Source organism: Phascolarctos cinereus, unplaced genomic scaffold (assembly GCF_003287225.1).
Source record: "Phascolarctos cinereus isolate Bilbo 61053 unplaced genomic scaffold, phaCin_HiC Scaffold_726;HRSCAF=1367, whole genome shotgun sequence".
Classification (NCBI taxonomy): Eukaryota; Metazoa; Chordata; class Mammalia; order Diprotodontia; family Phascolarctidae; genus Phascolarctos; species Phascolarctos cinereus.
Genome location: NW_027556098.1, coordinates 388,280,631 through 388,352,719, shown reverse-complemented (window position 1 = coordinate 388,352,719; position 72,089 = coordinate 388,280,631). Strand labels below are relative to the sequence as shown.

The following is a 72,089-nucleotide window of genomic DNA, read 5'->3' as shown; positions in this document are numbered from 1 at the left end:
AAATTTGGGATATGCTGAGTTTGAGATATCCAGGGGATATCCATTTTTAAATGTCCAAAAGGCAGGCTAGGGCTGGATATCAGAGAATTATATTCATAAAAATGATAACTGAGACCATGGGAATTGATGAAATCACCCAGTGTGACAGAACAGAGGGAGATGAGAAGCAGGCCTGGGACAGAGACTTGAGGGATGCCTACAGTTAGAGAACATGACCTGGAAGATGTAGCAAAAGAGACTGAAGAGTCCGACAGGTAGGAGGAGCACCAGGGGACAGCAGGGTCACAAAGACCTAGACAGGAGGGAGCATCTAGGAAAAGAGAACGATCAACAGTGTTAAAGCCTGCAGTCAAGAAGAATGAGGATTGCAAAAAGGACATTAGCTTTGACAAAAGATCGCTAGCAACTTTGGAGAGAGCAACTTCAGTTGAAATTAGATTGCAGAGAGTTAAGCAGAACTCTAGAAATATTAGCTATTATGATTACTGCATCCATGGAGCTGCTGAGATCACCAAGTGCAATTGCATGGGGGGAGAAGAGAAGAGTGCCCAGGATAGATCTGGTGGCAGCCATGGGTAGTAGCCATGACCTGGATGAAGATTCAGTAAAGGATGCTAAGGTGGAGGGGGTCATATAGGTCGGAAGAGAATCATGAGAGTGCAATGTCATGAAAACCTAGAGACAAGAGAGTATCAAGAAGAGGGATGATTGACAGTGTCAAACCCTGCAGAGAGGGCAGGAAGGAGAAGGATTGAGAAAAGAGCATTGGCTTTGGCAAGGAGAAGTTATTGAATGGCAGTGGCATAGGGAGGGGCTGGAAGTAACAATCAGGAACCAGGAGTATTCCAACTCCCTCCCTTCCTCCGCCATCATCCAGGGAGTTGAGGGTTATGAGCAAGAGTACAATCAGTACTGGAAAGGCTGGCAAGGGAAGTCATAGGATCAGGAAGAAGTCACTTCTCAGTGAGTGTCAAAAGATGCCAAGAAAGAAAGAAAAAGATTTAAGATGAAAGGAAGTTTGTTACATATGGGGCAGGTATTTCAGAAAGCACTGTGGAGGGGGTGGGTAGCTTTGGGATGGGATGGTGGAGGGTTGATTTAAGGGGAATGGAAAATGGGATTTGAACAATAGTAGCTGTGGGTTCAAAATCACTGGGATAAGGAGGATATGGTGGGGTGGAAGTAAGTTAATCATTGAGAAATGAGTTCAGGTAAGTTATCATCATCTTTAGGTGGAATCATTCCAAGGTGTCAGATGGTGATACACAGCTAGGAAATGGGGGGGCAGGCAGGGGCAGCTCAGCTAGATTTGTGAGAGGCTGGAAAGGAAGGGGGAAGGGCTCTCAGTGTTAGGAAATTTTTCCCAAAATCAATCTTGATGTGTCTTTTTTCACCTTTTATTTGCTGCTCCCAGATCTTCCCTCTGGGGATAAGCAGAACGACTAATCCTACTTCCAGGTGACAGCCCTTGAAGACAAAGGCTGTGACCCTCCTAGTGTTCTGGATGCATTTGTTCATCACTAAACACTGTCTGATCCAGAGAACTGACTTTGGGGACAATTTTCAATTTTGTAATGCCAGCTCACTTTGATAGGTCTATGAAAATTAAAGTGGACGATTACTTGTTTTGCTTGTAACTATTCCTTACTTTATTCTATTAAAAATCCAGTCTTGTTTCCCTCCTAATTTACCCTGTAATTTCAGCAATGCTTTATTTTTTAAAAAAATGATTTTCCAAAGACAGTGATTCCACCCCCTAAACTATAGTTTAAGGCAGGCTCTTAACATTTTTTTTTTTTGGTCCTGAACCCCTCTGGCAGTCTCTGGTGAAGCCTATGGACCTCTTCTAAGAATACTGTTTTAAAATGCATGAAATAAATACAGAAGATTACAAAAGAAACTAATTATATTGAAATACAAAATTATCAGAAAAATTTCTGAAAATTTAAAAATTAGTTCATGGACCCCTGGCAAAGAATCCCTGGCTTAAAGTTTCTTTTGGGCCTCTATCAAAAGAACAAGATGAAATCAATTATTTGGCATGAAGAAAAAAACAACTTTGAGTCATGCAAAGCAGAGATGCTATGCAGCACAAAGTTCAACATAAATGTTTCTTTAAACTTTATGCATTTAGGAATCCCAGTGCAATACCTTATTATAATAATTAGGTCATGTTAAGCTTAGGGCCATACAATGGCTCTTAAGATCTATGTGGTTTCCTTCTATTGGCTTTAGGTCGCTTATTTTAGACAAAAATTAGCAGTACAAGCATGATTACTTCAAGTCTCAACTTAGGAAAATTCCTAACATTTAGGAAGAAGTTTGCCTTTCTCTTTTAATTTACATTTATATCTATCTTTAGTTAAATCCTGACCTCTTTGTGGTTGAGACAAAATTCAGGTTCCCAGAAATGTTTGAGGAATGAAGCAGCCAATGACATCCTAATGTTTATGGATAGGCAGCCACACGGATGGTAAGCTGGGGAAAGAGCTGACCATTTTCTTGGAACTCTCCTCCATAAGTAGCTGGGTAAAACTAGTGGCATTCATCTGGGTCTTTTTGATATCTCTCTTCTTCCTTTTTTTGGTTGTCCTTGACCTCCCAATTCTTTCTGGTCCACTTTTGTATAACCCTACTCGTTCCTCTTTGCCTTCATACTCTCTAATGTATCTTGCTCTGAGATAGTGGGTTTCTTTTTTTTTTCTTTTGTTGTGTGCCTTTAAGAAAATTATTTCACTCCCCTAGCCAGTTTCCTCATCTGCAAACTAAGAAGGCTGGGGTTCTTAACCTAGGGGTCCGTGAGCTTGGATGGGGGAAAAATACATCTTTGTTTTCACTAACCTCGAACTGAAATTTTAGCATTTCTTTCAATTATTTACAAACATTATTCTGAGAAGGGAGGTCTAGGCTTCACTAGACCAGCTAAGGATGTAGTCCATAACTCTAAAAAGGTAAAGAGCTTCTGATCTAAATGATCACTGAGATCTTTATTCAGTCTCTGACATTCTGTGATTCCAGGTTGTTTGTTAGAACCTGTGGGGGAGGGAGGCCTTTGGGCCTGCCCTATGGTACAAACTTTATCCCAGGGCATTGCACAGCAGATAGAGTGAGGCACTGACCAGCCAGCCATATGTCCTTGGGCAAGTCTCTTAACCTTTAGTTTCAGTTACCTTACCTTTATTTTTTTTAAAATTTATTTTATTAATTTATTTTGATTTATCAACAATCACTTCCATAAGCTTTTGAGTTTAAAATTTTTCTCCCCCTTCCTCCCCACGTCCCTCCCCAAGACAGTGCATAATCTGATAAAGGCTATAGATTTACATTCCTATTAAACACATTTTCACATTAGTGGTGTTGTAAGTAAAAGTTAAAACCAATAGGAGGAACCATCAGAAAGAGGAAACAAAACTCAACAGAAGAGAAAAAAAAAGATAGTGATTCAACTTTCACAGTTATGATTACTATCTGTGTCTTTTTCTCCATCCTTTCCCCCCATTAGTGCTTTTCTTTCTCCTTTCTCCTTTTCCCCCCTCGCTAGTGTTTTGCTTTTGACCACTGCCTCCTTCAGTCCCTCTTCCCTTCTATTATCCCTTTCCCTTTTCTTCCCCTTTGCCCTTACTGCTTCTTTCCTCCCTCCTATCCCCCCTTCCCTTTTCTTTCCCCTTTTCCCTCCTACTGCCTATAAGGCAAGTTAGATTTCTATACCTAACTGATTTATGTTATTCCTTTCTTAAGCCAAATCTGATGAGAGTAAGGCTCACCCCCCTCCCTTCTTTCCTTCTGCTGTAATAGGATTTTGTCTCTTTTCCTGTAATGTGATTTATCCTTGTCTGCCTCCTCCTTTCTCAGTACATTTTCTAAGATCAGACTAATCCACTTACTTGGATCCATTTAACCCACTTGATTAGATTTTTTAAAATCATTACATCAAAGTCAACTAATACCCACCCCCTTTATGTATACTCCTTTAACATGGTGTAATAACAATACAGTTCTCAAGAGTTGCAAGTGTCTTCTTCCCTTGTAGGGATGTAAACATTCTGCCCTTATTAACAGCATATTGTATCCTTCTGTCCCATTTACCTTTTCAAGCCCTTCTTGAGTCCTGTACTTGAAGATCAAATTTTTTGTTGAGCTCTGGTCTTTTTATCAGGAAAGTTTGGAAGTCTCCTATTTTGTTGTATATCCACCTCCTCCCCGAAAAATGATGCTCATTTTTGCTGGGTAATTGATCCTTGGCTGCATTCCAAGCTCCTTTGCCTTACGGAATATCATGTTCCACGCCCTGTGGTCTTTTAATGTAGAAGCTGCAAGGTCCTGCGTAATCCTGACGGTGGTTTCATGATATTTAAATTCTTTCTTTCTGGCTGCTTGCAGCACCTTCTCTTTCATCTGGTAATTTTGGAATTTTGCTATTATATTCTTTGGCGTTGTCAATTTGGGATCTCTTTTTAGGTGGTGAGCGGTGTATTCTTTCTATGGTTATTTTACCTTCTGGTTCTAGGACTTCTGGGCAGTTTTCCTTTATGATTTCCTGAAAGATACTGTCCAGGCTCTTTTTTTCATCATGATTTTCAGGTGGTCCAACGATTTTTAAATTGTCTCTCCTGGATCGATTTTCCAAGTTGGTGTGGTTTCTTTTTATACACGTTCCTCAAGGAGTGACCCAGTCTTGCATCCTGTGGTTTTGACAGATTCACAGGAAGTGTATAGGTCCCGTTCACACTAAGTTCTGATTGACTAATTCAATCAATGAGTATTCTTATCCAACAGATCATTACTTTTAAGTGGGATCAGATGATCTATGAAGCCCCACCCTTCCACAATGACACAAACACTTTGATGCAGAATTTAGGGGCATGGATTTAAAGAGGGATTATAGAAGGCTTCCAGTTAACTCCATGGTACTATCTTTTCCTATCAGCTGAACACAATATTTTTCCTTCCTTCTTTCCTTCTCTTTTTTCTTCCTTCCTTCCTTCTCTTTCTTTGTCTTTCTTTCTTCATTCATTCCTTCCCTTTCTCTTTTGAAGTATCATAGGATTTCCATTCATTAATTTAGCAGCTCACCATACTGTAGGCTCATTTCGAGTTTGTTGCCAATTAAAATTCCCAAATATTTTTCACATGAAGTGACAGTTCCCATGGCTTTTGAAAGCAACAGTTATGTTCTCTTTTTAATAAGCAGGACATGCCCAGATCCTTCAAGAGATCCTCAATGGCCAGTTTTAGATCCTTTCACTTCCTCTGGGTGACCTCAAGATTATAAATATTCTTTGACAAGTACTACTCAGAACTGAACACAATTCTTTAGGTGTGGTCTGACTGGCCCAGAGGACAGAGGGATTATCTTTCTTATCTGGACACTTTCTGTTAATAGAGGGGTTATTAATGTAAAGGCTGTGAATGTGGTTTTTCAAAAAAATGTTTTGAAAATATTTTGTCTTTCAATAATTGGTTTCCTTTGTAATCCTCTCTGTTTTATTTTATGCTTTTAAAAACATGATTCTGAGAAGCGGTATTTATTTAAGGGCTTTACTAGACTGACTGCTCAGGCATCCAGATCACAGAAAGAATGGAGAACCCTTATATTAGTGTAACTTTCATACTACTCCCTCATATTGTTTGAAGTTCATCAAAATACCTATATGTTTTTATTTGAACTGTTGCCAGGTCAGTTCTCCCCCCACAGTATGTTTATGCTATTGATTCCTTGAAGCCACAAAGAAGATTTCACATTCATTCATTCATTCCTGTCAAATTTCATTCTCATGTTTCCATTCTAGTAGATCTAGCCTGTCCAGATCATTTTGAATCTAAATTATGTTATCTGGTATATTAGCTGTCCAGTTGATATGAAGCCTACACACTGCCTTTGATGGCTGAGTATTAGGTTGGAATCCTGACTCTGATATTTACAAACTACATGACCTTTGGCAAGTCACTTCAGCTCTCTTGACCTCAATTTCCTCCCCTGTAAAATGAGGAGGTTGCACTAGAACCTGGAGATTCCTTCCACTCTAAAGTGTGATTCTGTAACTATATTGCTACTAAAAATCACTGGAACATGTAAGCTCATGGAAGCTGCATTAAGCTGCAAGTCCTTACTAAAGCACATTTTCCATCTTTGCCTTATGTCTTTGCTATTCTCAGAAGGTTGTCAAGACTAGGAATATTTAATTATAGCTATGATTTTCACTACATTATTTCTCCCCTGGAGAAATAATTTCAAGGCCAAGAGCCAAATCCTATCTGCTTGGGAGCAAATTGTTAAATTTCTAGTATGAGAATTTTACACCTCAGAAATTGGTGAATACCACAAATTAATTTATTATTTTGTTGACTGTCTACACTTAAGAAAGTAGCAAAGAAAATGTTTGTAATGCAGATAAAAACTAAAAATAAGTTGTGAATACATTTTCCCCTAGAGCAACTGGTTGTTAGACATTTACTAGCACAATTCAGTCAAGAACTGAGTTTCTCTATTTCTTGGGTAACTCCATACACATGCGAGTGCTAGAGTGGCACTGGGAAAATGGAAAATCCATAGGTTATATTATAATCAGAAATTTAAACAAGATCATCCATGTTCAGCTAGGGCATTCATAAAAGATGAATCTAGGTTTCCTAAGTGGCAGACTGTGAAAATTCCTCATTTAAGGGCCATGCACAGGTAGTGGATATACAAGAAATATAATTATATATGAAATACATACAGTATAGAAACAAGGTGACTCTTTGGGAAGGTACTATCAACTGGAGTGGTTAAGAAAGGCCTTACATGGGAGGTGGAGGGGTTTGCATAGATCAAAAAAACTGTAAGCTATGCCATGCAGGGTTACTCAAGATGGACAGGTCATAGAGGAGAGTTCTGAAAAAAAAAAAAGATCCACTGGAGAAAGAAATGGCAAACCACTCCACTATCTCTGCCAAAGAGACCCCATGGATACTATTAAAATGATCAAAGATATCACATCAGAAAATGATCCCCTCAGGGCAGAAGATGTCCAAAATGCTACTAGGGAAGAGTGGAAGAGAAATACAAGTAGCTCCAGAAACAATGAAGTGCCTGAGCCAAAGCTGAAAGGAAGTTCAGCTGTGGATATATCTGGTGACAAATGAAAAGTCTAATGCTATAAGACCAATATTGCATAGGAACCTGGAATGTAAGATCTATGAACCAAGGCAAGCTGGATGTGGTCAAACAGGAGATAGAAAGATTAAACATAACATCTTGGGCATCAATAAACTTAAATAAACAGGAATGAATGACTTTAATGCAGCTGATCATTACATATACTACTGTGGGCAAGACTCTCTTAGAAGAAATGGAGTAGCCCTCATAGTCAATGAAAGGGTAAAAAAAAAACAGTACTGGGATATAATCTCCAAAATGACACATTGATATCTCTTCAAATCCAAGGCAAACTGTTCAGCATCACAGTAATAAAAGTCTATGCTCTAACCACTGATGTTGAAGAGTAGATTACTTCAATGAAGACCTACAACATCTTCTAGAAATAACACCAAAAAAGATGTCACATTCATCATAAGGGATTGGGATGCTAAAGTAGGAAATCAGAAGATAATCAGAATAACAGGCAAGTTTGACCTAGGAGTACAAAATGAAGCAAGATAGAGACTAATAGAGTTTTGTCAAGACAACTCACTGGTCATAGGAAAGACTCTTTTTCAACAACCCAAAAGGCAACTCTACACATGGACATCACTAGACGATCAATATCAAAATCAGATTCATTATATACTTTGCAGCCAAGAGTGAGAAGATTTATGCAGTCAGTTAAAGAAAGTCATGGAGCTGACTGTGTCTCAGATCATGAGTTTCTCATTGCAAAATTCAGACTTAAATGGAAGAAAGCAGGGAAAACAACAACAAAAAAACATCCCAAAGAGAAAGAAGAGCAAGAACGCAAAATGGCTGTCTGATGAAGCTTGAAAAATAGTCAAGGAAAGAAAGAAAGCAAAAGGTAAAGGAAAATGGGAAAGATATATCTAGCTGAATGCAGAATTCAAGAGAATAGCAAGGAGAAATAAGAGGGTTTTCTTAAATGAGCAAAGCAAAGAAACAGAAGAAAACAACAGAATGGGAAAGACAAAAGATCTCTAAGAAAATTAGAGATATCAAGGTAACATTTAATGCAAAAATGGGCATAATAAAATACAAAAATGGTAGGAACTTAATAGAAACAGAACAGATTAAGAAGAAGTGGCAAGAATATATAGAAGAACTATACAAGAAAGATCTTAACATCACTGATAACCACAATGGTGTGGTTATTGATCTAGGGCCAGATATCCTAGAGAATGAAGGAAGCATTGTTAACAATAAGGCTAGTAGTGGTGGCAGAATTCCAGCTGAGGTATTTAAAATCCTAAGAGATGATGCTGTTAAAGTGCTGCACTCAATTTTGGAGTGCAAATTTGGAAAACTCAACAGTAGCCACTGGATTGGAGAAGATCAGTTTATATCCCAATCCTAAGGAAGGGTGATGCCAAAGAATGTTCAAATTACGGGACAATTGCACTCATTTCAACATGCCAACAAAGTTATGCTTAAGATTTTGCAAGCTAGGCATTAGCAATATATGAATCCAGAATTGCCAGAAGAACAGGCTGGTTTTTGAAGAGGCAGAGGAACTAGAGACCATACTGCCAACCTTCGTTGGATTATGAAGAAAGTAAGGGAATTTCAGAAAAAAAATCTACTTCTTCTTCATTGACCACACTAAATCCTTTGGCTGTATGGATCACAACAAAATGTGGCAAGTCCTCAAAGAGATGGGGAGTAACAGATCATCTTACTTGTCTCCTGAGAAACCTGTTTGCAGGTCAAGAACTCAACATGGAACAACTGATTGGTTTAAGATTGGAAAAGAAGTAAAACAAAACTGTATGTTGTCACTTTATTTGTTTAATTTATATGCAGAGTACATCATGTGCAATTTCAGGGTGGACTAATCCAAAGGTGGAATTAAAGTTGTCAGGAACAATATTAACAATCTCAGATATGCAGACAATATCACTCATTAGAAAGTGAAGAAGAAGCCTCTTGATGAGAGTGAAAGAGGAGAGTGCAAAAGCTGGCATGAAGCTTAAAATCAAATAAAACCAAAATCTTGGCAACTTGTCCAATCACTTTCTGGCAAATAGAAGGAGAAGAAATGGAAGCAATGTCAGATTTTATATTCTTCAGCTCAAAGATCTCTGTGGATGGTAACTGAAGACGTGAAATTAAAAGACACTTCCTCCTTTAAAAGAAAGCTATGATAAATCTGGAAAAGATACTAAAAAGTAGAGACATCACCTTTCCAACAAAGATCCATATAGTCAAAGCTATGGTTTTTCCAGTAGCAACGCATGGCTGTGAGACTTGTACTATAAGGAAAGCTGAGATCAGCAGAATTGATGCTTTCAGATTCTGGTACTGGAGAAGACTTTTGAGAGTCCCTTGGCCAGCAAGGAGATCAAATCAGTCAATAGTTGAAATTAATTCAGATTATTCACTGGAAGGACAAATACTGAAGCTGAAGCTTAAATACTTTGGCCACATAGTAAGACAAGACTCATTGGAAAAGACCCTCATGTTGGAAAAGACTGAAGGCAAAAGAAGGGGATGGAAGATGATTAGATGGAAAGATAGTGTCATGGAAGCTACGAACATGAGCTTGGACAGACTTCTTAAGATAGTGGAGGGCAGAAGGGACTGGCATGCTATGGACCATGGGGTCATGAAGAGTCAGATGTCACCGAAGAACTGAACAACAACAAAAATGATTCTAAGAGGTAGAGATGAGGAGTCAGGGGATTCTAAGCATGGAGGACAGCCATTGCAAAGACCTGGAGCAGGGAAGTAGAAGAGCATGTGTAAGACTGGACCATATAGTACATGAAAAGGATTAATATGTAATAAGCCTAGAAAAGGTAGATTAGAGCAAGATTGTGAAAAGCCTCAGTCCCAAACAGGAGCACTGGTCCAAAAGCCATGGACAAAACACTTTCTGCCTTTGAGTCTTAGCTTCCTCATCTTTAAAATGTGTGAGTTGGACTAGATTGTGGTTTTTTTTTTTTGGTGAGGCAATCGGGGTTAAGTGACTTGCCCAGGGTCACACAGCTAGTTAACTGTCAAGTGTCTGAGGCTGGATTTGAATTCAGGTCCTCCTGACTCCAGGGCTAGAGCTCTATCCACTGTGCCACCTAGCTGCCCCTAGATTGTGTTTTTAAGTGCCTTTTTGCTGACATTCTAGGAGATCTTTAGCAGAAGAAATGATACCTCACTAGCCCAATATTCTATTTCTGACTATGGCAAGGAGGTGATGCTTTTGAGGCAGAATGTGCTCCTTGTCCTTCAAGAGAATGGAGGTGGGGAGATGAGAAATTCTATCAGAATGATTTAGAATGGAAGTTCTCATATGTCATGGGCCCCTTGGGAAGTCTAGTGAAGTACATGGGCTCCTTTTCAGAATGGTAGGGGTTTTTCCTTTTCCTTCCTTCCCATCCTCTCCTTTCTTTTCCTTTTCTTTCTTTCCTTTCCTTTTTTGAACCTGAGTCTTCCCATCTTGCCCAGGCTGAATGCACAGTGGCTACTTATAATCCTGATCCTCATGATGATAAGTATGAAAGTTTTATCCTCCATTTTTATGACCTGGCCTTGTTTTCCTCTTCTTAGCCTGGTGGCTCTCTGCTTCTGGGGACTTACCATATTAGCGCCAGCCTTAGAGCAGACTCAATCAGCTTTAGCCCTACTGCAGCCCAGAATTCCCAAGCCTGATGTTCGTGTATCTCAGCCTTCCTCCGTAGCAGAGATTATACAGTTGGGTACCATAATACTCAGCTCAGAATAAGGTTATTGCATGTATAAAATAAAATCTATAGGGTTACAAAAGAAAGTGATTACATTGAAATAGTTGTGAAAATATATGCAAAATGTATGGACTCCAAGTTAAGAACCCCTGATTTAGAAACTATTTAGTTATCTTGAGAATACTCAAGCTTTCACAACATAGTGAGAGTGGAGAGGACAGGAGACAGAAATAATATGTGAAAATGGCAGGAAAATGGAACTGTCTGATCTTCCTTGAGCAGATGATTTGGATAAATCTTCTCCCTTTCATGCTATAGCTATTCACAGCTATTCTATTTGCAATAGCAAAGAATTGGAAATAACCTACATGCCCAGCAATTGAAAAAAGTGACTGAATAACTATAGTATGTTAATGGAAAGTAATATTATGAATCTGTGAAAAATATGAAGCACATAGAGAAACACAGGAAGATGCATACATCTTACAGCTGGGAGAGTAGGCAGTAGAGAACATGAACAGCTGGTTTAGCCACGGTCCTTGAGTTACCGACAAGCAATGCCAGTGTAGAAACCAGGCCCCAGAGTAGGGTCACTTGGCAGCTCTCCTAACCCTGTGGGTTCTTTGATAAACTTTAATTCAGGAAAAGCTTGGCCTTGAGTACTCGGCAGAGCCACTGCTTACGGGGAAGATGGAAAGGTGGAGTAAGAGGGAGGCACTTAAAAGACCCTTGGCCTTCTGTCCAGAGGATTTCTGGGCCATTGCTCCCTCCAGGAAAACACAGTAAGATGACCTGGCTGCTGTTGCTCTTCCTGACAGGGTGCCTCTTTAGCCTGGGAATCGGGCTGTGGGTGATCTTTCAGCATTTCTTTAGGACAGATGTCCCTGCTGCCATAGGCTACACAGGGAGGTTCCGTATCCTACACTGTATCTTTCTACTAGTGTTAACTTTGGTGAGTTGACCGCTTTGACTACCATGTCTTGCTAAGGGGTTGGAGAAAGTGGGCTGGATAGGAGGGGGCGCTGGGGAAAGCTCATGCCATTTATTACTTGGGTGCTCTTAGGATATATATATATGTGTGTGTGTATACACACACACACACACACACACACATATATATGCATATATGTATACCCATATGCATATACCCATATGTGCATTTATGTATGAGTGTATACACACACACATACACACACACACACACATACACACACACACACACACACACACACACACACACACACTCCAAGTCAACGGAGAGGTTCCTGTAAAAGACTGATTACTGTTCCTGGTCTACACTACAGTGTCCTATCCATTTTCTTTTAGGCTTTTAGGCTCCGAATTGGGGCTTTAGGTATTTAGACCATGAACTTCTCAAGGACAAGATCTAGGTCATTTTACTTGGTTGTTCTTGGCCTGTCAGGGCCCTGACCAAGTAAAATGCCTTAGATCTTGTCCTTGAGAAGCTCATAGTCTAAACTGGAGATTCCTAATCTTTTTTTGAGTATGAACCGCTGAGGATCATGGATCTGAACTCGGAAGAGATCTTTGAGGTCATTTAGTGCATTTGGAGGGAATGTTCCCCTTCCTTTTACAGATGGCTAGGGAGGTAATATGATTTGCCCAAGGTCACCCAGGCAATGAATGGTAGGGCCATGATTCAAACTCAGGTCCCTTGACTCTACACTCAGCATGCTTCCCACTGTACCACCCCCAGATTCTTCCTTTTCAACATTACTGAGGACCTCCTAATGACAGTATCAACTGATTGAGAAAATCCATGAGAATAGAAAGCTATTCTAAATTTGGTTCTGCTTTTAAATGAATATGTGTTTTATTAACCATCACAACATCTACAGACTTTTGATAATCTCATCTTTATGTCATTGGGACATGTTATACATTTGATCTACAGTAGGAATGTTTGCTTATTTATTATACTGACTTTTGTTGGAGTGAAATAAACATCAAGATGACAATGCTTGGTGTGTACATATGATCAAACGAGATCATGTTTGTCAAACACTCTGCAGATCTGAAAGTTACTGTGGACATGCCAGATTTTTTCTTTTTTCTTGAGAACGATGAAGTGGAAAGAGGGTCAGCTAAGCAGCACAGTGGCAGTAGTGATGGAGTTAGAGACAGTAAGACCCGAGTTTGAATCCCACCCCAGATACCTGTGAGCTGCTGGGGCAAATCACATCAATTTTCTGGGCCTCGGTTTGTCTGTCTATGAAATGAAAGGGGCTGGACTTGGCCTATCGCCACCTGGGTGTGACTCTTGACTCCCTACTCACTCTGTCTCACCCAAATCCAGTTTGTTGCCAAATCCTGCTGTAACACCTTCCCTTTTCTCTGACACCACCCTGATGTTGGCCTTCACCACCTGGATGACTGCAATATCTTATGGGTGGGCCTGCCCACCTGGAGTCTCTCATCACTCCCATTCATCTTCCATTTGTTTGTTTTCCATTGATTTTCCTAAAGTGTGGGTGTGATTGTGTCACTTCGTTATTCAGCAAACTCTAGGAGACTCCTGTCACTTCCAGAAAAAAACACAAAGCCCTGTTTGGCACTTAAAGCCCTTCACAACTTGTCTTCTTCCTAATTTTCCAGTCTTCTTAAACGTCCCCTGCCCTTACTGGATTCTGTGATCTGGTGATGCTGGGCTCCTTGCCGCTCATTGCACTAGACACCTGTGTGGGGTATGAAGACCCTTACCAATAAATCAGAGCCTCAGAGATATTAGCAAAAAGAATAGTTTGTTTATTGGCTTTCTCGAGAAAGGGCTCCTTCAGAGCACCCAAAAGATGGTGCCGACCAAAGAGAGTGGAAGTGTATTCAGATCAGCAGATTATATAGATCCTAACCGCAATCCCTCACTGGCTCTTCTTACCATTGGTTGGGCTTCAGAGCTCACAGTCTAGGGAAAACTTCTCTTCAGCACCAAGGACAAAAAGGGCGCGAAACAGGGAATGGTTTGCTTCAACAACTAGGGAGGGGGCCTGAGGAGGGACAGAATCTGGGTGAACAGGATGTAGCTCTGCCATCTGATCTACTTGTGACACTCTGCTTTCTCAGTGAGACAGCTTCTGAGAAATGTAGGGAAGGGTCAGCTTTTATCCTACACTGAGGGGGCTTCACTATTTCAGCATTCCATTCACAGCCCATCTCCAGACTTCTGGCATTTTCAGTGACTGTCTCCCATACCTGGAATGCTCTCCCTCCTCATCACTGTCTCTTGGCTTTCGGCTTCCTTCAAATCCCAGCTAAAATCCCAGTCCATCAGTCAGACAGTCAATTAGCATTTATTTCATTGTTCTTTAAAAAGGTTTATTGATGGTTTTTGTTTCTACATTATACAAATTTACAGATTTGAGAAAGTAAAACAGTTAAGCCAATCATCTAGCATTTATTAAGCCCTTGTTCTTGAAGCATTCACTGTGCTAAACTCTGGGAATACGAACATAAACAGAAAGGGCAGAAAGGGAGGGAAGGAATAAGAATCTCTTATCAAGTGCTTACTATGTGTCAGGCACTGTGTTAACCACTGTGGATACAAATAGAAGCAAAAAGAAATACAGTCCCTGACCTCAAGGAGCTTAAATTCTTAAGGGGAAGACAACACATAAAAGCAATCTGAGATGTGGGGGTGGGGGGATAGGGGTATCATCTAGATGGGGAGCTTAGCCTGGAGAAAAATGAGGCAGGACTGACCTGGACACCCTTCTTAATGCAAGTTCTGGGAGGAGCCATACAATCAGAGGAAGAGGCAGCAGGAGAAACTGAAGAGGCAGAGGGTACTTCCAATGGGGGAATTCCAGGGCTGAAATGAGGCCTCAGTATGAAGAACTGGGCTACGGTAGAGAAAATCTGGGGCATACCTTCTAGAAGCATTTCCTGATCCCCCTTACTTACTCCTCTTGGCTTTCCTCGGTTGATTATCTTCAATTGATAAAATCTATCTACATATCTATCGCTATCTCTACATATTGTTTGAACATAGTTGTTTGCATTTTGTTCCCCCCCCCCATTAGACTATGAATTCCTTCAAAGTAATGACTACCTTTAGCCTTTCTTTGAAGCACCAGCACTTAGCACACTGATTGTAAAGTCCCTTCCAGATCTAAATCTGAGGTCCTATGGGCACTGGACTTGAAATCCAGTAGATTTGTGTGACTTGCTAGCTATGCAATCTTTATAAACTCAGGCGCTTCAGTTTTCTTGCATGCACAATGGATATAAAAAACACCTGTCATATCTACCTCAAAGAGTTGTGGTGAGGATTAAATGACATAATTTCTGTTAAAAAAAAAAAGCATTTTCAAGTGTTAAAATACTATAGAAATGGAGTATAGTATAGTGTGGGTAGGTGCAGTAACTCTGTGGCCTCCTTTCCCTCCCCTGCCCTTCTCTCCCAGGTTAGGAACTACTGGTCTGAATGACAGGGAAGAAGAACAGAAGTCTATCCTCTCTACCTCTTTGCAAATCTACCTGGAAATGAAGCTCCTCCAGGAAACTTTCTCCGCATGATTCTCTGCCTCTGACTTCATCTGCTTCATTGGTTGTTCTCTTAGCACTGAGGTATACCAGTTAGTTGGAGAGTCTCAGGCACAGCTCAATGTGCTGATTTGTGTTAAGTTGAGAGCCATGGCTAGGACCTCTGAGATTCCTTCTGCCTCTGTGAGGTTATAGTTTCATTGTTGCGTTTCTGTCCATTTTACAATTCTAACTAGACTATGAACTTTTTCCACCTAGCCAGGTAGTGGCCAGAACCACGGCCTCTGTTTCTTTTGAAACTCTACACTGGACCTAGCCAAAAATGGTAACACATTTGTCCTGCCCATTGAAACAAGCAAGATAGAAGTTGATCCCATTTACCATAAAATGGACTTGTGTCTCCTAGACAAACCTATGGGAAGCCAGTGGATTAAACCCTTAAAGGCCTAGATCTGCATTTTTGTAACTTCTACCAGGACACTTTGGAGGTCAAGCAGAACAAGTGTAATTCTTTTTTCTTGTTTTTGTGCATCTCAAACCCGATACCCCAGAGCTAGATGTCACAGTGGATAAAGTACTCGACCTGGAGTCAATAAGCCCTGAGGCTGTGTGATCTTGGGCAAGGCACTTCACTTCTCTGTGCCTCAGTTTCCTTATTTGCAAAATGGGGACATTGATAGCAGCTAACTCCCAGGGTTGTTGTAAGGACCGAATGAGAAAATATTTAGGAAGTGCTTCATAAATGCTAGAGGTGATGATCGTGATGATGAGCACAGGCATCTCAAATTCAGTGTGTCCAGAACACAACTCATTAGCTTCCTCAGCTAAACCACTCACCCCTCACCTGAAGTCCAGGGCACTGTCGTTATCCCAGAACAACTAGGGTAGTTACTCAGCTTCAAAACCTCAGTGTCCTCACATCCTTACTCTCACGCACTCCATCTATCCAAACAGCTGCTAAATCGTTTTCTTTCCATTTTCACAACATCTCTCACGTTTATCCTCTTCCCTTCCCTTACACAGCCACCATCCTAGTTAAGGCCTTCATTACTCATCCCCCTTCTCATTCATCCTCCACTCAGATGCTATTGGAATCTTCCTAACACACAAATTTGACCACGTTCCCTAGCCCCCTTCTCACAATACTCTGGTAGTTTCCAATTACTTTTAGGATGAAATGGAAAGTCCTTGGATATTCCAAGCTCTTCTTGCCTTTTCTCTTATACTTCACTTCCCTTGGTGCTCACTGCAGTCCAAGTACACCGGCCTTCTCTGCAGTGTCTGTCCGTCTCCCCCAGCACTCCCGATGTTCTCTCTTCTCGCCTCTGTCTCTCAGCTTCCTTTAAGACTCAGCTCAGATCCCTCCTTAGCATAGCGCTAACCCACAGTAAGCACTTAATAAGTGCTTGGTGATGGCCTTCCCCCAAGACAGCCTTTCAGTGACTTGAAAACGTCACCCTGGGGTCTTCTCCAGGCTAAATAGCAATAGACTTTCCTACTGCACAGGCCACAGACCCTGTCCACTTGATTGCTCTCCTCTGGATAATCTTTAGCTTGTCAAGATCTTTACTAAAATGTGATAGTAATAACAATAACAATAATAGTTTTATTTGCTAGTTTTAATTGTTTTAATTGCTAGCTTTCATATAGCACTTTAAGGATTGCAGAACACTACGTATATCACAAAAACCTTGTGAGGTAGCTACAAAATAGCATGTCTATTTTTATAGATGGGGAGGGTATAAGCATTTAATAAGCACCTACTATGGGGAATCTATGATCTTAAAATCGTATGATCAGATAACTATTACCTTCCTCATTTGGACACTATGCTTCTCTTGATGTGGCCAAAAGCAGGTGAGCATTTTTGGCTGCTGTGACACATAGTGGACTCCCACTAAGCTTGCTGCATGCCCAAACTGTGATTTTTTTTTTTTCACACTGCTTATCCTGCTTATATGTCCCAAGGTAAGATCTCAGCTTTTCATTGATTGGCCCATCTCAGTGGGAAATACATGAGAGTATGGAGAGATGTAGGGATAAGAGTGAGGGCTTTGTAATAGATCATAAACATCCTAGGAGAAGCCCTTAGGCAAATGTGCATGGCTCCATCTCTGTTGGATATGGAGCAGAGAGGGTTCCAATTCAGGTATGACTGTCTAGCTGACCTTTCAGGTCCCTTCCAACATGGACATTCTGTGAATACCATCAGTAAACATTTACGAAGTCCCTACTATGTGCCAAGCTCTGTGCTAAGTGCTGAGGATAGAAATATGAAAGGCTGTCCTTGCTCTCAAGGATCTTACAATCTAAGGAAGTTAAGAGTGGGGAGTGAGGTGGCAGGTGCCTGGTGTGGTGGCACCATGGACAAGTCCACAGGGGTGTAGTTGGGTGGGAAATGAAACTGATCTGTGAAATCTTCAAGGTCTACACACTTGGAAAGCCTTTCCTAAACACCTGGGGGAAACTTTCATTATCTTTAAGTATTTAAAGGGCTAACATTTCATAGAAAAGGGATTAGGAATGAGCTAGGTGAAAACTGCAGATATTTAAGTGTGACATAAAAGAAAAACCTCTTTGTGATCACTGCTCTGGCTTGGTAGTGGGTTCTCTCTCTCTGAAAGTCTTCAAGTGGAGACTGGGTGAACCCTTGCCAGGAATATGAAAAGGGGATTTTTGGCCAGGTAAAAGTTGGACTTGGTGGTCTTTGAATAGCTGTGAAAGATTGAGCTCTTGTCTAATCCTAGAGGCAGCTACATGGTATAGTGTATAGTGAACTGGATCTGGAGTCAGGAAGACCTGAGTTCAAATTCTGCTTCAAACATGATGTAACTTTGGTCATATAAACCTCTGTCTGCCTTAGTTTCCTCATGTGTAAAACAGGGATAATCACAGCACCTATGTTATCGTCAGGATAAAATGAGATAATGTTTGCAGACCTTAAAGTACTAAATAAATGCTAGGTATTATTATTAAGTGCATGGGAAAAGGAAGGGTCATCAGGAAAGGGAGAACAGCAGTGGTAGAATGAAAGTAATATTCAACATGCTTTTCAGAAACATCTAATCTAGTTAGGGAATTTCCAGATGAGAACTAGGCAAAGAATCTGTATCCTGCTATGATCTCAGGGAATTGGTAGATTCTGAGAAAAAGAAAAGTGTCATCTCTCCCCTTCTCCTCTCACTGTCTCTACCCTTTCCTTGGAAGTTCCTTTGGAAAATCCCTGTGTGGTCGTAACTACAGTAAAATCAAAACCATCTCCAAACTTCCAGAAGCCCCTTGTGATGAGGATTGTGAAACTCTTGTCAGGCAGTGTGGAATCACAGACAGTGAGCTGGATGGGGAGTCAGAAGACCTTGGCTGGAATCCTTCCTGGGGCACTGACTTGCTGCGTGACCTTTGACAAATCACTTAATCCCTGGCTTTTGAGTTTTCCCATGTGTAAAATCAGGGGTTTGGATTGGATGAGCTCCAAACTGCTTTCTAACTCCAGGTCTATCGTTCGATGTGTCCTGGAAATTGTGAGATAGAATGGGTAGGAAAAGGTGAAAAAAAATGAGACATTTCTAGATTAGATAAAGATGCACCCCTCCTCAAGATTCCCCAAACTAAGCTCTACCCAAGGGACTATTTTTGTCTTTCTTTTTATCCCCAGTATTTAGCACAGTGCCTGGTACATAGTAAATACTTGTAGCCTGATTGAATCAAAGAACATTCTCAAAATGGTCTTAGTCAATAAATATACTAGTGTATAATTTTCCATATGTTGTACTCCTCTGGACTTTGCTATCATGTCCCAGGAACCTCACTATCCTATGAGATCACTTTAGCTCTAGACCTTTCATCTTGTCAGTGACCCTTGCTCCTGCAGCCCCTCTCTCTGGCTGGAGTCTTCATTTCCCACCTGGTTGGACTGCTCTGGTCTTTGCCATCATGCCCTTACGTCAGGTAACTCCCACCCACCCCCCAACCCCTGTTTCAGTTTCTGCTTCCTTTTATGTGTTGTCTTCTCCCATCAGATTGTTAAGTTTTTTGAGGGCAAGGACTGCCTTCCTAATTTTTAAAATTTTTATTCTCAGTGCTCAGCATAGTGCCTGGAATATAGGAGGTGATTAATAAATGTTGACTGACTGACTGTAGTAATTTGTCAATATAGTATATGCCAATATTCCAATTTCTTTATTGTGCTCAAGGTCATAAGAATTAGTCAAGAGTCCACTGAACTATCTCAAGGGTAGAGCATGGAGCTAATGCAACCAAGGATATAGGACAATTATGTGTTGCTGAACAAAGATGGAGAAAATCACAAAACCATTCTGACTGGGTCCATTGCAAATTTATGTTACATAATCTCAACGGAACCCTCAGCATTGGCAAGGTGATCCTTTCATATCTTCCTAACTGGCTCACCATCACATTTACCACAATGGCTTTTCCAAACCTTTTTATCTTTCCTAAAACCTCCTGTGACTCAACCTTTCAACCTTTCAGCTGAAAACCCTGCCCCATATTTCACTGAAAAAAATGAGACCATTCACTGAGAGTTCCTCTTCTTCCCTCCTTCTCATCTCACATCACTACAATGCCTTTCTTTACTTTCTGCTTCACCCCAGTCTCATATGAAGAGGTAGCACTTCTCCTTGGCAAAAGAAACCCCTCCACATGTACAAGCAACCCCATTTCATTCTGTCTTCTCCAGCAGATTGCCTCCTCTATCATTCTCTCACTCTCTTATCTTTAATTTCTCCCTATCTAAAGGTTGCTTCCCTTCTACATACAAATATACCCATGGTTTTCCCTAAACTTAAAAAAGAATCTTCATTTGATACATCCATCCTCCTAGCTAGCATCTTACTTCTCTCTTTTGTCAGTAAACTCTTAGAGAAAGCTGCCTATAATAAACGCCTCCATTTCCTTTCCTCCCACTCTTTCCTATTTGTTTTTAATTTTTTAATTTATGGAATAAAATAAGCATTTCCACAACACAGTATAATAAAAAAAATTGCACATGAAACTGCAAATCTATTACATACAACTTGCTTTTCCTTTCATATATAATAAAGTTATCATGTAAATTTCTTTTTTCCTTTTTTTCCCTCTTCTCTCTTCCCCTGCCCTAGAGATGGCTACCATTAGAAACAAATATGCATCTGTATGTGTGCATATATATATATATGTATATATATACATACATACATGTATAGTATATATGCATACACACACACGCACACATATATGGAGAGAGACACACACACATACACACACACTTTTTTTTTTTTTGGCAAGCATATGTTTTGCATTTAAATAACATAGCCAGCCCATCAGAATTGTGCTCTCTGAAGCAGAGTTTGAATGTTTGGCAGTTTAGTTCAAGAAAGGACCTCAGTGTCTGCCAGGTGATCTTCAGAATCTTCGTAAGACAATTCAAATGAAAGTGATTCTGTTTCCTGGTATGGCACTGATAGACTGTCCAGGTTTCACAAACGTACAACAATGAGGTCAACACAATGGCTCTGTAGACCTTCAGTTTGGTAGTCACTCTAATACATCTTCTCTCCCACACTTTCCTTCAGAGCCTCCCAAACACTAAGCTAACTCTGGCAATGTGTGCATCAATCTTTGCATTATCAATGTGTACATCTCTGGAAAGTACACTATCAAGATGAATAAATTTATCCACAGCATTCAAAACTTCTCCATTTGCTGTAATCAATGGTTCCGCATATGGATGGTGTGGTGGTGGCTGATATGAGCACCAGTGTTTTCTTGGTGTTAACTGTTAGGCCAAAACTGGCACAAGCAGCAGAGAATTGATTGATATTGCTATTACTGTATGCAATGTTCTCTTTGTTCTGCTCATTTCACTCTTCACTATTTCACACAAGTCTATCCATGTTTTTCCAAGATCATTAAGCTCATAATTTCTTACAGTACAGTAATATTCCATCACAATCATATACCACAACTTATTCAGTCATTCCCTAATTGATGGGCATCCTTGCAATTCCCAGTTCTTTGCCACCACAAAGAGAGTGGCTATAATATTTTAGAACATATGGGTTCATTTTAGTGGTATTACTGGGTTAAAGGATATAGTTTAAATAATACAGTTTATTTATGATATTTAGTGATAGAGTTTAATAATTCTTTGGGGCCTAGTTCTATTGATCTCCAGAATAGCTGGATCAGTTCACAATTCCACCAATAATGAATTAGTGTCCCACTTTTTCCACATCCCCTCCAACATTTGTCGCTTTTCCCTTCAATCATTTCAGCCAATCTGATAGGTGGAAAATAGTCTCTCACAACTGTTTTAATTTGTATTTCTATAATCAAGAATTATTTAGAGCATTTTTTCACATGACTATAAATTGTTTTGATTTTTTTGTTAGAAAACTAACTATTCATATCCTTTGACCATTTATCAATTGGGGAATGACTCATTCTCACATATTTTACAAAGTTCTTTATGTATTTGAGATACAAGACCTTTATCTGAGACTCTGTTTATAAAATCCCCCCCCCCCATTTTCTGCTTTTCTCCTGATCTTGGTCACATTTATTTTAATTTCACTCTCTTCTTAATTCTCTATGATCTGTCTTCCAACTTCATCATTCCATGGAAATTGTTTTTTCTTAAATAACCAATGATCTCTCTTTTTCAAAAATGAAATTTCATTAATATTTTCTGTTTCTTACATCACTGTAATATCCACGTATCCCTCTTTCCCCCTCCAATAGAGCCATCATGTATGACAAATAGTATTTTTTTTTAAGAAAGGAAAAGAAATCAGCATAACTAATGATACACTGAAACAGTCCAAAAGCATATGCAATTTGTGACATTTGTGGACGTTTTACCTCCACAAAAGGGTAAGCTGGCAGATGTCTTCTCAAATTTCTTCATTTGAATCTTAATAATTTTGTTACAATAACTTCAGGGTTTTTGTTGTGTTGTTCTTTCCATTTACATTGTTACAGTTACTGTGTCTATCACCTTCTTTCAGCTGACTTTATTCTGCATCACTTTGTATAGATTTTTCGATGCTTCTCTATATTCATCACACACATCATTTCTCTCTCTCTTTTTTTTTTTCCAGGCAATTGGGGTTAAGTGACTTGCCCGGGGTCACACAGCTAGTAAGTGTCAAGTGTTCAGTCTGAGGCCAGATTTGAACTCAGGTCCTCCTGATTTCAGGGCCAGTGCTCTATCCACTGCGCCACCTAGCCCACGTCATTTCTTACATCACAGTAATATTCCATTATATTCATGCACCACAATTTGTTTAGCCATTCCCAGCTGATGGGCATCTACTTTGTTTCCAATTCTTAGCTTTCACAAAAAAGTGCTGCTATAAATATTTTTGGAGTGAGGACTTTATCAGTAGTTTCCTTGGAGTATAAGTCAGTAACTGAGTCGCTGGTTCAAAGGGTGTGGACATTTTAGTCTCTCTAATTTTAAAATACCAAATTGCTTTCCAAAAATAGTTGTACCATTTCCCACTCCACCAACAATGTATTAGTATGCCTATCTTTCAACAACCTCTCTAACATTAACTAATACTATTTTTGCCAATTTGCAAGATATGAAATGAAACCTCAGGGTTGTTTTGATTTGCATTTCTCTTATTATTAGCGATCTGGAGCATTGTTTTCATGTGGCTGTAAATACTTTGTAGTATTTTTTTTTGAGAAGTGCTTGTTTATATACTTTGAACATTTATTTATCGGGGAATGACATATACCTATATATGTATGTGTATATGTATACATACATACATAAGTACATACATATATATGTATAGTTTATGTATCTTGCATACCGAGCCCTTATCAGAGAAATTTGATATCAAGATTTTTTTTTCTCATTCAACCATTTCCTTTCTTATCCTAGCTGCATTTATGTTGTCTATGCAGAAGTTTTTCAGTTTCAAGTAATCAAAGTTATCTATTTTATCTTTTTTAATTGTCTCTGTCTCTTACTTGGTTAAGAATACATCTCCTATCCATACTGTGAGAGGTATATGATCGGTTTTCCTTCTAATTTTTAAAAATATAATCTTTAATATTAATGTTATCTTTAATATTAAAGTAATTAAAGTCATACTTTAATATTAAAGTATCCATTTAAAATGTATTGTGGAGTATGGTGTAGAGTGTTGGTCTAAGCCTAATTTCTGCCAGATTGCTTTCCAGTTTTCCTAGTTTTTACTAAGTAGGGAATTTTTCCCTAAGTAATTTATGCTTCCTACTCTATCAAACACTGGCTTACTGAGTTCTATTGTTTCTGGGTCTCCCTTGTCTAGTCTATTCCATTGATCTATCTCTCTATCTTTTAACTAATGCCATGTGGTTTTGTGATAGGGAAGTGCTATTTTCTCTTCGTCCTTTTTTCATTTTCCTTTACATTTTAGATCTTTTGTTTTACCAAATAAATTTTGTTATTATTATATCAAGTTCTTTAAAGTATTCCCTTGCTAATTTGATTATTGTAGCATTAAAAGTATAAATTAATTTTGATAGTCATTTTTATATTGGTATGGCCTACCCATGAACGCTGAATACTCCTTCAGCTATTTAAGTTATTTATTTCTTTAAGGAATACTTTGTAATTGAATCTATACAAGTCTTCAGTGTGCCTTTGAAGGTTAATCCCCAGATATTTTATGCATTTTACAGTTATTTAGAATGGGGTTCTTTTTCTGTAATTTCTTCTTATGTTTTGTTATTATTATCATATAGAAATGCTATTGATTTCTGAGGATTTATTTTGTTGCCTATAACTTTGCTGAAGCTATTAATTGTCTCAGTTAGTAGCTTTGTGGATTCCGAAGGATTTTCCAAGTAAATAATCATATCATTAACAAATAGGTATAGTTCTGTCTCCTTTTTATTTATATTCCCTTCTCTTACTTTATTGCTATTGATAACATTTCCAGAATTACATCAAATAATGGTGAGGTGAGGGGACATCCTTCCTTCACTTCCATATTTATTGGAAAAGGTCTAGTATGCATCCATTGCATATTATGCTTGTTTTTGGTTTTAGATAGATACTTTTTCTGATATATTTTTTAAAAGGTCCCTCTATGCTTATACTTTGTAGGATTTTTATTTAGCACAAAAAGAGTGTTTTATTTTGTCAACGGCTTCTCCTGCGTCTATTGAAATAATCACATATTTTGGGTGTTTTGGTTTTGCAAATGCTTATGCTGCTTGTTTTCCTCATGTTAAACCACCCTTGCACCCCTGGTATCAGTCCTACTTTATCATAATTAATAATTTTTCAGATAAATTGTTGTAGTCTTTTTGACAGAGTTTTGTTTAAAGTTTTTGAATCAATATTCATTAATAATACTGATCTATTGTTTTTTTCTCTGTGTTTTATCTTTCTCTAGTTTAGGTATTAGGACTACATTTGTCTCACAAAAGGATTTTAATAGGATGCTTTCTCAGTTTTTGAGAATTTGTGAAGTAGGGGTACTAACTGTTTTTTAAAAGTTTGATAGAATTCTCCTGTGAATCCATCAGGACCAGAAGTATTTTTTTTTCCTTTGGTATTTCCTTTACAACTAGATCTATTCCTTTTTCTGATAACAGGAAATTTATTTGGTCTTCTGATAACCTGGATATTTTATATTTTTGAAAGTAGTATGGGCAGCTAGGTGGCGCAGTGGATAGAGTACTGGCCCTGAAATCAGGAGGACCTGAGTTCAAATCTGGCCTCAGACCAAACATTTGACACTTACTAGCTGTGTGACCCCGGGCAAGTCACTTAACCCAATTGCCTAAAAAAATAAACAAACAAAAAAACCAAAAACAAAAACAAAAAACAAGAAAGTAGTCCACTATTTTTGGTGTGTTCTCAGTTTTGTTACCATATAATTGTATATAATATGCTCTGATTTTTCATTTTCTTCTGATTTTATTGTGATAACATCTCGCTCATTTGCTATTTGTTGGTTTTGATTTTCTGCTTTTTTCTTTTTAATCAGATTAGCTAATAGTTTTTCAATTTTATTAGTCTTTTCAAAGAACCAGCTTTTAGTTTTAATTATAATTTCTATGGCTTCTTTTGTTCATAATTTTTCTCTTTACTTCTCATTTTTAATATCTCCTAGTTTGGTTCATTTGATTTTTAAAAAATTTTTGAAATGAATAAGTTCATTAATCCTCTCTTTTAACTTTATTGATACATATTATAAGGATATGATTTTCCCTCTGAGGATTGATATGGTTGCATCCCAGAAATTCTGGCATGATGTTTCAACATTATAATTTTCTTCTGAATAGTTATTGTTCCTGTGATTTTTTTTAACCCATTCATTATTTATGATTTCATTTTTAAGTCTCCATTTGCATCTGTATTTTTTGTTTGTGGTACAGAACAAATTTTGATAATGACGTTCAGGTAGTCTAATAATTCTTAAATTTATCTCTCCTCAATCTATTTTCCAGGTCAGTTGTTTTTCTGTGAGATATTTCACATTTTTTTCTATTTTTCAGCCTTTTGACATTTTGTTGGTTTTTGATATCTCATGTAATCATTAGCTTACACTTGACTAATTCTAGTTTTGAAAGAATTACATTCTTCTTCAGTGAGATTTTATACCTCTTTTACCATTTGGACAATTCTGGTTCTTCTTCCTTATTTTAATCTTCTCATTTTAGACTTAAATACTAAAACTTAAATACGTAATAAGAAAATAAAAAGAAACATATTATAAATTTAAATATTACAATTTAAATATAAAATAAGAAAAGAAAAAAATGTCATGCACACAGTAGAACATGAGAGGATTAAAAATATATAGCAATAAATTTTCATTTCAAGAAAATCTATATAATAAGAACTATGTGTTATGCTGAGAGCTACTTTTTTCTTTGCTTCCTTGTAGGTTTTCTTCTGTTCTCTGCTGTACACTTTTTACTTTGTTCTTTTCCCCCTCTTCCCCTCGTCTCTTCCCCCCATTAAACATAGATATATTTATATACAGATATATACATACATGTATGTGCATACGTACATACATAAACATATACTTTCCCTAACAGATTCTACTCCTAATCTTTGTTTCTATGTTTGTGCATGTATTATTTCCTATTCCTCCTGACTCCTCTACTTCTGCCCACTACCTTGCCTAGATATTACTTAACATACCCCATCCAATGATCCCTCCCTTATCCTCCCATCCCTATAAATCTAAACACCCCTCTAAAGATATGCTAATACTCCCCTCTAAAGATCCTTCCCTTATCCTCCCAAGGATCCCTCTTTTATCCTCCCATTCCCATTAATCTAAACACCCTATTCCCTTACCCTCCCTTCTAAAGATCCCTCCCTTATTCTCTTTTCCCTCCCTATCCCCTTAGTGTTTTATTTCTTTCTAAATTTAGAAGACTTTTATACTCTTGTAAATGTATATGTATTGTTCCCTCTTGAAGCCATTCCCAATTAAAGTAGATTTCCAGAACTAACAGCACTCTTCCCCCATCTAATTCCTCTGCATTGGTTCTTCCTCTTGCACCTCACTTGTATAAGATAATACTCTTCTTAGCTGTTCCTGACTGGTTTTACTTTTTGAAGTCATATCATGCTCAGTTCTAGCCTAATCTTCCTTATGAACTACCCAATTACTAATAACAATCTTAGACATACATTTTATATTTTACATGCATAAAGGGTCAGCAGTGTGTCTTTAATGAGGACCTTGTAATTGGCTTTGGTATGTACCTTATATCTCTCTTGGCTCTTGTATGTCAAATCTATTAAGTTCAGTTTTTTTTTTAAACAAAGTTCTGAAAGTCTGACAATTGGTTAAATTTCCATTTTTTTTTCCATTGAGAATTGTGCTTAGCTCTGGTGGGTATGATATTTTTGGCCAGAACCCCAGTTCTTTTGCTCTTCAATATCTAATATTCCAAGACCTGCGGTCTTTTAGTGTCACTGCTGCTAGGTCTTGTGTGATTGTAATTGTGGCACTGCCATATGTGAATTTTTTTTCTTGTTTATAATATTTTATTCTTGAGCTGTCAGGTTTCAGAATTTGACTATAATATTCCTGTGGGTTTTCCTCATAGGATCTCTTTCACGTAGTGGTCAGTGGATTTTTTCTATTTCTACTTTCTCCTCTTGTTCTAATGCTTCAGGACAATTTAATTGTTTCTCATATTATTGTATCAAGATTCTTTTTTTGTTATAGCTTTCAGGTAGTCCAATTATTCTTGTTTTCTCTTCTTGATCTGTTCTCCAGATCAATTGTTTTTATTATGAGATGTTTCATATTCTCTTCTATTTTTTCACTCTTTATATCTTGTTTTGTTATTTCTAGATCTCTTATAACTTTGCTGGCTTCCCTGTACCCAATTCTGATTTTTAAGGAGTCATTTTCCTTAAGATTCTGGATCTCTTTTTCTAATTGGTTGATTTTCTTTTCATAATTTTCTTGTTTTTCTTGGATTGTTCTTTTTTAAATTTTAAAATTTTTTTTTTATCTTTTCCTCAATCTCTCTCACCTTATTTTTAAAGTCTTTTAAAAGTTCTTCTATGAATTTTTTTTGGGCAGATGATCATTTGACATTACTCTTTGGGGGTAGAAGAGGGTTTCTTTGCTTCAGTATCCTCCTTGGAAGATGAACCCCAGTCTTCTCTATTCCCATAGTAACTCCCTATGGTTAAACTCTTTCTCCTTTGCCTGTGAATTTTTTTTTTTTTTGGTAATAGTTTAGTTTTTGTAATCACTTCTAGTCCTGGGGGCATTGGGGATGTTGCCTCCAGCCTCAGATCCTCCCTTCAATTCTCCCCTCTGACCTTGAACTCAAATCAAGACCTCCAGACTCCTGTAAGTGTCCACAGCAAGCAGCATCCCTGCCCCACTGCTTCTGCACTTACCTGATGTGTGCTGGTTACTTCTCACCCTGGGCCATGTCTCTGCATCGCAGCTGGGTCTGGCATTCCTTGTCAGTAGAGATTCCTTAAATCTTCCCTGGCTCAGATACCAAACTCCCTTCACTGTCCCAGGGATAAAAATTCCTGTAGCTGGGGCTAAGGCAGCCTCCCAACCCAGCTAACCCCAAGGCTTTGCTGCTTGCTGTTTAATAGATCTCTAGCCTGGAGGTGTTTACTCCTCACAGGGACCAAACCTCATCCTGGGATTTTTCTTTAGATCCTCTCCAATTGTCCCAGGAGGAACAGTGTTCTGCCTCTACTCTTATTTATTTTCACTGTTCTATGTTGGCCCTAATGCACTATTTTATCTCTTTTATGGGGGAAAAATTTTGAGAGTTAGGAATTTTCTGACCTACTCTGCCATCTTCCCAGAATCCTCTTGGCAATTCTGGTTCTTAAGGAGTTTTTCTTCAGTATGTTTTGTGCCCCTTTTAAAAATTGCTAATTATCTTTTCATAAATTTCTTATATTGCTCTTATTCCTTTCCCCAATTTTTCCTCTGCTGCTCTTATTTGATTTTTAAAATAATTTTTTTTTCTCTCTTAAAATCTCCTTCTTAGGGCAGCTAGATGGCACAGTGGATACAACACCAGCCCTGGAGTCAGGAGGACCTGAGTTCAAATCTGGCCTCAGACACATGAAACTCACTAGTTGTATGACCCTGGGCAAGTCACTCAACCCCTTCCCCAAAACAAACAAACAAAGAAACAAACAAAATCTCTTTCTTTAGTTCTTCTAGGAATTCATATTGGGCTTGTGTCCAATCTGCATTTTTCATTGAGGCTTTGCTTGTAGATGTTTTCAAATTATTGTCTGCTGAGTTTGTATCTTCAGCTTCTCGGTCACCATGGTAGCATTTTATGGTCAGGTTCTTTTTTTGTTGTTTGCTCACTTTCCAGTGTATTTCTTGACTTTGGACTTTATGTTAGAGTTGTGCTCTGCTCAACTCTGGACTTTGGGATGGAGTATGTCTTGCCTGATCTAGATTTTACGTTCTGCTGAATTCACAGCTAGGACCAGGGGCCTGTAAGTTTTTGATGCTTCCAAAGTGGTGTGATCTGGGAGACGTTCTAGTCACTGCCCTCCTTGTCTGTGCTTTGTTCCTTACACAGGTAGGGCTCCTGCTCTCTTGTGACCATGCATTGCTAATGGAAAAACCATAGCTTTGACTATACAGTCCTTTGTTGGCAATGTGATGTCTCTGTTTCTTACTACATTGTACAGATTTGTTATAGCTTTCCTTTCCAGGAGCAAACATCTTTTAATTTCATGGTTTCAGTTGCCATCTACAGTGATCTTTGAGCCCAAGAATATAAAATCTGACACTGCATCCATTTCTTTTCCCTCTATTTGCCAAGAAGTGACGAGACCAGTTGCCAAGATCTTAGATTTATTGGTATTAAGCTTCAAGTCAGCTTTTACACTCTCCTCTTTCACCTCTATAAAGAGGCTTCTTGATTCTTCTTCATTTTCTGCCATCAGAATGGTATTGTCTGCATATCTGAGACTGTTGATAATCCTTCTGAAAACTTTAATTACAGCTTTGGATTTGTCCACCTGGCCCTTCACATGATATACTCTGCAGATAAGTTAAATAAAGTGCCATACTTCTTTTCTAATCTTAAACCAATCAGTTGTTTCATGTTCCATTCTAACTGTGGCTTCTTGTCCTGCATACTGGTTCCTTAGTAGACACGTAAGATCATCTGGTACTCTCATCTCTTCGAAGACTTGCTACATTTTGCTGTGATTCATACAATCAGAGACTTTAGTGTGAATGAAGCAGAAGCAGATGTGTTTCTGCAACTTCTTTGCTTTCTCCATAAGCCAACAAATGTTGGCAATTTGGTGTCCAGCTCCTCCGCCTTTTTGAAAATGAGCCTGCTCTTCTGGCAGTTCTGGGTTCACTTATTGTTGAAGCCTAGCTTGGACAACTGTAAGTATAACCTTGCTGGTGTGTGAAATGTATGCTGCTGTTCAGTAATTTGAACATTCCTTGGCATTGCTCTTCTTTAGCACTGAGATGCCAAACTGATCTTGTTCCAATCCAATAGCCACTGTTGTGTTTTCCAAATTTGCTGGCATATTGAGTGCAGCACTTTAACAGCATCATCTGTCAGGATTTTAGATAGCTCAGCTAGAATTCTGCCATCTCCACTAGTCTTACTGTTAATAATGCTTCTTAAGGGCCACTTGACTTTATTCTCCAGAGTGTCAGGCTCTAGATCAGAGGCTCCCAAATTTATTTGGCCTACCAAAATTTTTTTTAAAAATTACTCAGTGTTCCCCAGGAAATCTATTGTCTTCAATCCTTTAATGTTTTTTTTTTAACTTGTGTCATTTTAAAAATATATTTTTTTCAAAACGACACATCTTAAATTTAATAATTTATTTTAAATTTGTAGATTTTTTCTTGCATTGAAATTTTGATGATGTGATATTACATTATGCAACCAATAGTACTGTATTGCAAACAAGTCATTATGTGCACATATTCCTGCTAATGCATGCTGGACTTCCTGACAATGTATACTAAGACTTACCGTTGGCGGACTTTACCACTGATTGGCTGTAACTTTCATTTTGCGTGTTTATTTGGAAAATAATGTAATTGCTACAACTTTAACTCTGTTACACAACAGATGAAATATGTAAAAATGGTTTTTCAAGATTTTCTTCTCTTCTTTCCTTATGCTTTCACCATCCCCTTGTTTTTATTCAATGCCCCCAATTGCCCCTAACCTGAGTCTACTACTTCCCCCTGGACCATTCCAGCACCCCGAGGGGTGGTATTGCTAATTTTGGGAACTTATGTGTGTAGATCAATAACTATACCATCATAGTTACTGGTGATGTTAAGATCTTTCTTATATAATTCTTCTGTGTATCTTGCTATCTCTTCTTAATCTCTTCTACTTCTGTTAAGTCCCTACCATTTTTGTCTCTTGTCATGCCCATTTTTTCATGAAATATTCCCTTGATATCTGTAATTTTCTTGAAGAGAAATTTTTTCCTCTATTTTCCTCTGTTTTCCTCTATTTCTTTGCATTGCTCCTTTAAGAAAACCTTATTTCTCCTTGCTCTTCCATGCAATTCTGCATTCAGTTAGGTATATCTTTTTCTTTCTCTTTTCCCTTTCTCTTTTCTTTTTTCCTCAGCTATTTGTAAAGCATCATCAGACAGCCATTTTGCTTTCTTGTTCTTTTTCTTTGGAATGCTTTGTTGTTGTTGCTGCCTCCTGTTCAATACTGAAAACTTCTGTCCATAGTTCTTTAGGTACTCCATCTACCAGATCTAATCCCTTAAATCTATTTCTCACTTCCACTGATGGTTTTCCCTACTTTCTTCAATTTAAGTTTGAATTTTTCAATGAAAAGCTCATGATCTGAGACACGGTAAGCTCCAGGTCTTGTTTTAACTGATTGTATAAAGTCTCAAGCCTTTACCAATTCTCCTCCAAACAATCTTAGAAAATGTCTCAAAATCAATTTTCAATTGGTGAAGCAACTTACCAACCCAGGACAGCTTGGAGGGTAAGCAAGAAAGGTCCATCTCACTGGAGTGAAACAGGAGTGTGTTCTGCAAGCAGCAGTGAAAGACTGCACCTGAAGGAGCCTGTCATAAGGCTCCATCCCCAGTGCAAGACAGCAGGAGGACCCACACCCAAGGCAAGCCAACATGGAGGTACTATTCCCAGAGCAGGCCAGCAGTGATGTCCTGGCCCTAGAGCAGGTCAGCAGCGAGGCCACACCTCTGTGGCAGGACAGCAGTGAGACCCCAATCCTGAGTTAGACTGACAGGGAGGCCCCACCCACATTAAAAGCCAGAATGGAGGCCACCCCTCCAGTGCAAGCCAGTAGCTAGGCCCTGAGGCCTAGTGCAAGCCAGCAGCAAGGCCCCAAACCCTGGTACGAGAAGCTTGGGACAGGACAGAAACAGCCCAACCTTTATATAAAAGTACAAAGTCATAAAATAGGCAGAAAAAAAAATGAGAACCCCCCCCCCCCAAAGTACCTGACCATAGAAAGTTACTATGGTGACAGGGAAGTTCAAAACACAAACTTAGAAGAGGACAACAGTATCAAAATGGCTACATACAAAGGATCAAAGAAAAATGTACATTGGTCTCAGGCCCCCAAAAGAATTCCTGGAAGAACTCAAAAGGGTTTTTTAGAAAGTAAATAAGAGAGGCAGAAGAAAAATTGGGAAAAGAAATGAGAGCAATGCAAAAGAATCAATAATTTGGTAAAACAAGCACAAAAATGGAAAAAGATACAAAAAAATTTACTGAAGAAAGCAACTCTTTAAAAACTAGAACTGGCCAAATGGAAAAGGTGGTACAAAAGTTTATTGAAGAAAGTCATTCCTTAAAAATTAGAATTGGGCAAATGGAAACTATGAGACATCAAGAAATGACAAAACTAAATCAAAAGAATGAAAAAATAGAAGAAAATGTAAAATTTCTCATTGGAAAAACAACTGACCCAGAAAATAGATCCAGAAAAGATGATTTAAGAACCATTGGACTACCTGAAAGCCATGATCAAAAAATGAGCCTGGACATCATATTTCAAAAAATTATCAGGAAAACTGCCCTGATATTCTAGCTTGAGAGGGTAAAATAAAAATGGAAAGAATCTACCAATCATTACCTGAAAGAGATCCCAAAATGAAAATGCCAAGAAATATTATAGCTAAATCCCAGAGATCCCAGGCCAAGGAAAAATACTGCAAGTAGGCAGAAAGAAACAATTCCAATATTGTGGAGCCACAATCAGGCTTAAATTGGATTTAGCAATTTCTACATTAAAGAACTAGAGGGCTTAGAATATGATATTCCAAAGGAATATCCAAAAGCAGAGGAGCTAGGATTACAACTAAGAATCACTACCCAGAAAAATGGAGTATAATTCTTTGGGAAAATGGATATTTACTGAAATAGAGGACTTTCAAGCATTTCTAATTAAAAGATCAGAGCTGAATAAAAATTTTGGTCTTCAAATACAAGACTCAAGAGAAGCATAAAAAGATAAACAAGAAAAGGAAAACTTAAAAGATTCAATAAGGTTAATAAACTGTTTATATTCCTACATGGAAAGATATTTATAACTCTTAACTTTCAGTATTAGGGCAATTAGAAGGCATATACATTGACAGAAGGTATGGGTATACGTTGATTATGATGGGATGACATTAAAAAAAACAAAATTAAGAGGTGAGACAGAAGATTGCACTGGGAGGGGGAAGGAAGAGAGAGAATGGGGTATATTACCTTATATAAAAGAGGCATGAATGACCTATTACAGTGGAGAGGAAGATGGGGGGGTAACAGTGGCAGGCAATGTTTGAACCTTATTCTCATCAGAATTGGATTAAAGAGGGAATAACACACACACTTAGTTGGATATCAAAATCTATCTTACCTTATAGAGAAGTAAAAAGGTAAGGGAATAAGAGAAGGGGGTGGGGGAGACTGATTAAAGGGAAGGCAGTTTGAGGGAGGCAGTGGTCAGAAGCAAAACATTTATGAGAAGAGACAAGGTGAAAGGTAAGAGAGAGAGAAAGATAAACAAGGGAAAACAGGATGGAGAGAAATACATAGATAGTAATCATAACAGTAAGTGTGAATGTAATTAACTCAAGCATAAAATGAAAGTGGATAGCAGAATGAATTTACAACAAGAATCCTACAATGCTATTTATAAGAAACACATATGAAGCACAGAGACACACATAAAAAAAGGTAAGAGGCTGGAGCAGAATCTATTATGCTTCAGCTGAAGCAAAAACAACAACAACAAAAAACAAAAAACATCAGTAGTGATCATGATCTCAGACAAAGCAAAAGCAAAACTAGATCTAATTAAAAGAAATAAGGATGGAAACTATATCTTGCTAAAAGCTACTATAGACAATGAAGTAATATCAATACTAAACATATGTGTAGCAAATGGTATGGCATCTAAACTTTTAAAGGAGAAGTTAAATGAATTGCTGGAAAAAATAAATAGTAGAACTATAGTAGTGGGGCACCTCAACTGTGCCTTACCAGAACTAGATAAATCCAACCAAGAATAAACAAGAAGGAAGTTAAGGAGGTACATAGAATTTTATAAAAGCTAGAAATGTTAGATCTCTGAAGAAATTTGAATAGGAATAGAAAGGAATATACCTTTTTTGCAGCAGTACTTACTTACACAAAAACTGACCAATTATTAAGGCATAAAAATCTCACAAATGCAGAAAGGCAGAAATATTAAATGTATCCTTTTCAGATCATAATGCAATAAAAATTACATTCAATGAAGGGAAGTGGAAAGATAGATTAAAATTAACTAGAAATTAAGTAATTTAGTCCTAAAGAATGAATGAGTCAAAGAAAAAATCATAGAAATAATAAATAATTTCATTAAAGAGAATGACAACAATGAGAAAACACATCAAGATTTATGAGTTGCAACCAAAGTAGTACTTTGGGGGAAATTTATACCTCTAAATGCTTACATCAATAAAACAGAAAAAGAGCAGATCAATGAACTGGGCATGCAAATAAAAATCAAGAAAAAGAACAAATTAAAAATACCCAATTAAATAACCAAATTGAGAATCCTGAAACTCAAAGAAAAGAAGAATAAAAATGAAAACTATTGAACTAACAAATGAAATTAGAGGCTGGTTTTATGGGGGAAACAAGGAATGAAATAGATAAACCATTGGCTAATTTGATTCAAAAAAAAAAAAAAGAAAACCAAATTACAAGTATCAAAAATGAAAAGTGTGAATTCACCACAAATGAAGAGGAATTTAAAACAATTACTAGGCATTTTTCTGCCCAACTATATACCAATAAATATGAAAATCTAAGTGAAATGGATAAATATTTACAAAAATATAAATTGCTCAGTTTAACAGAAGAGGAAATAGAATAATTCAATAACCCCATCCTAGAAAAAAGAATGGAACAAGCCATCAATGAACTCTCTAAGAAAAAATCTCCAGGGCCAGATGGATTCACAAATGAATTCTACCAAACATTTAAAGAAAAATTAATCCCAATACTATATAAACTATTTGGAAAAATAGGCAAACAAGTCCTATCAAATTCCTTTTTTTTTTTTTTGGCTAGGCAATGAGGTTAAGCGACTTGTCAAGGGTCTCACATTTAGTAATTATTATGTGTCTGAGGCCGGATTTGAACTCAGATCCTCCTGAATCCAGGGCTGGTGCTCTATCCACTGTGCCACCCAGCTGTGCCTCAAATTTCTTTTATGACACAAATATGGTGCTGATACCAGGAAGAGCTAAAACAGTTAAAGAAGACTACAGACTAATTTCCCTAATGAATATTGAGGCAAAATTTTAAATAACATACTAGTAAGGAGATCACAGCAATATATCACAAGGATCACACACTATGCCCAGGTGGGATTTATAGCAGGAATGCAGGGCTAGTTCAATCTAAGGAAAAGTATCAGCATAATTGTCCATATCAATAACAAAACCAACAGAAATGATGCAATTATTTCAAGTTGCAGAAAAAAGCTTTTGACAAAATACAGCACCCGTTCCTATTACAAACACTTGGGAGCATATGAATCAATGGAACATTTCTTAGAATGATAAGTAATATCTATCTAAAGCCATCAGCAAGCATTATCTGTAATAGGGATAAACCTGAAGCCTTCCCAGTAAGATCAGAGATGAAGCAAGGATGCCCATTATCACCATTATTATTCAATTTGTACTAGAAATATCAGCTACAGAAATAAGAGAAGAAAAAGAAATTAAAGTAATTACAATAGTCAACGAAGAAAGAAAACTATCACTCTTTGTACGTAATATGATATGATACTCAGATAATTCTAGAGAATCAACTAAAAAAAATTCTTTTTAAACAAAATCATTTAATTTTTTTGCGAAGCAATCAGGGTTAAGTGACTTGCCCAGGGTCACACAGCTAGCGTCTGAGGCCAGATTTGAACTAGGTCCTCCTGATTCCAGGGCCAGTGCTCTATCTACTGCACCACCCAGCTGCACTACTAAAAAACTTCTTGAAATCATTAATAACATTAGCAAAGTTACAGAATATAAAATAAACCTACACAAATCATCACAATTTCTATATATTACCAACAAAGCTCAGCAAGAAAAGACAGAAAGAGAAATTTGATTTAAAACAACTGCAAATAATATAAAATACTTGGGAGTCTACCTGCCAAGACAAACCCAGGAACTATATGAACACAATTACATGACAATTCTCACACAAATTAAGTCAGACTGGAGCTAGCGTTCTCTTCCTTCCTTCCTTCCTTCTCTCTCTCTCTCTCTCTCTCTCTCTCTCTCTCTCTCTCTCTCTCTCTCTCTCGTTTTCATCCACAAAATGACTAACATGGAAATGTTTTACCTTATTGCATATGTAAAACCTATATCAGATTGCTTACTGTCTCAGGGATGAGGGAGGAAAGGGAGGAAGGGACAGCATTTGGAACTCAATCTTAAAAAACCCCAACAAATGGTAAAAAATGTTTTTACATGTAACCGGGGGAATATTATTATCATTATCATTATTTTTATTATTATTTGGCTTTGAATTCAAAGTTTATTAGTCACCTGTGTAATAGCACTGAGCTACTACATTCCAAGCAGTTTAGATAAAGCACAGTTCCTGCCTTCAAAGAGCTTACAGTCTAGGAATGGGCTGAGACACAAATAGCTATAACATAAAATGAAATACAAGTGAAAAGGTAGCAGAAAGTGTGAATTCCAATAGGGAGAAAAATCATTGCTGAAGGAAGAGGGCAGTAGTGGTGCTAGGGTATAAGTAGTAATCTTAAAAGGAAGGAAGGCATTCCAGAAAGAAATTGAGAATCAGAATAACAATGGTATGTCTTCCACTACACACTTTCCAATTGTTGATGCATATCTCCCTGCCTATAAGCAATCCATCCCAGGGCTTCTTAACCTTTTTAGTGTCATAGGCCCTTCTGGATGTGGAGAATATTATTTAAAAAAATAAAATAAAATTTCATCATGGTATAATAAAAAAAATTCCAAAAAAAAGAAAAAGTATTTGCTGTGACCAGCAAGCAACTTCACAAAACTCTATTAGTCTCTGCCCTGCTTCATTTTGTACCCCAAGGTGAAACTTGCCTGTTATTACAATTATCTTTTAAATTCCTACTTTAGCATTCTAATCCCCTACAATAAATGTGACTTTTTTTTTTTGGCTATGTCTGGAAGATGTAGGTCTTCATAGAACTGATTCACTTTGGCTTCTTTGATGTCAGTGGTTGGAGCATAGACTTGTATTACGTGATGCTGAATGGTTTGCCTTGGATTCAAACAGACATCATTCAGTGATTTTTGAGAGTATACCCAAGTACTGCTTTTCTCACCCTTTTATTTTTTTTAAATATTTTTTTTGTATGTGAATAGAATATTATTACACCATAAAAAATGACAAAATTGACAAGGTAGGAAGACCTATATGAACCAAAACATGGATGAAAAAATAATGCGATGACAACAACATTATAAAGAAAGACAACTCTGATCAATATGACAAACCAGAATCTAGAGGATTGAAGATGAAACAAGCTACTCATCTCCTAAGAGGGGAATGAAGGACTCCATACAAAATGAGATGTACGTTTTTGGACGTGTCCAATAAGGAATTTGCTTCCCATGACTATGTACATATTTGTTACAGAGCTTTCTTCTTCTTTTTTTTGTTGTTAAAGTGAGTAAGGAGTGCGGGAAACTGGGAGGGAAAAAAAATAAAGCTTATTAACAAAAAAAAAAATGAAAAGGAAGAAAACAAAGTTCCATGGTTCTCACCCTTTTATTGACTATGAGAACTACTCCATTTTTTCTGAGGTATTCTTGCTCATAGTAGTATATGTATGATCATCTGAATTAAATTCACTCAGTCTCATCCAGTTAAGTTCACTGACACCCATTTTCCCATCTCCTGTTTGACCACATCCAACTTACTTTGGTTCACAGATTGTACATTCCATTATCTCGTGCAATATTGATCTTTTTATCTTTGGATTTTCCTTTTGTTACCAGACACATTCACAGCTGAGCTTCCTTTCAGCTTTGGCTCAGACTCTTCATTCTTTCTGGAGCTACTTGTAGTTATCTTCCTCTCTTTCCCAGTAGTGTATTGGACACCTTCTGCCCTGAGGGACACATCTTCCGGTGTTATCTTTTTTAAAAAAATTATTTTTAATACTGCCCATGGGGTTTTCTTGACAAAGATACTGGAGCGACTTGTCATTTCTTTTTCCAGTGGATTACTTTTTCTCAGAACTTTTCACTATGACTTGTCCATCCAGTGTAACCTTGTACAGGATAGCTCATAGTTTCATTGAGCTAGGCAAGTCCCTCCACCATGACAAGGTGGTGTTCCAGGAGGGGTACTTCAGTTTAATCTTTTATTTTTTGATCTGGTCCTGTTTCCACTGGCTCTCTTCCCCTCACCTTCGATCTCCTCTTCTTGTTTGTTATCTTTTTCCCTTTAGGGTTTTGTTAGTTCCCTTTTATTTCCTGATTTTCCTAGTTATATGTTTCCTATACCTCTTTTTTCCCTCTCAAGTTAATGAGATTCCCCTTTCCCCTCCTCCCCTTCAAAGAGTCCTGTTCATTAATTTTTTAAATTTAATTTTTGAGCCCCTTTCCAAAAAGGATTCTCTCACTATCTTTGTTATCCATCCTCTCCTGCTGTCGAACCTCATTTTCTGATTTGTGACCTCTATAATCATCTAATCTCTATCTTTTTACTATATACTCTTCATGCAATTGAAGCTTCCAAGCCATTCTAGGCTCTTTCCTCTAAGCCCTTTCTACCACTGACCTGCGGGGCTTGCTCTATTGATTCCCCTTTTCTGTTGTGCCTCACTGCTAGAACAATGCCAATTATTACAAGTGACAAAGATGGCTCTACCCCATGATTATGTAGCCCACCACTAATATATACCTTCCTGTTTACCCCCTTTCCCACATTTGTTTCAAAATCTCTTCCCTGTGTCTGCTTTCCCACTTTTCCAGGTGAAAGTTTCCTCCAGGGGTTCCAACTTCCCCTCTCAATGCAGGACAACTAGAATTTTCAAGCACCAGATGCCTCAGGCCTTGCCCAGTGTAAGGTCTTCATCTCCCTTCACCAATCATTTCTCTCCACTTAGAAACATTCATCAGTGGAATTTACTTTTACCTCCATAGTAAGGCCTCCTTCCTTACTTCCTTGCTCTTCTTTTTCATATCATACTTATAGACAACACAAAATCCAGTAGACCTGACAAATGAACAGCTCTTGTTGCAACAGAACTCAGCAGGCATCACATCCACATAGCAGTCCTGAGTGAAGCAATGCTGGCAAATGAAGGCCAGCTTACTGAAGTTGGAGCTAGATACACATGTTTCTGGAGTGGCTGCAGTGAAAGGGAGTGCTGTGAAGCTGGTGTAGCTTTTGTAATCAAAACTAATCTAATCAACTTGTATGCCTACCATGAGGAGTGAATGATAGGCTCATGACAATGCAATTGACACTTGCAGGAAAATGCCACCCCACCATCATCAATGCCTATGCTCCCGCCATGAAAAACCCTGATGAGGTCAAAGAAAAATTGTATGAAGACCTGGAGACCCCTATCATCAATGTGCCAAAAGAGGACAAGCTAATAATTCTGGGTGACTTTAATGCTAGAGTAGACTCAGACTACCAGAGATGGCAGGGAGTCCTTGGGAGGAATGGACTTGGAAACAGCAATAGCAATGGTCACTTCCTACTGAAGACTTGTGTATCTCATGACCTTCTCATCACCAACACTGTCTTCTGTTTACCTAAATGCATTAAAACTTCATGGATGCACCCTGACAGCAAAAATCGGCATTTAATAGACTGTGATTGTAAGGAGAAGAGGTAGACCAGGATATGAGATTGATGATGGCAGTGTGTGGTGCAGAGTGCTGGACTGATCATGGACTTATCCCCTCCAAGCTAAATATTTACATTCAACAAAAGTAGAGGCCACGAGGCAAAATGACTACCAGAATTAATATCAACAGATTTGAGCACTTCTCTGAGCTGAAACAGTCTGTTGCTAACTTGGAGGGAAAATTGAACCAACACATAGTTGGCAACACTGGAGCAGAAAAGCAGAGGGTACCTTTCAAAGATCTGGTGTACAGCACTGCATTTGCTCATCTGGGTCAGAACACTCACAAACACTGAGACTGGTTTGACGAAAATGATGGGGAAATTCAGAAGCTGCTAAATGAAAAAAATGAGAAGTATACAGGATTTACCAGTAGGATAGTTCATCCATCCGTAAGAAGTTAGCATTTAATTCCACCAAAAGTAAAGTACAAGCAAAGCTTAGAGAGATGCAAGGTTCTTGGCTCAGTAAGAAGGCAGGTGAAATTCAGTTTATGCTGATAGCAAAAATCCAAAGTGCTTTTATGATGCCCTGAAGGCTATTTATGGGAGAACAACCTATGGTGCCTCTCAACTACTCAGTGCTGATGGAACCACATTGATTAGTGATAAAGACATCATTCTGGAGAGATGGACTGAACACTTCCATAGTGTTCTCAACAGACCATCATCAATCAATGCTGAAACCACTGACCAGCTACCTCAGGTTGCAGTCAGTCCCTCCCTAACTGGAATTCTAACTGAAGAAGAGGTTTTGAATGCCATTAGGCTTCTTTCATGTGGCTAAGCATCTGGTGCTGATTCTGTTCCAGCTGAGATTTACAAGGTGGGGGCTCCACTGCTCATATAAAAGCTGACTGAAATTTTCCTGGATTGTATGGCAAGAGGCAGTTATCCCCCAGCAGTTCAAGGATGCTTCCATTGTCTGACTCTACAAAGGTAAAGGAAATAGATTGTCCTGTGACAATCACAGGGGGGTCTCTCTCTCTCTCAGTCATTTCTGGAAAAATTCTTAGCAGAGTCCTCCCTAATAGGCTGATTCTTCAGCTGGAAGATGGTCCATCTACTAAGAGCCAATGTGACTTCAGAAAGGACTGAGGAGTGGTTTGCTGCCCAACAACCTCAGGAGAAATGGCAGGACCATAATAGAGATCTGAAAACAAAGTTTGTAGATCTGACCAAGGCCTTTGATACTGTCAGTCATGAGGGCCTATGGAAAACTATGTCAAAATTTGGTTTCCCAGAAAAGTTCATCAGCATTGTATGTCAATTTCGTGATGGCACACTTGCATGAGTTCTGGAATGAAACAGGGCTGCGTGCTTGCTCCCATGTTTCTTAGCATCATATTTTCAGCCATGTTGTCAAACGCCTTCAATGTGGATAAACATGGCGTCAAGGTCAGCTACCATGCTAACGGTAAATTCTTCAACTTGAAAAGGCTACAAGTCAAGACCAAAGTGGAGTGTTGTTGCATGATTTTCTGTTTGCAGATTTTTGTGCACTCAATGTACCTTCTGAAGCTGAGATGCAATAAAGTATGGATCGATTCTCTGCTGCTTGTGCTAATTTTGGCCTAACAATTAATACCAAGAAAACACAGGTGCTCCATCAACCACCACCACACCATCCATATGTGGAACCAGCGGTTACAGCAAATGGAGAAGTTTTGAATGCTGTGGATAAGTTCACTTATCTTGGCAGTGTACTTTCCAGGGATGTACACATTGATAATGAGATTGACACACACATTGCCAGAGCTAGCTCTGTGCTTGGAAGTGTTTGGGAGACTCCAAAGGAAAGTGTGGGAAAGAAGAGGTATTAGACTGACTACCAAACTGAAGGTCTACGGAACTGTTGTGCTCACCTCATTGTTGTATGCCTGTGAAACCTGGACAGTATACCAGCACCATGCCAGGAAACTGAATTACTTCCATTTCAATTGTCTTAGGGAGATTCTGAAGATCACCTGGCAAGATAAGATATTAGACATTGAGGTACTTTGTCAAACTAAACTGCAAACCCTTCAAACTCTAATGCAGAGAGTGCAACTCCAAAGGGCTGGCCACATTGCTTGAATGCCAAATGTAAGCTTGTCAAAAAGACTGTTTTACGGGGAACTCACACAGGACAAGTGCTCACATGGTGATCAGAAAAAGCAATACAAGGACACTCTCAAGATCTCTCTTAAGAACTTTGGAATTGATTGTATGACATGGGAGACACTGGCACAGGATTGCCCAGCATGGCGTGCCCTCATCAGAGAAGGTGCTGTGCTCTGTGAGCAAAGCAGAACTGAAGTAGTTCAAAAGAAATGCAGGATGCACAAATTTAGAGAATCCACTCCAAATGTTCACACAAACTCTTTGTGCCCAACCTGGGTAGAGCATGCTGAGCTTATATTTGTCTGATCAGCCACAGTCAGACACACTATAACTTGACTCTAGCATAGTGACATTATTTTGGTCCTCTTCGAGAACAAAGGACAACAATATTCCATTCTCTCCTATATTTTCTAGTGGATGCAGAATAGTCTCACATTGTTCAGATGTCCTTTCCTTTGTATTTAAAGGTCTTTTTCCTTAATGACCTGCAGAACTGTTTTTGAACTGAATTGTTAAGTTTAATCACTATGTTTCTTGGAGTTTGCAGCTTTAGGTCTGTTTTTTTTTTTGAGGTGATTTGAAGAATTTCATTTTCTATATTCAAAAGTTCTGGGCAGTTACTTTTTATTATTTCCTTCCTTATAGTGTTTTTTTTTTTGTCCTGTCATGGTCTGCTGGGAGATACATGATTCTTAGGTTATATCTATGCATCCTGTCTTTGAGATGAATTTGTTTTGTTTGCACAGTAAACATATTTTATTTTAATGTTATTATTATTACTATTATTTTTTGCTTTTCTTCTTCTAGGTTGTCTTTTATTTTTGTGTATTTGCATTCTCAATCTATTGTTCTCTCTTTTGTTCCTTTGGTGAAGACTGCCATTTCAGATTCCAGTTTTTCTATCCTGATCTTTATTTTTGCTGAGTAGGACATCAGTTCTGTTCTCATAATTGTCATTTCTCTTTTAAACTACCAGGAGCAGCATGCTATAGTTTCATGTTCTCAAATTCCACAGAGTCCTCTGTCTCATCAAGTAGTTACAGCACCTTTTATGGTTCTGAAATATTTATTTATAGAGGGCTGAAGCTGTTGACTAGATCTGGATGACATATTTCCTTCTGTAATTACTATTTTTCTTGTTGATTTATCTGTTTATGTTCAGTGTTTTTGAGTTTTCTTCTTCCTGAAATCTTTGGTAATTATAATCCCCCCCATTATTTTCCCTATTTTTTTTAAAACTCCTTCCCCTCTGATTGTGGTTTCCTTGGGGGCTGTATTTCAAAGCACCTCATTTTCCTCCCAGCCTGGGAAATGTATGGTTCACCAGCTTACTTGTGGGTGATCAGAACTGGCCCCAGTTGGATGCTATGCTTTTTCCCTGAGGCTTGGTGTTCTGTCCTGGTGACCTATCTCACTCCCTCTGCTTCTCAGATCTCTAGCCTGGTATCAGCAGTTCAGAGCCTGTTCACCCAGGACTAGCAGTTCAGAGTTCTGCAGTACTGTTTCCCCTGGCAACAGCAGGTCAGAGTATTGCAGCACTGGTGCTATGGGGTTTCAACCCCAACTGGTGCTATGTGGTTTCAACACCCCCAGCAAGCTTTTGCTCCTGAAAGGCTACAGTCAAGTTGTATGTCAATGCCTGAGCAAACTTAGAGCCAGGGCTTCCACGGCACTAGAAAGGAGTAGTTGGGACTTGGATGTAGGGGCAAGTTTTGTTGTAAGCCTGTGACATGTCCTTATATCTGCTAGTGCAGCCTCACTGCTGAGAGCATGAAAGGTAAGGGAGAAGTGCTGAGTGAGCTCAGGGTCAATATTTGTCAGTACATACATTTAAGATTTTTTTTTTTACCTTTTTCTGGATTCTGGGTATCCCAAATCATGGAGGCTTTGGTACATCATTTCTATTTTAGAGAGGTCTGAAAGGTCATGGAGATCAGAGAAAAAGTTTAGTCTTCCATCTTGTTGATCATGCAACTCAGAAGTTCTGGTTTAGTACCAATGACCCCTTAATTGACAATTTAAAAAAATATTTTTTATTTTCTTCGATCAGCAAAAATCTGCATTCTTTTCCTAACCCAGCTCCTAATGAGAATGAAACAAAAACAAAGCTCTTCTTACAAATATGTATGTTTAAGTGGAACAAATTTTTGCACTGGCCATATCCATATATATGTATATATGTACATATACACATATGCATTTGTGTATGTGTATATATGTATATGTGTATATACAGATGTGTGTGTGTGTGTGTATCTCATGCTCTGAGTCACTTCTCTATTCAAAGATGGACAGCATAATAATAGTAGTAATAACAATAATAATAGCTAACATTTATATAGTGCTTACTGTGTATAAGGCACTGTGGTTAAGTACTTTACAATTACTATCTTATTTGTTCCTCACGAAAACCTTGGGAGGTAAGTGCTATTATCCTCATTTTACAGATGGGGAAATTAGGACAAATAGAAGTTAAGTGACTTGCCCAGGGCTACATAGTAAGTAAAGGGCTGGATCTGAACTCAGGTCTTCCTAACTCCAGGCTTTGTGCACTATCTACTGTGCGACCTAACATGTTTTATCTTTAGTCCTCTAGAATTGTGGATGTTCATTACAGTGATCAGAGTTCCTAATTCTTTCAGAGTTGTTTGTCTTTACCATAGTGTTATCATTGTATAAAGTGTTCTTCTGGTTCTGTTCACTTCATTCTTCATCAGTTCATATGAGCCTTCTCAGGTTTTTCTGAAACCATCTACTTCACTACTTCTTATAGGAAAAGTGTGCTATCATATCTATACACCATAATTTGCTCATCCATTCCCTAATTGATGGGCATACCCTCAGATTTTGTAACTTTGCTACTTCAAAAAAATCTACAAATATTTTTGCAGATTCTTAGAGTTCGTTTTGCTTAGGACTAATCCCACCTTTAATCTACCTTTCCTCTAATTCCCCCTTCTCCCTTTCCCCTCCTATTTCACTACTGAATGAATGTGTGTGTGTGTGTGTGTGTGTATATATATATATGTATATATATACACACACACACACACACATATATATACATATATATATGTATACATATATATATATATGTATACATATATATATATATATATATATATATATATATATTCACGTACCCAACTGTTTGTGTATATTCTTCCCTCCTTTGACCAGTTCAGATGACAGTGAAGTTCAAGTGTCAGCCTGCCCCCTCATCCTTGTTTGTATCAACCTTGTATACCAATTATGTGAGATAATTTTCCCTAACGTTCTAATGCCCCACCCCCATCCTGAGTATTTTCCTTCCTCTTCCTTTTCATTCTCCTTTTAAGATCATTAAGACATAATAGAATCAATTCCAGACCTCCTATCTAATTAGATTTCCTCTATGACCCTTGATGATGACAGTTGGTGTCCCCATATTTGAATGTTAGCAGTTGATCATTGTTTAGTGACTTTTCAACTTCAATGTTTCTACACAGCTCTGGTATTTTCATTAGGATTGTTTGGAAGTTCACCATGAAAGGTTCATCTCTCCTCTCTCCCCCCCACCCTCTGCCCCAGTGCACTGTACTCCATTTTTTTGGGTAAGTAATTATCGACTGTAAGCCCATAAGCCTTCTAGAATATCATATTCTGAGATATCCACTCCGTTACAGTGGTGACTGCTAAATTATGTATGATCCTGTCTGTGGCTCTTTGGTACTTGAATTCTTGCATTCTGGTTGCTTGCAAAGTTTTTTTTGTTGTTGGTTTTTTGTTTGTTTGTTTTGACCTGGAAGCTCTGATTTTGGCTATCATGTTTTTCAAAGTTTTCAGTTTAGTGTCTCTTTTGGGAAATGACCAGTGGATTCTATTTCCATTTTGTTCTCTTGTTCTAGGAGATCTGGGCAGTATTGTTTTGAGATTTCTTTAAACATGACATCATTTTTTTTGGTCATGGCATTCAGGTAGTCCACTGATCCTTAAATTTCTTCTCCTTGATCTGTTTTCTAGGTCATTTTCTTCTATTTTTCAGTCTTTTGACTGTTTTTAATATTTTTTTTTGCTGTCCCATGGAGTCAGTCACTTCTATTTGGTACATTCTAATTTTCAAGGATCTTGTTGCAGGGGCAAGATTTTGTACTTTTTTTGGTGCCAAGCTGCAAAACTCTTTCCCCCTCCCATTTACTCCTTTAGAAATCTCATTTCATTGAAAAAAATTTGTACTTCTCTAAACAAAACAAAACAAAACAAAAACAGCAACTTTTGCTCCATGTCTTGACCTCAGGAACTTAGCTGAATTTGTGTCAAAGTTGTGTTTTTCTTCTAAGTTTAGCTTGTAGATATTTTTGAGCCATCCTCTTCTGGGTTTGTGTCTTGAGAGTGCCTATCACCACAAGAGCTTTCTATGGGGTTCTTTCCTGCTTGTTTTTTCTTCTAGCTTACTTCATAACTTTGGATTTGATGTTGGGTCTAGGCTCTGTGTACTTCTGCAGAGAAGGTCTAGGCTGGTCCTATTACTGCCTTCTTTGTGATATTGAGAGCTGTGTTGTTCCAAGGTCTCAGGGACATCTCAGGCTGAGGACCTGCAGGCTTTCAGTACTCCCAAAGTGGTCTGATTCAGGGCATAGCCTGATTGCTGCCTTCCTTGTCTGAGCTCTGCAAGTTTCTGACCTGGGTTTGTTTCTGAGAAACAGTAGACTCCTGCTGGACTCAATCACTGTCAGGCAGCTGGGAAGTTCTGTTGGCTCAGAGTTATAGAACTGCAGATTTCCCTTTGGTTTTGGATTCCTGCACTGGTTTTTCTTTTACAGATTTCAGACTGGGATGGAGGCTGGAACTGATAGTTCTTCTTCTGTGGTCTGAGTCACACTGCTATTGCTTGCTTCTCTCAGTATACCACCCAGAGCCTCAGACCACTGGAGGTGGTGGTGGGGGGCACAAGTCCCTTAGTCCATCTTGGATTTGTGACCCAGAACTAGGTTCACAATGTCCCCATCATGGTGCCCTCGTAAGGATATGGGACCCCTTCTTGCCTCAGTTCACAGTCTTTTTCTGGGTACTGGCATGCTGCATGCATGGCATGCTTCATACTAGTCCTCATTCCTCATATCTCTTGATCTGTTTCCCTATGCTGACCTAGGCTAGAAAAACGAGTCACTGTGACTTTCCTGAATTTCCTCATCACCGTTCAGTCTGTTGCATTTTCTAGATCTGTTTGGAGGAATTTTTCTTCTGGGATGGGAGTTCCTCATTGCACTCCTTGCTACTCTGACATCTTGATTCCTGTCTTAATTGCCAAATCTAATTGCCTTTTTCTCAGTCCTCATCCTTTTTGGCCTCTTAGCTGCCTCTGACACCATCAATTACTCTCTTTTCTCTAGGTTTTCATAACACTTGCTGTCTCTTGGTTCTCCATCTTATTTTTCTGTCTGATTCTTGTCAGTCTTTTTTGTTGGATCTTCATCCAGGTCATATTTGTCTCTTGAGGCTCTTGCCTGGGTCCTTATCTCTTCTCCTTCTTTACTCTTTTTACTTGGTGATCTCAGTATCTGCCATTGATTCAACTATCATCTCCACGCAGATTTATTTGTTCAGTCTTAACCTGTCTACTGACCTCCATTCTTGTGTCTCCAATTGCCTATTGAACATCTTGAACTTGATATCCCATAGATATCTTAAGCTTAACATACCCCAAACTGAACTCATCATCTTTAGCCTTAAACTTTATCTACTCCATGAACAAATACAAAATTCTCAGTTTGGCATTCAAAGTCCTTCATAACTCAGCCCTTCTATTTTTCCAGTCTTCTTACATCTTACTCTCTTGCATATACTCTTCAATCCAGTGACACTGGCCTCCTTGCTGTTCCTGTAACAAGATAATTCATCTCTCAGCTCTCAACATTTTCTCTGGCCGTCCCCCATGCTGAAATGTTTTCCTTCATCATCATCTCTTAGCTTTCCTGGATTTCTTCAAGTCCCAGATAAAATCCAAGAAGTATTTTACAAGAAGCCTTTCTAAATCCCTCTTAAGTCTGTTGCTAGGCTGTAATTCAGAACTCAATGAGTTTTTCTTTCACGCTTCTTGGAAGCATAGTAATTTGTTCAGGTCCTAGCATGCCTATTTGAAGAGATCTTGAGACTAGGGGCTTGAGTCTAGCACCACCTAGACAAAATCCTCCCACACTGTAGGCACCTGTCTATGTGTGCCCTGAATGGGGTAGGTAGGGCTTTTTGGTATGATCTGGGACCTGAATGTTTCTTGAAGCTAACAGCAGCAAAAGTGGCAAAAATGTGTTTCACAACATGAGTCCTTTTTTCTAACTTTCCTCACACTAGGTTCAAGTTAAAAAAAGAAAAAAAGTTTTTTTTTCCATGCGACAACAACATGAACTCATAGTTAGGTATTACAGTTCTCCCACATCATGACTTTCCCCCTCGTGATTTTCACATATCGCGGGTTTGCATAAGAAATTAAATGGAAATTTGGTGGGAGTTCTGTGGAAGCTGTAGACAACATGTGAATGCCAGCAGATGACAGAGAAAAAGTTCAGAAACTCAGAAATGCATAAAATATGTGTACAGTACTGTAGAATATCAACAAATTTTATCTTTTAATAGCATAATAATTCATACTTCTCTGGTATGAAGGGTCAAAATTTTAATGTAGATTTTCCTGATCAAAGTGGTGCCACACACCTAACCCTTTCAATGTAGAGGGGATAACTCTATATGCTTTGGAAAAATCAGTTGGTCAGTCAGTCAATAAGCATATATTAAGTGTTTACTATATGCCAGATAATCACTGGGGAGAGGCAAAATTAGTCATTGCCTTCAAGAGGGTCATGTACTAATGGGCGAGCCAATATACAAAGAACTAGGTAAATAGAAGGTATATTCAGAGTAGATTGGGGAGGGATAGAGAGAGGCTAATCTCAGAGGGGAAGGCACAAGCAGCTTGGAAAAAGGTCTTATGCAGAAGGTTGGACTTGATCAGAGTATTCAAGCGAAGAAAGGAAACTAAAAGGTAGGGGTGAAGAATGGAACATTCCAGCCAATACAAAGGCAGGGAGTCAGATATGGTATGTCATGTTTGAGAAATGACAAGGAGACAAATGTCACTGGATTGTAGAGCTTGAGGAGAGAAGAAAAGTTTAAGACTAGAAAAGGAGCTGAGTTATGAAAAGCTTCAAATGTCAATGAGAGGATCTTATATTTGATAGAAATAATAGGGAACCATTGCTGTTTCTTGAGTAGGTGGCTGACATAGCCAAACCTGTGTTTTAGAAAAATCACTTTGGGGGGCAGCTAGATAGAGCACCAGCCCTGTATTCAGGAGGACCTGAGTTCAAATCTGGCCTCAGACATATAACACTTACCAGCTGTGTGACCCTGGGCAAGTCACTTAACCCCCATTGCCCAATCAAAAAAAAAATCACTTTGGTAGCTGAGTGGAACATGTACTAGAGGGGACAAACTTTTAAAAATAACACTGTAGTGCTTACTATGTGCCAGGCACTGTGCTACTCTTTACAATTGTTATCTCATTTCCTCCTCACAACAACTCTGGGGGGTAGGTGCTATTAGACTCTTTTTACAGATGAGGATGAAGAAGCTGAGGCAAGCAGAAGTTAAGTGACTTACCCAGGGTCACACAACTAGTAAATGTCCGTGGCCAAATTTGAACTTGTCTTCTTGACTTCAGGCCAGGTGGTCTATTCACTGCATCACCTGGAAATCATTAAGCACACTATTCCAAAGTCCAGGCAAGATGTGCTGAGGGCCTGAAAGGGGCAGTGGCTGTAGGAGTGGAGAAGAAGGGATGAATATAAGAGATGGTATGGAAAAAGTGACGATAGAGTAGATATATGAAGATGAAGAGCTGAAGATGGCGTCCCTCTTGAAGCCGGGGTGACTAGGGGGGGTGGTGCTCTCAACAACAACATGGAACTGTGGAAGAGGCGAGGGCTTGTGAGGTGACAGAACGAGTTCAGTTTTGGACATACTAGGTTTGTGATGTCTGAGGGACAATCGGCTCAAGGTGCCCCAGAGTGGGGGACTGGAGCTCAGGTGAGAGAACAGGGCTAGATATAGAGATCTTGGATTCACTGAACCCAAAGGGACCGGTTTCAAAATAGTAAAAACACACTCTCTTTCTCTTTGCTCTCACTGTCTCTGGGCCACACCTTGACTTACTGAGGAAAGCATCACTTGTTCCTTGGAGGGATGAGTTCTCTTTTCTCACTCAAACCTCACATTCTATGTGCTTGGATACAAAGCATAGTAAAAGATAATATTTGTAAAGCACTTTATGGGCCTCAAAGTGCTACATAAAAGCTAGCTATTATTAAAAGAAATCATGGTTGAATTAGCAGCTTTAAGTACAAAAAATAAAAAGAGGAAAACAACCACTTCAACTTACAGGCTGCCAGAGGGAGGGTGGTACTTGGTTCCTTTACTTTCCTCCTTTCTTCTTTCTCTTGCTTCCCAACAAAGTGGAAAAGATATGGCCTGACAGCTACAGGGAAGAGATGGCAGTCTCCCTAGGCTAGCTCTTGGTAAGGAGCAAGGGGAAACAGAGGTCTGAGAGGGCCTGCATGTTTGACAGCAAACCCTCCTGCTGCTTCCGAAGTTAGCTCCTAGCAGCACTGGTCAGCCCCTCTCCTTGGTTCCCATTCTCTGTTGGGCCAACTCTGCCTCTGGCTCCAGGGATCCTGGAGGGGGCTCTGCCCTGGTCCTTCACCAGGCTGCCAGAGCTGCTGCTTCTCTCCTGCGAGATGGGGCCCTTAACCCTTGTAGTCCCATTGGCTCGTCTATGGAAGTTTGTCCCTCCCTCAAGCTCCCCAGAACTGGAAGACCTTAAAGCCCAAGTGGCTGCATTCTCCCACCTTTTAGTCCTTGGACTCTTCACTGGCCTGTGGAGGAGCACTCTATATGTGCACCCTGTCATTTGTCACCCTGACAAAACACCCCATTTCTCAGCTCTGGGCACTTTCTCTGGCAGTCTTCAGGCCTGAAATTTTCTCCCTCCTCATCTCCACCTCCTGGCTTCCTTCAAGTTCCAGCTAAAACTCCCCTTCAATAGGAAGCCCTCCCCAATCCCTCTTAATTCTAGTGCTTTCCCACTGTAGATTATTTTCTATTAGTTCTGTCTATAGCTTGTTTGTACATTGTTATTTACATGTTGTTTCCTCCATCAGACTGTGAGCTCCTCGAGGGCAGGGACTGTCTTTTGCCCTGTCTTTGTATTCTCAGCACTTTGCACAGTGCTTAGCACATAGTAGGTGCTTAATTTATGTTTACTGATTGACTTGACAAGCCATTACACCAGAGCTGCCAGTCCCCCCCCCCCCCCCGAACACCCCATGCAACAGGACAACTCATTCACTTTGGGTGCCCACCTAAACACAACTCTCAATTGTGGCTCCAAGAAGCTACAGCATGTGTAGTGGTCACAATCTGGTAAAACCTCTTCTGGCAGATGGGCTAAACCAACCTGAAGGTAACGAGCAGGCCTCAGACTTGTTGAAGAGTTAGGGGGATGTCTACCCCAAATAGGTGAAGACTTCTCCCTGCAGAACGGGTAGATGAGAGCACTTTGTTCCAATGGCCATGAAGCAGGTACTGTGGAGAGCTTAGAGCTTAGCCAGACATCAAGGACACCAAGGTTATCCACTAAATCCTGAGCCATTGCCAGTTTCTTGACTTTTGTCTTGCCATTACACTTTGATGATTCTGGCAGAGAGTGTGAGGCTGACAACTTTAAGCAACTTTGACTCACTGAAATCCAATTCATGTGCAAGTCAAGACATTACCCCATGACGTCACTGGTTCTCTGAAATTAAGTAAGAACAACTGACTAACCTTCCCCTCTTCCTAACCTGTGTCATCTTTGATTCTTCACTCTCTCCCCATATCATTAGTTCCCAAAATCTGCCATTTCTCTCTTTCTAACATCTCTTGTATAAGCCCCATCTCTCCTCTGACACTGTCACCACCCCGATGCAGGTTGTCATCACTTCACACTTGAACTATCGAAATAGTTGCTGCTGGTTGGTGTCCTTGCCTCAAGCCTTTCCACTGTCCATTCTCAAGTCATCTTCCACTCAGTTGTCAAATCTTTCTCAAGTTCAGGGCTGCCCATGTCACCCATTCCCTTTTCCATCCCATCAAGTACAGTGACTCCCTATTTATTGCCTCCAGGATCAAATACAAAATTCTCTATTTGGCTTATAAAGCCCTCCATAACCTTCCTCCTTTTAATCTTTTTCTTACACCTCTTTCTCTTCTCTGCCCGCCCCCCTCCCCCACACTCTGCAATTCAGTGACACTGGTATCCTTGCTGTGTGACCCTGGACGAGTCACTTAAGTGTGGTCTGCCTCAGTTTCCTCATCTATAAAATGGGTTAATAATAGTACTCACCTCCATGGGTTTTTGTAAGGATCAAATGAAATAATAATTGTAAAGTGCTTAGCACATAGTATGTGCTATATAAATGTTCGCTTTTATTATTCTTCTTTCCTTCTAACATGGCAATATTTTATTTATTTATTTATTTTTTGAAAGGCTTCAGTATTGTTTTAATGTCTTACAAATAATTTATCATCCATATCCTGAAATAACATTTCCAATTCTGACATAGAATCACAAAATATTAAATGGTTTCCCAGTGTCTGCTTATGGTTTTTGAGAAAAAGCATCCCTAAAGCTACCAATTTCAAGGGATTTTTACAGATGTTGAGTATTTGCTGTCCATCTTTTCTTTGCTTCCTTGTCAGTTTTCTTTTGTTTTCTGCTGTGCACTTTTTACTTCATTGTTTTTCCCCCCTTTCTCTTGCCCCAGAAGGCTAGAATTAAGCATAGATATATTTATATATAGATATATACATACACATATACATGTATACATACACACATATATAAACACATACTTTTCCTAACAAATTCTATTCCTGATCTGTTTTTATGTTTGTGTGTATCTCTTATTTCCTATCCCTCCTGACTCTACTTTACTTCTACTTCCTACTTTGCCCTCCTATTACTTAACCTACTCCTTCTCCAAGGATCCCTCCCTTATCCTCTCATTCCCATAAATCTAAACACCCTTCTATGCTCCCCTTTGACTTATCTCCTCACTCTCCCCTCTAAAATTCCCTCCCTTATCCTCCCAAGGATTCCTTCTCATCCTCCCATTCCCATTAATCTAAACACCCTTCTATTATCCCCCCTTAACCTATTCCCTCACCCTCCCCTCTAGAGATCCATCCCTTATCTTCTCCCCCTCTCTATCTTCTTAGTGTTTTATTTGTTTCTGAATTTAGAAGACTTTATACTCACATATATATATATATATATATATAATATATATATAGGTAGATATAGATATATATGTATTATTCCCTCTTGAACCCATTCCCAATGAAAGTAGGTTTCCAGAACTAACAGCACTTCTCTCCCATCTAATTCCTCTATGTTGGTTCTTCCTCATGCACTTCATTTGTATAAGATAATTACTCTTTTTAGCTACTCCTAAATGGTTTTACTTTTTAAAGTCATATCATAATCCAGTCTATCCTAATCTTTCTTATGAACTACCCAATTACTAATAACAATCTTGGACATGTGTTTTATATTTTACATACATAAAAGGTAAACAGTCTGTCCTTATTGAATCCTTTGTAATTAGTCTTTAGTATGTACCTTATATTTCTCTTGGCTCTTGTATGCTATATCTTCTATTAAGTTCAGGTTTTTTTTTTTTAAACAAAGTCCTGAAAGTCTGACAATTCATTAAATATCCATCTTTTTCATTCAGGATTGTGTTTAACTTTGATGGGTATAATATTTTTGGCCAGGACCCCAGTTCTTTTGCTCTTCGATAAATAATGTTCCAAGACCTGTGGTCTTTAAATGTCACCACTGCTAGGTCTTGTGTGATTCTAATTATGGTATTGCCATATGTAAATTTTTTTTTCTTGTTGCTCTTAATAGTTTAGCCTTGAGGTGGGGGTTTAGAATTTGACTATAATATTTCTGTGGTTTTCCTCATAGGACTTCTTTCAGGTTAAGATCAGTGGGTTTTTTCTATTTCTACTTTCCTCTCTTGTTCTAATGCTTCAGGACAATTTAATTATTTCTTGTATTATTGTATCAAGATTCTTTTTTTTTTGATCATAGTTTTTAGGTAGTCTGATTATTCTTATGTTTTGTTGATCTGTTCTCCAGATTAGTTGTTTTTATTATGAATTGTTTCATATTCTCATCTATTTTTTTCATTCTTTATATTTTGTTTTATTATTTCTCGATCTCTTATAACTTTGCTGGCTTCCCATTGCTCAATTCTGTTTTTCAAGGAGTTATTTTCTTCCTTAACATTCTGGATCTCCTTTTCTAATTGATCGACTTTCTTTTCATAATGTTCTTGTTTTTCTTGGATTTTTTTTTGGCTTCTCCATGTCTCTCATTTGATTTTTAAAGTCTTTTTAAGTTCTTCTATGAATTTTATTTATTTTTTTGTGTAGGTGACCATTTGATGTTACTCTTTTGGGTAGAAGAGGGTTTCTTTGCTTCAATATCCTCCTCTGAAGATGAACCCTGGTCTTCTCTATTCCTATAATAACTCTGTATGGTTGGATTTTTCTCCTTTGCCTGTGTATTTAAAAAAAAATATTGTACTAGCTTAGTTTTTGTAATCACCTCTAGTCCCGGGGAATGAAGGATGGTGCCTCTGGCCTCAGATCCTCCTTCAGTTCTCCCCTCTGACCTTGAATCCAAACCAAGACCTCCAGTCTCCTGGAAGTGCCCACAGCCAGCAGCATCCCTGCCCCAGGGCTTCTACACTCACTGGATATGTGCTGGCTCCTTCTCACCCTGGGCCATGTCTCTGCAGCACAGCTGGGTCTGGCGTTCCTTGTCAGCAGAGGTTCCCTCAATCTTCCCATCTCAGACGCCCAACTTTCCTCACTGTCCCAGAGGTAAAACCCCCATAGCTGGGGCCAAGGCAGCCTCTCAACCCAGCAAACCCTGGGGCTTGCTGCTTGTTGTTTAAGTGGACAGTAGACCTAGCCTGGAGACATTCATTCTTCACAGGGACCAAACCTCATCCAGGCTTTTTTCTTCAAATCTTCTCAGATTGTCTCTGGAGGACTCCTGTTCTACCCCTACCCTTATATATTTTTTACTGTTCTATGTTTGCACTGAGGTACTATTTTATCTCTTTTATGGGGGAAAATCTTGAGAGCTTGGGATTTTTTTTTTTTGCCTACTCTGCCATTTCCCAGAATTCTCTCCTATTTTATTTTTCAGTTCCAAATTCCAAAATCCAAAAAATTCAAAACCATAAACAAATATGTATAGTTAAGGAAAATAAATTCTTGCATTAGCTTTGCCCACTTCCCCCCTCCTATATGCCTTAATCATCACTCTGAATCTAAAAACTCTCTAAATGGAAGTGGATAACATGTTTCTTTATGAGTCATTTGGAAGTTGTTTATCTTTACAATATAGTTATTATCACAGAAATTGTTTTCCTGGTTCTGCTCATTTCATTTTTGATCAGTTGATACAAGTCTTCCAAGGTTTATCTGAAAGTGTTCCCCTTCATCATACATTATAATAGTATTCCATCCCATTCATATATTATAACTTGTTCAGCTATTTGTCAAGTAATGTGCAACTTCCCAGTTTCTAATTCTTTGCTACCACAAAAAGAACTGCTATAAACATTTTTTTTTGTACATATGGGTCCTTTTCCTTTTCCTTTGATTTTTTTTGGGATTTGGACCTAGTAGTGGTATTGCTGGGTCAAAAGGTATGCATAGGTTTTTTTTTTAATATAAATTTATTTATTTTTAGTTTTCAATATTCATTTCTACAAGCTTTTGAGTTCCAAATTTTCACCCATCTCCCCCTTCCCCCCACCCCAAGATGGCATGCATTCTGAATATCCCTTCCCCTAGTCTGTCCTCTCTTCTATCTCTCTCCCCTTCTCTTATCCCCTTTCCCCTTCAATTTTCCTGTAGGGCAGGATAGACTTCTGTACCCCATTTCCTGTATTTCTTATTTCCCAGTAGCATGTGAAAACATTTTTTTTAAACATATGTTTTTAAAACTTTAGGTTTCATATTTTCTCTCTTCCTCCCTCCCCTCCCACCCTCATTGAAAAGGCAAGCAACTCAATATAGGTTGTACATGTGCAGTTATGCAAAACATTTCCATAGTAGACATGTTGTGGAAAAACTAACTATTTCCCTTAATCCTATCCTACTTTCCCATTTATTCTATTCTTTCTTTTGACCCTGTCCCTCCTCAGAAGTATTTACTTCTGATTACCCCTTTCCCAATCTGCCCTCCTCTCTATCATCCCCCTGCTCCCTTGTCTCCTTCTCCCCCTATTTTCCTGTAGGGTAAGACAGATTTCCATACCCAATTGAATGTGTATGTTATTCCCTCCTTAAGCCAAATCCTATGAGAATAAGATTCACTCATTCCCTCTCACCTTCCCCTGTTTCCCCTCCACTGTAAGAGACTTTTCTGTCTTTTTTTTTGTGAGATAATTTACCCCATTCTACCTCTCCCTTTCTTCTTCTCCGAGTATAATCCTCTCTCATCCCTTAATTTTATTCTCCAGATATGACCCCTTAATCTTCAACTCACCCTGTGCCCTCTATCTATCTATCTACATATACATACATATAATTTTTTCCTCCAACTACCCTAATACTGACAAAGGTCTCATGAGTTATAAATATCATCTTTCCATGCAGGAATGTAAACAGTTCAATCTTAATAAGTCTCTTATGATTTCTCTTTCCTGTTTACCTCTTCATGTTCCACTTGAGTCCTGTATTTGAAAGTCAAATTTTCTATTCAGCTCTGGTCTTTTCATCAAGAATGCTTGAAAGTCCTCTATTTCACTGAATGACCTTTTTTCCCCTGAAGGATTATACTCAGTTTTGCTGGGTAGGTGATTCTTGGTTGTAATCCTATCTCCTTTGCCCTCTGGAATATTATATTCCATGCCCTGCGGTCCTTTAATGTAGAAGCTGCTAAATCTTGTGTTATCCTGATTGTGTTTCCACAGTACTTGAACTGTTTCCTTCTGGCAGCTTGTAATATTTTCTCCTTGACCTGGGAACTCTGGAATTTGGCTATAATATTCCTAGGAGTTTTCCTTTGGGGATCTCTTTCAGGAGGAGATCTGTGGATTCTTTCAATTTCTATTTTGCCCTCTGGTTCTAATATATCAGGGCAGTTTTCCTTGATAATTTCTTGAAAGATGATGTCTAGGCTCTTTTTTTGATCATGGCTTTCAGATAGTCCAATAATTTTTAAATTCTCTCTCCTGGATCTATTTTCCAGGTCAGTTGTTTTTCCAATGAGATATTTCACATTGTTTTCTAATTTTTCATTCTTTTGGATTTGTTCTACTGTGTCTTGATTTCTCATAAAGTCACTATCTTCCAATTGCTCTATTCTAATTTTTAAGGAAGTATTTTCTTCAGTAATCTTTTGGACTTCCTTTTCCATTTGGCCAATTTTCTTTTTAGGGCATTTTTCTCCTCATTGGCTTTTTGGACCTCTTTTGCCATTTGGGTTAGGCTATTTTTTAAGGTGTTATTTTCTTCAGTATTTTTTTGGGTCTCCTTTAGCAAGCTGTTGACTTGTTTTTCATGATTTTCTTGCATCACTCTCAGTTTTTCCTCTACTTCCCTTACTTGCTTCTCAAAATCCCTTTTGAGCTCTTCCAAGGCCTGGGACTGATTCATATTTTTCTTGGAGGCTTTGGATGTAGGAGCTTTGACTTTGTTGTCTTCTTCTGGTTGTATATTTTGATCTTCTTTTTCACCAAAGTAAGATAATATAGTCTGACTCTTTTTGTGCTGCTTGCTCATGATCCGCCAATTACTTGAGTTTTAAACTCTTTGTTAAGGTAGATCTGCTTCCAATGTGGAGAATGTATTGTCCCAAGCTTCAGGGGTTTGTACAGCTGTTTTCAGAGATACTTGTAGGGACCTGTAAATTTTCAGTTCTTCCAAGGTGGTATGATAAGGGGCGAGATGTTTACTCCTTTCTGTCCTGTAACTGTGAGGAGGGGCTCCTCTCCACAGCCACTACAAGCTCTACCACGCCAGCGCTCCTCCTCACCCCAGCACTGCCGCCTAGAACTGTGGCCCAGATCCACACACGGGCAAAGCAAGAGATTCCTGCCTCAGCACTGGCAAAGAGATCCCTGCAATCCCTCTCTGATCAGCCACTGGATTTCCCTTCAGTCTGTGGGCTGGAAGCTCAGGAAGCAGCTGTCCCCCCCCACTCCCCCAGGGCCATGCTCTTGTGAAATGGAGCTGAAACCCGCCTTCCTTTCTCAGCACCGACAGAAACAGGCTTTTCCCACTGACCTTCTAAATTGTCTTTGGCATTGGTGGATTGAGGAAGCCTCCACAGCTGCCTGTGATTCAGCCCTCTGAGGCCTGCTCCAGGTTTGCTGTGGCCTGTGTGCCCACGACACACTGCGCTCCCAGCCCAGAGCGATGCACCTTTCTGATCAATCACCCAGCTTGTCTTGGGCTGGAAATTTGTTTCACTCTGTCTTTTTGTGGGTTCTGCTGCTTCAGAATTTGTTTAGAGCCATTTTTTTTAACGAGTATTTGGAGGGGTTTGGAGGAGAGCTCAAGCAAGTCACTGCTTTCACTCCACCCCCCCCAGGTATGCATAGTTTTAAAGCCCTTTCAGTATAGTTCTAAATTGTTCTCCAGAATGTTTGGACTAATTCTCAACTCCAAAGGGCATTAATGTAACTATTTTCTCACTTCCCCTCCAGCATTTGTCATTTTCCTTTTCTGTCATCTTAGCCAAACTGATAGGTTTGGGGGGGTTCCACAGACTTGTTTTAATTTACATTTCTCTAATTATTAGTGATTTAGATTTTATATGACTATTGATAGATTTGATGTCTTCTACCTGTTCATATCTTTTGACCATTTGTTAATTGGGAATGACTCTTTTTTTTAAAGTAAATTTGGCTTAGTTTCTTATATATTTGAGAAATGAGATCTTTATCAGAAAAAACTGCTGTAAAAATTTTCCTCCCAGTTTCCTGCTTTCCTTCTAAGATTGACTGCATTGATTTTGTTTGTGCAAAACCCATAGTTATTTTAAATGGAATCTATCTCTTCCTACTGAATTTTGTTGCCAATATATAGAAATGCAGGTTTGTGTGGGTTTATATTATATTCTGCAATTTTACTAAAGCTGTTCATTATTTCAGCTAGTTTTTAGTTGACTAAGGTTCTCTAAACTAAACTAGCATGTCATCTACAAAAAGTGATAGTTTTGCTTCCTCTTTGACCATGCTCATTCCTTTAATTTGTTTTCTTGTTTTATTACTATAACTAGCATTTTTATCACATTGTTTGGAGTCATTTTTCAGTTGTTCTAGCCCTATGCTGAATAGTAATGATGACAATGGGCATTCTTACTTTCCCTCAATCTTTTCGGAAAGGGTCCAAACGTGTGCCCACCACAGATCATTCTGGCTCTTGGCTTCAGGTTGATACTACTTATTGTTTTAAGGAAAGCTCCATTTATTCATACGCTTTCTTATGCTTGTAGCATTCATATGTTTTTAACCGGAAAGGGTATTGCAGTATCATGATCATATTTGCATCACAGAAGGAATTTCATAAGGCCCTTTCTTTTCTAATTTTTAAACAATTTATGTAGCATTGGAATTAATTCCAATTAATTTCTGCATCAGTTATTTTTGATTAAGAAGACACTTTATTTTTTCATTTTTTTCAGCTTTGGCTTTTTAAAAACATTTCTTCTTGTCTTATGGTGTCATTGGCTCCTAATTGGTCAATTCTAATCTTCAGGTGGTTTGTTGCTTGGACAAGGTTTTCCACTTTTGGTGCCAAGCTGTTAATTCCCTTTCCTATTCTTTCTTCCATAAAAGGCAACCAGTGGCTCAGCAGAGCACTGGGCTTGAAGTCAGAAAGACCTAAATTCAAATCCAGCCCCAGACACTTCTTGGCTATGTAACCCTGTAGGGAAGGGCTAGGCAAATCTTGATGTTGTTTTCTCAGAGATATTGAGTATTGTGTTGTTCTAAGATCTCAGGGACTGCTCAGGCTGGGGCCTTGCAAGCTTTTAGCCCTCCCCAAATGGTCTGATTTAGGGTACAGTGTGATTGCTGTTCCCTTGCTCTTTGCTCCGCAAGTATCTGGTCTAGGTTTTGGTCTGAACAGCAGTAGACTATTGCTGGACTCAGTCACGATCAGTGACCTGAAAAACTGTCAGGTCTGAAACTCTTGCTCTGGCTATTCCACTGCAGGTTTCAGAGTCACACTGCTACAGTATGCTTCTAAATCTGCTCCTTTCTTAGTACAGTGCCCAGGGCCAGTACCAAAAATTTTAAATATAGCCAAAGCAGTACTTGGGGGGAAATCAACATCTTTAAACACTTTCATGAGTAAGAGAGAGAAAGAACAGATTGATGAATTAGGCAAGCAACTAAAAAAATTCTAGAAAAACAACAAATTAACTAATTCCAATTAAGCACCAAACTCTTAATGAGGTTGTGGGAAATAAACAAATGAAACAAAACTTATTTTAATAAATAAAATACTAAAAATCAAAGAGATTGGTGGATTTAAAGCAAAAAGTCATTGAATTAATAAATAAAACTAGGAGCTGTTTTTGTAAAAACCAATAAGATATATACATTAGCTAACTTGATTTTTAAAGACAGAAAAAAGAAAGTCAAATTGTTGGGAATTATTTTGCCCCATTATGTGCCAATAAAACTGACAATCTAAATTAAATGGCTGAATATTTACAAAACTATAAAATTCCAAGATGAACAGAACAAGAAATAGAGGGTGTAAATGTATCTTAGAAAAAAAAAATGAAGCTAAATAAGCCATAAGTGAACTTCTAAAGAACAACAACAACAAAAAATCCGAGGCCAGATGAATTTACAAGTGAATTCTATTGGACACTTGAAGAACAACTAATTCTAAAACTATATAGACTGTTTGAAAAAAAAATAGCCGAAGAGGGAATCCCATCCTATTTTTCCTATGATACAAATAAGGTCTTGATTCCTAAACCTGGGAAAGAGAAAATAAAGAAAACTATAGACTAATGACTTTAATGAATATTGATGCAAATTTTTAAAATAAAATATCATAAGAGAGACTAGAGCAATATATCATAAAGATTTTACACTATGACTAGGTTGCATTTATATCAAGAAAGCAGAACTACTTTAATATTAGGAAAACTCTAAACACAACTGACCACATTAGTAACAAGAGTAATGGAACTCATGATTATATCATCAGATCAGAAAACGTTAGAATACTCATTTCTGTTAAAAACACTAGGCGGTATAAAAATAAGTAGATCTTTCCTTAACATAAATAGTATCTACATAAAACCAAGAGTTAGGATTATCTCTGCTAGGGATAAACGGGAGGATTTTCCAGTAAGTTTGAGTAAAGCAAGAATGTCATTATTGCCATTAGTATTTGATACAGTTCAACAAATAATAACTACAGTAAAAAGACAAAAAAAATTGAAGGAATAATTATAGGCAAAGAAGAAACAAAATAATCATTATTTTAAGGGGGCATGACCAAGAAAAGAATTTGTTTTGTTTGATGATACATGTTTGTAACAGGGGTTTTATTTTTCTTCCTTTATCATTTGGAGGTGAAGAGGTAGGAGGGAGAGAATGTAGATGTGAAAATAAAATAAAACTTAATTTTAAAAATGCATGGATAATTGAAGTCCCTCATTCCTCCCAAAAGTGTAATGGATTTTTTATCTGTTTCTTGAATTCATCCATTTTCTTTTTCTGTCCACGTGATCTTCAGAACTCTACAATGAAAATATTACTTTTGCTTATCACTCCATTGATTTTCCACTAAAAGCTAGGTCCATATCCTGTCTCTGATGCTTCATAGGCCTAAGTTTCCTCATCTCAAAATGAGGGAATTGGCCTATATGGCCTCAGAGTTGCTTTCAGCTCTACATTGACGATCCTAACATCCTAAGCATACTCTCCACCTGATTTCTTTAGCTTGGGTGCCCAGATTTTCTCACGAGTATAGTTTCTTAAAATACAATGCTACTATCTATTCTGCTTCCTTTGAAAAAAAAGCATACCCTTCTAAAGCCATATTTCAGCCATGAATATCATCCTACAAAGCGATGATTCTTAAGTCAACACGTCTTTATTTGCCTGTTCCCATGTATCAAATCAAGTGGTTCTTGTTAATGGGATGGTGCACTGGGGTGTACTGGAAAGAACATTTGGATTTGAAGTTATGTGAATCGGCTCCCATATTTCCTAGCTGTATGACCTGAATGCAGGGACCCTGAGAATTTTCTGGGTCATAGACCCTTCAGTTATTTTGGTGAATTTTATTGACCCTTTCTCAGAACGATGTCTTTAAATGCTTGAATAATATACATAAGATTATAAAAAAAAACAGCGACATGAAAATACGGTTATCAAAATATTTTTTTAAAAGGTCCATGGACCCAGGTGAAGAATTACTGCTTTAGAGTAAGTTACGAACTCTCTTTGGGCCTCATTTTGCTCCTCTGTAAAATGAAGGAGTTGGCAATCTCTATGGCCCTTTCTAGATCTGACAATCTATGATTCTTATGTAGAACAAAACATTTTAAACCAGACTCTTCAATATAAATGAAACTGATTTTATGACAATGTATAATCCCATTTATCTCTTGATTCCTCTTTAGTTACTGCATGCATCCTGGCTCCAGGCACCCCACCCCATTTTACGACTGCATATCTACTACAATCCACTTTCTGAGAACCCTGGAAACCTATGGGGTGGATCCATCTTGGATCATCATGTGTGGAGACAGTGCTGGAGGGTCATGTGCAACTTCTGTTTGCCAAACCTTCATGACCCAACCAGATCTCCCCAAGATACGAGCTCAGATTCTGATCTATCCCTATCTCCAGGGATTTAATTCCCAGCTGCCTTCTCATCAACAGAACAGATATATCCCATTCCTTCACTGGAATGCTCTCACTTCTTTTATGTTCCAATATTTTTATATCCACCCTTCTTGGGAAACCACTATTCTGAATCGTGCTTATGTGCCCCCTGAGATGTGGAAAAAGTCTGAGGAAAGGATAAATGTCCATAACATACCTGAGAGGTTCAAAGAGAGAGGCTACCAATACATACCACCTGGCCCTTGTAATGAGACTGCTTACTTGGAAACCAGGACAGATGCTATGGACAATAAATTCACCACTAATGGCTGACAAGGATATCATTGCCCAACTCCCTGAGACCCTGCTTGTGAGCTGTGAGTTTGATGTCCGACGGGATGACGCACTATTGTACAAGAAGAGGTTGGAGGACTAGGGGGTACCAGTGAGCTGGCACCACATTGAAGATGGTTTTCATGGTGTGGTCCTCACCTTCGACATAAAACCCTTTTTCTTCCCCTGCTCCTTAAGAATTCTGAATATTGTTGTCCATTTTATAAATGATCTGTGAACCTCACTCCCAGGACTTTGAAGAAAAGAATAGCAAGTGTGGACTCTATCCAAAGCTAAGGGCCTTGTTGAGCTTCATTTTACTGATTTAAGGGATAGGGCAAGTTCTGTAGCTGAGGGGAAGAGACACGGCGTATAGTCCCGCCTTAGAATCAAGAGTGCCAAAACAGTTTCTAATGGATAAATAGTTAAAGGAAGGTGGTTTGAAGTAGTGGTTGTTCACAGACACGACGGTGGAAAGAATAGGCTGGATAATCCTCGTGTTATCTTTTCTAAGTCTATATTGGCAATATGGGCCATTCTTATTGGGGGTGCCATAAGATGGATTGTGAGTACCCAGCTGATTCCAGGGTGATAAGGTTCAGGTTTGACTGGAACATCTGCCTTCACTCTCTGAGCTTCTGGGGGCTGGGCCTATGAGTGACAAACTGGTCTATGACTGAGACTGGACAATCCCATGTGGCTTTCTGTGATCAACCTGGAAGACAGAAAGATAGTATGTCCTTGATCCAGAGACAGGATATTGCTGTTAGGCTTATACTCCACAAAGATCAAAGAAAGAGGAAAAGGAGCCACAGGTACAAAAGTATTCATAGCAGCTCATTTTTTTAATGCAAAGAACTGGAAGCAATGGGAGTTCCCAGAAGTTAGACAATGGCTGAGCCAATTATGGTATATAAATGTAATGGATTACTATTGTGCTATAAGAAATGTCAAAAGGGAGAGTTTCAGAGAAACCTTGGAAGATTTCTATGAACCAATGCAGAGCAAAGTGAGCAGAATCACAGCACAATTTCTATTATAACAACATTGTAATGTATGATAACATTGTAAAGAAAAAAAAAAGCTTTGAAAGACTTAAGAAACATGATCAATCCAATGACCAACCATAATTTCAGAGGACCAATGATGAAACCTGCTACTTGCCTCCTGATAGAGAGGTTAAGATATAGACATACACATCTGGATATGGGCAATTGGGGAATTTGTTTTGCTTAACTATACGTATTTGTTACAAAGTTTTGGTTTCAACTGGGGGTATGGTAAAGAATGGAGGGCAGGGTTAAGGTTGCCTCAAAAAATAAAGAACAAAAAAAAGAAACAAAAAAGAATCATTGAAGCATTTTTAAAAAATACATAGGGAGGAAAAGAAAGAAGACCAGAATGAGTCATAGATAAGGAGGTTGGCTTTGTAGGTTACATGTTGAATATTCTATTTACATAATAGGTTTACAATTTTATATACAATTCTCTTCTGTTCTATGTATATGGAAATGTTCACTTTATTTGGGGTTTGTTAAGCTCAGAATTTTTTATAAATCTCCCCAAATTAAAGAAAGATGGCATTTTAAGTTATCAAGGATGACAGGCAATAGTGTTAGTGAGGTGACTGGTTCAATATTTTCTAGATTAAATTGGATACATTATATATTGTTGATGAGTGTGGAGATACAGGGAATTGCTCTACATCAGTGTTCAGAGTTTGGCAAGAAATGTAAAAGGTTGGCAGGGAAGGTCTGTCTCAGTCAGGTAAAAGGGGAGCACTGTCCAGGACAGGAAGCATCCCAACAAGTCACACCTCAGCAAACCAGTGGCAGGTCCTGAGCCCCAATGTGGTGGAGCAGGCAAATGCCAATACCAGGACCCCCACCCCCCACCATAGGCAGACAGCAGCCAGGACCATCCATGTAATGAAGCATAGCCAGGTGAACAAGCAAGATGCCAATACCTGGACCCACAATGTGCTTCAGTGTAGCCCCAGGCAAGTAGGCAGATGTCAATGCAGGGACCTCCCACGAAACTCGGTACATTCCAGGCACCAGCACTGGGATCCCAGCTCACCACCAGGTAAGCTGTCAGACCCTTATGGCTTCCAACACTGACAACCACCACACACCCCACTCCATCAACACAGCACCAGACGTGAGGATCCCCCATGGGCCTCAGCGCAACACCAGGGCAGCACCAGAAAAACAGTCAAGGTCTGCAGCCAATGGCACAAGAAGCATTCTAACCCAGGAGCAGAGCTCAAATCTAAAAGTAAGGAAAAAGGCTACTAGAAAAGATGAGCAAGAAACAACAACAACAAAGAATCTAACCACAAAAAGTTATAGTGAAAAGGAAGCTCAAGACACAAACTCAGAAGAGGACAACAATGCCAAAACATCTATGGGCAAAGCCCCAAAGAAAAATGGAATTGTTATCAAGCACAGAAAGAACTCATGGGAAAGCTCCAAAAGGAGCTTAAAAATCAAATAAGGGAGGTGGAAGAAAAACTGGGAAAAGAAATGAGAGTGATGCAAGAGAATTAAGAAAAAAGAGTCAAGAGGTTAGAAAAAGAAAACTTGACTCCTTAAAAAGTAAAATTGGCTAAATGGAAAAGGAGGTACAAAAATCTACTGAAGAAAACTGCTCCTTAAAAAGTAGAATTGGCCAAATGGAAAAGGAGGTACAAAAGCTAACTGAGGAAAATAATTCCTTAAAAATTGGAATTTGGCAAATGGAAGAAAATGACTCTCTGAGACATCAAGAATCAGTCAAACAAAATCAAAAGAATGAAAAAATAAAAGAAAATGTAAATTACCTCACTGGAAAAACAACTGACCTGGAAAATAGATCCAGGTGAGATAATGTAAGAATCATTGGACTGCCTGAAAATCACAATCAAAAGGAGGACCAGGAGAGCATCTTTCAATAAATTATCAAGGAAAACTGCCCTGATATCCTGGAACCAGAGGGCAAAACAGACATTGAAAGAATCCACCAATCACCTCTGGAAAGAGATCCTCAAAAGAAAATTTCAAGTAACGTTATAGGTAAATTTCAAAACTATCAGGTCAAGGAAAAAAATTTGCAAGCGGCCAGGAAGAAACAATTCAAATACTGGGGAGCCATAATCAGCATCACACAAATGCAGAAAGGCAGAAATATTAAATGTATCCTTTTCAGATCATAATGCAATAAAAATTACATTAAAAAGGCAGTGGAGAGACAGATTAAAAATTAATTGGAAACTAAATAATCTAATCCTAAAGAATAAGTGGGTCAAAGAACAAATCACAGAAGCAACCAATAATTTCATTAAAGAGAATGATAATAATGAGTATACCAAAATTTATGGGATGCAGCCAAAGTAGTACTTAGAGGAAAAACTATTTCTCTAAATTCTTACATTAACAAAATAGAGAAAAAGCAAACCAATAAACTGGGCAAGCAACTAAAAAAAAACTAGAAAAAGAACCAAATTAAAAATACCCAATTGAGCACCAAGTTGGAAATCCTGAAAACCAAAGGTGAGATTAATAAAATTGAAAGTAAGAAAACTATTGAGCTAATAAACAAAACTAGAAGTTGGTTTTTGGGAAAAAAGAATAAAATAGATAAACATTAAAAAAAGAAGAAAACTAAATTACCAGTATCAAAAAGGAAAAGGGTGAAATCACCACCATGAAGAAGAAATTAAAGCAATCATTGGAAATATATTGCCCAATTACATGCCAATATATCTGATTATCTGAGCAAAATCAATGCATATGAACTACCCAGATTAATAGATGAGAAAACAGAATGCCTAAATAGCCCTAAGAAAGAGATATTGAACAAGCCATTAATGAACTTCCTAAGGAAAAATCCTCAGGGCCAGATAGGTTCACAAGTGAATTCCACCAAACATTTAAAGAACAATTATTTTTCCAATATTATATAAGCCATTTGGAAAAATAGGCGGATCCCTACCAAATTCATTTTATGACACAAATGTGGTGCTGATACCTAAACTAGGAAGAGCTAAGACAGATATAGAAAATCATAGACAAATTTCCCTAATGAATATCAATGTAAAAAATTTAAATGAACTAATAACCAGGACATTACAGCAATATATATATATATATATGTATATATATATATATACACATATATATATGAACAAGTGGGATGGATACCAGGAACACAGGGTTGGTTCAATATTAGGAAAACTTTCAATATAATTGACTATATCAATAATAAAACCAACAGAAATCATATAATTATCTCAAAATATTCCAAAAAAGCTTTTGACAGCACCCATTCCTATTAAAAACACTAGAGAGCACGGGAATAAAGGGAGTGTTTCTTAAAATGATAAGCAATGTCTATCTAAAACCATCAGCAAGCATTATCTATAATGGGGATAAACCTGAAGCCTTCCCAGTAAGAGCAGGGGTGAAACAATGATATACATTATCGCCACTATTACTCAATATAGTACTAGAAATAGTAGCTGTAGCAATAAGAAGAGAAAAAGAAATCAAAGGAATGAGAATAGTCAATGAGGAACAAAACTATCACTCTTTGCAGATGATATGATGGTATACTTAAGAGAATCAACTAGAAACTACTTGAAATAATTAATAAATTTAGCAAAGTTGCAGGATGTAAGATATACCCACATAAATCACCAGTATTTCTATATAGGATCAACAAAGCCCAGCATCAAGAATAGAAAGAGAAATTCCATTTAAAACAATTGTAAACAATATAAAATACTTGACAGTCTATCTGCCAAGACAAACCCAGGAACTATATGAAACAACTACAAAACACTTTTCATGCTAAAGTCAAATCTAAATAATTGGGAAAACATCAACTGCTCTTGGGTAAGCTGAGCCAATATAATAAAAAAAATGACAATTTTGCCTAAACTAATTTACATATTCAGTGCCATATCAATCATACTACCAAAATTATTTGATAGAGTTAGGGAAAAAAACAACCAAATTCATCTGGAAGAACAAAAGGTCAAGAACATCAAGGGAATTAATGGAAAAAAAATGCAAAGGAAGGTGCCCTAGCAATACCAGATCTCAAACTATATTATAAAGCAGTAATCACCAAAACTTTCTGTGACAGGCTAAGAAATAGAGTAGTACATCAGTGGAATAGATTAGATACACAAGACACAGTAGTAAATGACCATAGTAATCTAGTGTTTATAAACCTACAGATCCCAGTCTTTGGGATAACAACTTACTATTCGACAAAAACTGCTGGGCAAATTGGAAAACAGTATGGTAAAAACTAGGTATAGACAAACATCTCACACCCCATACCAAGATAAGGTCAAAATGAGTACATGATTTAAACATAAAAGGTGACACCATAAGCAAATTAGAAGAGCAAGAAATAGTCCATGTGTCACATCTATGGAGAAGGGAAGAATTCATGATTAAACAAGAGTTAGAGAGCACTATGGAATGTAAAATAGATAATTTTGAATATATTAAATTAAAAAGCTTTTGCACAAACAAAACCATTGTAACCAAGGTTAGAAGGCAAGCAGAAAGCTGGAAGAGTGTTTACAGCAAGTGTCTCTGATAAATGCCTCATTTCTCACATATAGAGAGAATGGGGTAAAATTTATAAGAAGATAAGCCATTCTCCAATTGATAAATGGTCAAAGGATATGAATACGCAGTTTTCAGATGAAGAAATCAAAGCTATCTATAATCATATGAAGAAGTGGTCTGAACCATAATTGATTAGAGAAATGCAAATTCAAACAATTCTGAGATTGGCTAATGTGACAAAAAAGGAAAATGATAAATGTTGGAGAGGATGTGGGAAAATTGGGACACTAATGCACCATTGATGGAGATGTGAACTGATCCACTCATTCTGGAGAGCAATTTGGAACTATGCCCAAAAGGCAATCAAACCCTTGATACAGCAATACCACTACTAGGTCTGTATCCCAAAGAGATCATAAAAGAGAAAAGGACCTACATGTGCAAAATTATTTATAACAGCTCTTTTCATGATGGCAAAATATTTGAAATTGAGGGGATGCCCATCAATTGGAGATTTGCTGAACAAGTTGTGGCATGTGAATGTAATATTGTGTAATAAGAAATGATGAGCAGGCACATTTCAGGAAAACTTAGAAAGACTTGTATGAACTGGTGCAAAGTGAAATGATCAGAACCAGGAAAACATTGTACATGGTAACAGCCTAGCTCTTCTCAATGACACAATGGTCCAAGACAATTACAAAGGATTCATGATGAAAAATGCTATCCACAACCAGATAAAAGACTGATAGATTCTGAATGCAGATCAAAGCTTACTTGTTTTTGTGTGTGTATGGTTTTCTCCTTTTGGTCGGTTTCTTCTTTCACAACTGTAACTAATATGGAAATATGTTTTACATCATTGCACGTATATAACCTACATGAAACTGCTTCCCATTTTAGGAAGAGGGAAGAGGAAGGAAGGAGAAAATTTTGGAACTCAAAATTTCACAAAAAATGCTAAAATTGGTTTACATATAATTGAGAAAAAATCAAATATTATTTAAAAAAGAAAAGAAAAAATAGAAAGGTGGGGAGGGGTGCTATGTGTGACATACTGCAAGTACTTTCAAATGAGGTCACTATACTTTTGTTTAGTTTTCCTTAACAGTTTTCTTTTGCTTTTTTTTTGCTTTTTTTTTTGGCTATGTGATCTGGGTTAAGTGACTTATTCAGGGTCACACAGCTAGTAAGTAAGTGTTAAGTGTCTGAGGCTGGATTTGAAATCAGGTCCTCCTGACTCCAAGGTCAGAGCTCTACTCACTGTGTCACCTAGCTACTCCCAATAGTTTTCTTTCTCACAAGAGCCCTTTCATGAAGTGAGAATAATTTGCAAATGTTTGTAATATAAAAACAAAACATCAATAAAACTTTTAAAAATAGTTTACAATAAAAATACCTAATAGTTAATTTATTGATTGGTGCACAAAGCTGGAAAATATAGTTAACATGACATGAGACAGTTGAGATCCAAAAAGAGTTTGACAGGGTAGGGCACTGGGCTGAATATAATAAGATGGAATTTAATACAGACAAATGTAAAGTCTTTTACTTGGGCTCAAAAAATCAAATGACCCATCCGTTTCTCCACCTGCCAGCATTTCTCAGTCCTACCAGCAAGCGAGTTTCTTTGCTTTCAATTATTTTTGTGAAGTCAGATAATTATAGTTGTAACTTTCAATGCACAGTTTCTCTCCTAAAAGCAGAAATCTTAAGGACAAGAAAAGAGAGCCCCATGTAATGTTTTATATCCATATGTCTCCCATCTCTTCCTTGGAGTCTTCCTTATTCTGTGTAATTCTGCACCATTTACATTCGGTTGTTTTGTGGTTGATGTTCTTTCCATTTACACTGTGTAGTCACTGTTCATATTTTTTCTTCATGGCTCTGCAGCAGTTCAAGTAAGTCTTTCTATGTTTCTCTGTATCCATATTTACAATTTCATCAAAGCATAACAAGTCAAGAGTGTCTTGGGCATCTATACAAGCTATGCTGGACTGGCATTTGAAAATACAAAAATTCAGAAAACAGAAAAGTACGGTTACAATTAGGGTAAAAAATTGATATAACTAGGCATTCAAAGATGGGGAGGAGAGAGAGTCACAAAAGATGAAAATGGACTTCCTTAAGCTCAGCTTTAGAAAATCTCCAGAAGAAATACTGTAATCAAGGATTCTTTAATCCAAAAACAGAGCCAGGAAAATATTGCAAAACCTTACAGCTCTGATGAAAATAGTGTAACCTTTGTCCTTTCAAGGCAACAACTACAGAGTGTTACACAGCAAAGAGCACTGAACAAAGAGTCAGAAGTCCTAGGATTAGGGTGAGATCTGCAAGTAATTATTTCTTTGGCTTTCAGCAAAACATTTTCCTTCTTTAGATCTCAGATTTTCATCTGTAGAGAGGAAATAACACTATCCCTGCTTGCTGATGTTATGATGATCCATTTGGAAAACCCCAGGGAATCATCAATACTAATTGAGACAACAGCTTCAGCAAAGTTGCAGGCTACAAAATAAACTCTCAAAAATCAACAGCATTTCTATATGATAATAGAAAAACACAAGAAGCAGTAATAGAAAGGGAAATCCCATTCCAAATAACTACAAAATGCATAAAATATCTGGGCATCAACCTCTAAAGGTACACAAAAGGCTGGTACAGATTCAATTACAAAGCATTCCTTAAAGAAATATAAAACAGCCTAAATAGCTGGAGGAATATTCAGTGCTCATGGCTATGCTATGCTAATATAATAAAAATGAAAATATTACCAAAATTAATTTACATTTTTAGTGCTATACCAACGAAAATACCAAGAAGATCACTGAATGGGCATTGCCTCAGTCAAACTGAGAACTCACAAAGACCCTAGCTTAGAAAGGAGAAGGTATCCCACTGCATCCTGG

At 38.2% G+C, this 72,089-nt stretch overlaps 1 pseudogene; it reads left to right on the top strand.

The window, feature by feature from the left end:
* The first annotated feature begins 11,611 nt into the window (after positions 1 to 11,611).
* LOC144454400 (arylacetamide deacetylase-like 3) lies at positions 11,612 to 63,854 on the top strand (annotated as a pseudogene).
* Positions 63,855 to 72,089: the final 8,235 nt, after the last annotated feature.